The sequence below is a fragment of the Oryza glaberrima genome, chromosome 5 (genome assembly GCF_000147395.1).
Source record: "Oryza glaberrima chromosome 5, OglaRS2, whole genome shotgun sequence".
Classification (NCBI taxonomy): domain Eukaryota; kingdom Viridiplantae; phylum Streptophyta; class Magnoliopsida; order Poales; family Poaceae; genus Oryza; species Oryza glaberrima.
This window is the reverse complement of record NC_068330.1, coordinates 13,062,375-13,134,463: the sequence shown is the minus strand read 5'-3', so window position 1 is coordinate 13,134,463 and position 72,089 is coordinate 13,062,375. Positions and strand designations below refer to the sequence as shown.

Below are 72,089 nucleotides of genomic sequence, written 5' to 3'. Positions count from 1 at the left end.
CCAGGGTTCCCAACCCATCTCCATCGTATTCCACACGCAAGCTTCTCAAACTGCCAAACGGTGTGTTTTTTGCAAAAGGTTTCTATACAAAAGTTGCTTCAAAAACTCATATGGACCCATTTTTGAAAAAAGATAGCTAATACTTAATTAATCACGCCCTAATGGAGCGCTCCGTTTTCTGTGCGCAATTCGCATGTTGGGAACAGCTCATTCTAAACACATCGTTGATTCGTCTTCGAGATGGAAAAGGACTACCACAGATTTGTAGTGTGTCAAGAACCAGTTTCCTTTGGGTACATCATGCGTGAGTTCCTGTAGTTTTGTTGAAACATCAGGTTTATTATCCATTTTGTTTGCAGTAAACTATCGACTTGGTATGTTAGAATAAACTTCTCATAGAAACGAGGGGTCAGCAAGAACAACCTCAGTGTGTAGGAGCATTCCATAAGTAAGACATCTCATAAATTTCACTTTGGAAGAAGTGTACATTTTTTTAAGTTACTCTTTCGTGGCTGAATAAACTAAGGAACATAATAAATCCTTCTTTCTAGTTTTTACCCTCATTGTTGCTGCTGCAGTTTTTAATTCTATAATGAATTAGCTATGTCTAGGTTATACTTCTGTGATGCAAAGTGAGCGAGAGCTCAACTAAATAATGCCTTGTACACTACCTCTTGTTAGGAATGATGGACAACAAGATGTCTTTCAATTGAAATTCATATGCATATATGAAAGTCTTTAATATACCAATGTTTAAAATTTTGTAACCATATATTGATGTCGCTTGAAACAACATATTTGCATGAAGTGACACGTTTGCTCGACAAGGGCATGTCATATTCACAATGATCATGCATATGCGGCCTTTCATATGCGCTTGTTTTAGTAGTGGATGAAGAATCAATGTGGATTGCTACATCTTTACCAGCTTTGTATGGTCTATGATTTTGTTGTAGTGGATTTAGTATTTGCCATATGTGCTTTGTGTTTGTTCTTATTGGAATAAAAGGACGGACATCCTTTATACGCTCCATTTATATCTTAAAAACAAAGTAGCTTCGGATCGAATGTAAGCACACAGTAAAATTGTAGAGTACCGATGATGGTAATTAGTCACGACAACGTACTAGGATATATCCTTATAGAGGCATGGTATTTAAATATGAAAGACAACTTTTTTTCTATTTATATCACCCAAAGTTTCACATGTCACATATGATGATATCTGAGCTTATTTTTAACTTCTGAACCACTATACTGTTAAAACTCATTACAAGACACCGCCAAGGGTGGTAATGGTACTGGGTGCACCATAGTACCTAGGGTAGATACCATATCTAGATGGCACGTTAAAAGCCAACAGAGCTTGAGCTTGAGCCAGATTCCGATCAAAGTAGAGATCACCAAACTGCTGGAGTTGTAGCTGCTGCGCTATGGCCTGAACAATGTTAATGTCCTGATAGTGAGATTGTTGCGCCACCAGCCCGAGCTGTTGCCAGACTTGGTTGTTTCTCAGTTGAAACGCAGCTGATTGCAAGAAGGGGCTTGCCGCTATGCCATACTGCTGCCTTACGAACTCATTATATGGGCTAAGCACCTGTTGCTGTAGCAGGACAGGCGACTGCAGCTGATATTGCCTATAACTTTAACCTAAAACATCAAACTGCGCAGAGGCGCCGCATGCAGCAATAGCAAGAAGAGCAAAGACGAAAATGATCTTCATTGCTGCGGGACACTAGATCTTTCTATTTTGCTGTATAATGCTTGAACTGTGTGAACGATGAGGAGGGTTTCCATTGCGCTTGTCCATTTATAGATGCGGCGGCACGTATTTTCTTTCAATTCCTCATCGGTTGCTTTAGAGTGTTAGTTTTTGTTGGATGTCCTATTAGGATATAAGTGAGTCATGCCATTTGGACAGATGTTCTATTAGGTGCCCCAACAAATCCCCTTTGGTTTCATCATGAAAGTAACTTTTGTGTCCATCACATATACTCCCTCCGTCCCGTAAGGAGAAACCAACATCTAGGGATGAACCTGAACAATCATTTGTCCAGATTCATCCCTAAACCCTAAACCTTGTCCAGGTTCATCCCTAGAAGTTGTTATTTTTGGGATCGGATGGTGTACATGATGGTTAGCAGGCGGGAGATAATGATATGACTCATCGCTCACTTTATACGTTAGTTTGGTATGGATTGCAACCGTTATCTAGCTATATTTGTTGCGTTTTGTGAGCTATTATTTCACTAATGCATGACACGTTGAACATTAAGGTCGTGTGGCCTCATGCATCTTAAATTACAAATTTCAACAAGAATGACAAAATTATGGTACGCCAGGTGCTATTTATTGTTCCGTTGATGCGGTACCGAACATTTGATTATAGCAACGATTAGGTTTGCACTGAATTCTTAAATCACCACTCGAGAGATTTTAGAGAAATCACCACTTTACTCTACTTGTAGTGCAGGATTGATCTAATTCGTATTTCTGTAAACCAACTTGTTACGTGTTTTCTTGTCTAAACATTTTGGATAGACTTGGGCTGTGTTTGGAATCCAGGGTTCCCAACCCATCTCCATCGTATTCCACACGCAAGCTTCTCAAACTGCCAAACGGTGTGTTTTTTGCAAAAGGTTTCTATACAAAAGTTGCTTCAAAAACTCATATGGACCCATTTTTGAAAAAAGATAGCTAATACTTAATTAATCACGCCCTAATGGAGCGCTCCGTTTTCTGTGCGCAATTCGCATGTTGGGAACAGCTCATTCTAAACACATCGTTGATTCGTCTTCGAGATGGAAAAGGACTACCACAGATTTGTAGTGTGTCAAGAACCAGTTTCCTTTGGGTACATCATGCGTGAGTTCCTGTAGTTTTGTTGAAACATCAGGTTTATTATCCATTTTGTTTGCAGTAAACTATCGACTTGGTATGTTAGAATAAACTTCTCATAGAAACGAGGGGTCAGCAAGAACAACCTCAGTGTGTAGGAGCATTCCATAAGTAAGACATCTCATAAATTTCACTTTGGAAGAAGTGTACATTTTTTTAAGTTACTCTTTCGTGGCTGAATAAACTAAGGAACATAATAAATCCTTCTTTCTAGTTTTTACCCTCATTGTTGCTGCTGCAGTTTTTAATTCTATAATGAATTAGCTATGTCTAGGTTATACTTCTGTGATGCAAAGTGAGCGAGAGCTCAACTAAATAATGCCTTGTACACTACCTCTTGTTAGGAATGATGGACAACAAGATGTCTTTCAATTGAAATTCATATGCATATATGAAAGTCTTTAATATACCAATGTTTAAAATTTTGTAACCATATATTGATGTCGCTTGAAACAACATATTTGCATGAAGTGACACGTTTGCTCGACAAGGGCATGTCATATTCACAATGATCATGCATATGCGGCCTTTCATATGCGCTTGTTTTAGTAGTGGATGAAGAATCAATGTGGATTGCTACATCTTTACCAGCTTTGTATGGTCTATGATTTTGTTGTAGTGGATTTAGTATTTGCCATATGTGCTTTGTGTTTGTTCTTATTGGAATAAAAGGACGGACATCCTTTATACGCTCCATTTATATCTTAAAAACAAAGTAGCTTCGGATCGAATGTAAGCACATAGTAAAATTGTAGAGTACCGATGATGGTAATTAGTCACGACAACGTACTAGGATATATCCTTATAGAGGCATGGTATTTAAATATGAAAGACAACTTTTTTTCTATTTATATCACCCAAAGTTTCACATGTCACATATGATGATATCTGAGCTTATTTTTAACTTCCGAACCACTATACTGTTAAAACTCATTACAAGACACCGCCAAGGGTGGTAATGGTACTGGGTGCACCATAGTACCTAGGGTAGATACCATATCTAGATGGCACGTTAAAAGCCAACAGAGCTTGAGCTTGAGCCAGATTCCGATCAAAGTAGAGATCACCAAACTGCTGGAGTTGTAGCTGCTGCGCTATGGCCTGAACAATGTTAATGTCCTGATAGTGAGATTGTTGCGCCACCAGCCCGAGCTGTTGCCAGACTTGGTTGTTTCTCAGTTGAAACGCAGCTGATTGCAAGAAGGGGCTTGCCGCTATGCCATACTGCTGCCTTACGAACTCATTATATGGGCTAAGCACCTGTTGCTGTAGCAGGACAGGCGACTGCAGCTGATATTGCCTATAACTTTGACCTAAAACATCAAACTGCGCAGAGGCGCCGCATGCAGCAATAGCAAGAAGAGCAAAGACGAAAATGATCTTCATTGCTGCGGGACACTAGATCTTTCTATTTTGCTGTATAATGCTTGAACTGTGTGAACGATGAGGAGGGTTTCCATTGCGCTTGTCCATTTATAGATGCGGCGGCACGTATTTTCTTTCAATTCCTCATCGGTTGCTTTAGAGTGTTAGTTTTTGTTGGATGTCCTATTAGGATATAAGTGAGTCATGCCATTTGGACAGATGTTCTATTAGGTGCCCCAACAAATCCCCTTTGGTTTCATCATGAAAGTAACTTTTGTGTCCATCACATATACTCCCTCCGTCCCGTAAGGAGAAACCAACATCTAGGGATGAACCTGAACAATCATTTGTCCAGATTCATCCCTAAACCCTAAACCTTGTCCAGGTTCATCCCTAGAAGTTGTTATTTTTGGGATCGGATGGTGTACATGATGGTTAGCAGGCGGGAGATAATGATATGACTCATCGCTCACTTTATACGTTAGTTTGGTATGGATTGCAACCGTTATCTAGCTATATTTGTTGCGTTTTGTGAGCTATTATTTCACTAATGCATGACACGTTGAACATTAAGGTCGTGTGGCCTCATGCATCTTAAATTACAAATTTCAACAAGAATGACAAAATTATGGTACGCCAGGTGCTATTTATTGTTCCGTTGATGCGGTACCGAACATTTGATTATAGCAACGATTAGGTTTGCACTGAATTCTTAAATCACCACTCGAGAGATTTTAGAGAAATCACCACTTTACTCTACTTGTAGTGCAGGATTGATCTAATTCGTATTTCTGTAAACCAACTTGTTACGTGTTTTCTTGTCTAAACATTTTGGATAGACTTGGGCTGTGTTTGGAATCCAGGGTTCCCAACCCATCTCCATCGTATTCCACACGCAAGCTTCTCAAACTGCCAAACGGTGTGTTTTTTGCAAAAGGTTTCTATACAAAAGTTGCTTCAAAAACTCATATGGACCCATTTTTGAAAAAAGATAGCTAATACTTAATTAATCACGCCCTAATGGAGCGCTCCGTTTTCTGTGCGCAATTCGCATGTTGGGAACAGCTCATTCTAAACACATCGTTGATTCGTCTTCGAGATGGAAAAGGACTACCACAGATTTGTAGTGTGTCAAGAACCAGTTTCCTTTGGGTACATCATGCGTGAGTTCCTGTAGTTTTGTTGAAACATCAGGTTTATTATCCATTTTGTTTGCAGTAAACTATCGACTTGGTATGTTAGAATAAACTTCTCATAGAAACGAGGGGTCAGCAAGAACAACCTCAGTGTGTAGGAGCATTCCATAAGTAAGACATCTCATAAATTTCACTTTGGAAGAAGTGTACATTTTTTTAAGTTACTCTTTCGTGGCTGAATAAACTAAGGAACATAATAAATCCTTCTTTCTAGTTTTTACCCTCATTGTTGCTGCTGCAGTTTTTAATTCTATAATGAATTAGCTATGTCTAGGTTATACTTCTGTGATGCAAAGTGAGCGAGAGCTCAACTAAATAATGCCTTGTACACTACCTCTTGTTAGGAATGATGGACAACAAGATGTCTTTCAATTGAAATTCATATGCATATATGAAAGTCTTTAATATACCAATGTTTAAAATTTTGTAACCATATATTGATGTCGCTTGAAACAACATATTTGCATGAAGTGACACGTTTGCTCGACAAGGGCATGTCATATTCACAATGATCATGCATATGCGGCCTTTCATATGCGCTTGTTTTAGTAGTGGATGAAGAATCAATGTGGATTGCTACATCTTTACCAGCTTTGTATGGTCTATGATTTTGTTGTAGTGGATTTAGTATTTGCCATATGTGCTTTGTGTTTGTTCTTATTGGAATAAAAGGACGGACATCCTTTATACGCTCCATTTATATCTTAAAAACAAAGTAGCTTCGGATCGAATGTAAGCACACAGTAAAATTGTAGAGTACCGATGATGGTAATTAGTCACGACAACGTACTAGGATATATCCTTATAGAGGCATGGTATTTAAATATGAAAGACAACTTTTTTTCTATTTATATCACCCAAAGTTTCACATGTCACATATGATGATATCTGAGCTTATTTTTAACTTCCGAACCACTATACTGTTAAAACTCATTACAAGACACCGCCAAGGGTGGTAATGGTACTGGGTGCACCATAGTACCTAGGGTAGATACCATATCTAGATGGCACGTTAAAAGCCAACAGAGCTTGAGCTTGAGCCAGATTCCGATCAAAGTAGAGATCACCAAACTGCTGGAGTTGTAGCTGCTGCGCTATGGCCTGAACAATGTTAATGTCCTGATAGTGAGATTGTTGCGCCACCAGCCCGAGCTGTTGCCAGACTTGGTTGTTTCTCAGTTGAAACGCAGCTGATTGCAAGAAGGGGCTTGCCGCTATGCCATACTGCTGCCTTACGAACTCATTATATGGGCTAAGCACCTGTTGCTGTAGCAGGACAGGCGACTGTAGCTGATATTGCCTATAACTTTGACCTAAAACATCAAACTGCGCAGAGGCGCCGCATGCAGCAATAGCAAGAAGAGCAAAGACGAAAATGATCTTCATTGCTGCGGGACACTAGATCTTTCTATTTTGCTGTATAATGCTTGAACTGTGTGAACGATGAGGAGGGTTTCCATTGCGCTTGTCCATTTATAGATGCGGCGGCACGTATTTTCTTTCAATTCCTCATCGGTTGCTTTAGAGTGTTAGTTTTTGTTGGATGTCCTATTAGGATATAAGTGAGTCATGCCATTTGGACAGATGTTCTATTAGGTGCCCCAACAAATCCCCTTTGGTTTCATCATGAAAGTAACTTTTGTGTCCATCACATATACTCCCTCCGTCCCGTAAGGAGAAACCAACATCTAGGGATGAACCTGAACAATCATTTGTCCAGATTCATCCCTAAACCCTAAACCTTGTCCAGGTTCATCCCTAGAAGTTGTTATTTTTGGGATCGGATGGTGTACATGATGGTTAGCAGGCGGGAGATAATGATATGACTCATCGCTCACTTTATACGTTAGTTTGGTATGGATTGCAACCGTTATCTAGCTATATTTGTTGCGTTTTGTGAGCTATTATTTCACTAATGCATGACACGTTGAACATTAAGGTCGTGTGGCCTCATGCATCTTAAATTACAAATTTCAACAAGAATGACAAAATTATGGTACGCCAGGTGCTATTTATTGTTCCGTTGATGCGGTACCGAACATTTGATTATAGCAACGATTAGGTTTGCACTGAATTCTTAAATCACCACTCGAGAGATTTTAGAGAAATCACCACTTTACTCTACTTGTAGTGCAGGATTGATCTAATTCGTATTTCTGTAAACCAACTTGTTACGTGTTTTCTTGTCTAAACATTTTGGATAGACTTGGGCTGTGTTTGGAATCCAGGGTTCCCAACCCATCTCCATCGTATTCCACACGCAAGCTTCTCAAACTGCCAAACGGTGTGTTTTTTGCAAAAGGTTTCTATACAAAAGTTGCTTCAAAAACTCATATGGACCCATTTTTGAAAAAAGATAGCTAATACTTAATTAATCACGCCCTAATGGAGCGCTCCGTTTTCTGTGCGCAATTCGCATGTTGGGAACAGCTCATTCTAAACACATCGTTGATTCGTCTTCGAGATGGAAAAGGACTACCACAGATTTGTAGTGTGTCAAGAACCAGTTTCCTTTGGGTACATCATGCGTGAGTTCCTGTAGTTTTGTTGAAACATCAGGTTTATTATCCATTTTGTTTGCAGTAAACTATCGACTTGGTATGTTAGAATAAACTTCTCATAGAAACGAGGGGTCAGCAAGAACAACCTCAGTGTGTAGGAGCATTCCATAAGTAAGACATCTCATAAATTTCACTTTGGAAGAAGTGTACATTTTTTTAAGTTACTCTTTCGTGGCTGAATAAACTAAGGAACATAATAAATCCTTCTTTCTAGTTTTTACCCTCATTGTTGCTGCTGCAGTTTTTAATTCTATAATGAATTAGCTATGTCTAGGTTATACTTCTGTGATGCAAAGTGAGCGAGAGCTCAACTAAATAATGCCTTGTACACTACCTCTTGTTAGGAATGATGGACAACAAGATGTCTTTCAATTGAAATTCATATGCATATATGAAAGTCTTTAATATACCAATGTTTAAAATTTTGTAACCATATATTGATGTCGCTTGAAACAACATATTTGCATGAAGTGACACGTTTGCTCGACAAGGGCATGTCATATTCACAATGATCATGCATATGCGGCCTTTCATATGCGCTTGTTTTAGTAGTGGATGAAGAATCAATGTGGATTGCTACATCTTTACCAGCTTTGTATGGTCTATGATTTTGTTGTAGTGGATTTAGTATTTGCCATATGTGCTTTGTGTTTGTTCTTATTGGAATAAAAGGACGGACATCCTTTATACGCTCCATTTATATCTTAAAAACAAAGTAGCTTCGGATCGAATGTAAGCACACAGTAAAATTGTAGAGTACCGATGATGGTAATTAGTCACGACAACGTACTAGGATATATCCTTATAGAGGCATGGTATTTAAATATGAAAGACAACTTTTTTTCTATTTATATCACCCAAAGTTTCACATGTCACATATGATGATATCTGAGCTTATTTTTAACTTCCGAACCACTATACTGTTAAAACTCATTACAAGACACCGCCAAGGGTGGTAATGGTACTGGGTGCACCATAGTACCTAGGGTAGATACCATATCTAGATGGCACGTTAAAAGCCAACAGAGCTTGAGCTTGAGCCAGATTCCGATCAAAGTAGAGATCACCAAACTGCTGGAGTTGTAGCTGCTGCGCTATGGCCTGAACAATGTTAATGTCCTGATAGTGAGATTGTTGCGCCACCAGCCCGAGCTGTTGCCAGACTTGGTTGTTTCTCAGTTGAAACGCAGCTGATTGCAAGAAGGGGCTTGCCGCTATGCCATACTGCTGCCTTACGAACTCATTATATGGGCTAAGCACCTGTTGCTGTAGCAGGACAGGCGACTGCAGCTGATATTGCCTATAACTTTGACCTAAAACATCAAACTGCGCAGAGGCGCCGCATGCAGCAATAGCAAGAAGAGCAAAGACGAAAATGATCTTCATTGCTGCGGGACACTAGATCTTTCTATTTTGCTGTATAATGCTTGAACTGTGTGAACGATGAGGAGGGTTTCCATTGCGCTTGTCCATTTATAGATGCGGTGGCACGTATTTTCTTTCAATTCCTCATCGGTTGCTTTAGAGTGTTAGTTTTTGTTGGATGTCCTATTAGGATATAAGTGAGTCATGCCATTTGGACAGATGTTCTATTAGGTGCCCCAACAAATCCCCTTTGGTTTCATCATGAAAGTAACTTTTGTGTCCATCACATATACTCCCTCCGTCCCGTAAGGAGAAACCAACATCTAGGGATGAACCTGAACAATCATTTGTCCAGATTCATCCCTAAACCCTAAACCTTGTCCAAGTTCATCCCTAGAAGTTGTTATTTTTGGGATCGGATGGTGTACATGATGGTTAGCAGGCGGGAGATAATGATATGACTCATCGCTCACTTTATACGTTAGTTTGGTATGGATTGCAACCGTTATCTAGCTATATTTGTTGCGTTTTGTGAGCTATTATTTCACTAATGCATGACACGTTGAACATTAAGGTCGTGTGGCCTCATGCATCTTAAATTACAAATTTCAACAAGAATGACAAAATTATGGTACGCCAGGTGCTATTTATTGTTCCGTTGATGCGGTACCGAACATTTGATTATAGCAACGATTAGGTTTGCACTGAATTCTTAAATCACCACTCGAGAGATTTTAGAGAAATCACCACTTTACTCTACTTGTAGTGCAGGATTGATCTAATTCGTATTTCTGTAAACCAACTTGTTACGTGTTTTCTTGTCTAAACATTTTGGATAGACTTGGGCTGTGTTTGGAATCCAGGGTTCCCAACCCATCTCCATCGTATTCCACACGCAAGCTTCTCAAACTGCCAAACGGTGTGTTTTTTGCAAAAGGTTTCTATACAAAAGTTGCTTCAAAAACTCATATGGACCCATTTTTGAAAAAAGATAGCTAATACTTAATTAATCACGCCCTAATGGAGCGCTCCGTTTTCTGTGCGCAATTCGCATGTTGGGAACAGCTCATTCTAAACACATCGTTGATTCGTCTTCGAGATGGAAAAGGACTACCACAGATTTGTAGTGTGTCAAGAACCAGTTTCCTTTGGGTACATCATGCGTGAGTTCCTGTAGTTTTGTTGAAACATCAGGTTTATTATCCATTTTGTTTGCAGTAAACTATCGACTTGGTATGTTAGAATAAACTTCTCATAGAAACGAGGGGTCAGCAAGAACAACCTCAGTGTGTAGGAGCATTCCATAAGTAAGACATCTCATAAATTTCACTTTGGAAGAAGTGTACATTTTTTTAAGTTACTCTTTCGTGGCTGAATAAACTAAGGAACATAATAAATCCTTCTTTCTAGTTTTTACCCTCATTGTTGCTGCTGCAGTTTTTAATTCTATGATGAATTAGCTATGTCTAGGTTATACTTCTGTGATGCAAAGTGAGCGAGAGCTCAACTAAATAATGCCTTGTACACTACCTCTTGTTAGGAATGATGGACAACAAGATGTCTTTCAATTGAAATTCATATGCATATATGAAAGTCTTTAATATACCAATGTTTAAAATTTTGTAACCATATATTGATGTCGCTTGAAACAACATATTTGCATGAAGTGACACGTTTGCTCGACAAGGGCATGTCATATTCACAATGATCATGCATATGCGGCCTTTCATATGCGCTTGTTTTAGTAGTGGATGAAGAATCAATGTGGATTGCTACATCTTTACCAGCTTTGTATGGTCTATGATTTTGTTGTAGTGGATTTAGTATTTGCCATATGTGCTTTGTGTTTGTTCTTATTGGAATAAAAGGACGGACATCCTTTATACGCTCCATTTATATCTTAAAAACAAAGTAGCTTCGGATCGAATGTAAGCACACAGTAAAATTGTAGAGTACCGATGATGGTAATTAGTCACGACAACGTACTAGGATATATCCTTATAGAGGCATGGTATTTAAATATGAAAGACAACTTTTTTTCTATTTATATCACCCAAAGTTTCACATGTCACATATGATGATATCTGAGCTTATTTTTAACTTCCGAACCACTATACTGTTAAAACTCATTACAAGACACCGCCAAGGGTGGTAATGGTACTGGGTGCACCATAGTACCTAGGGTAGATACCATATCTAGATGGCACGTTAAAAGCCAACAGAGCTTGAGCTTGAGCCAGATTCCGATCAAAGTAGAGATCACCAAACTGCTGGAGTTGTAGCTGCTGCGCTATGGCCTGAACAATGTTAATGTCCTGATAGTGAGATTGTTGCGCCACCAGCCCGAGCTGTTGCCAGACTTGGTTGTTTCTCAGTTGAAACGCAGCTGATTGCAAGAAGGGGCTTGCCGCTATGCCATACTGCTGCCTTACGAACTCATTATATGGGCTAAGCACCTGTTGCTGTAGCAGGACAGGCGACTGCAGCTGATATTGCCTATAACTTTGACCTAAAACATCAAACTGCGCAGAGGCGCCGCATGCAGCAATAGCAAGAAGAGCAAAGACGAAAATGATCTTCATTGCTGCGGGACACTAGATCTTTCTATTTTGCTGTATAATGCTTGAACTGTGTGAACGATGAGGAGGGTTTCCATTGCGCTTGTCCATTTATAGATGCGGTGGCACGTATTTTCTTTCAATTCCTCATCGGTTGCTTTAGAGTGTTAGTTTTTCTTGGATGTCCTATTAGGATATAAGTGAGTCATGCCATTTGGACAGATGTTCTATTAGGTGCCCCAACAAATCCCCTTTGGTTTCATCATGAAAGTAACTTTTGTGTCCATCACATATACTCCCTCCGTCCCGTAAGGAGAAACCAACATCTAGGGATGAACCTGAACAATCATTTGTCCAGATTCATCCCTAAACCCTAAACCTTGTCCAGGTTCATCCCTAGAAGTTGTTATTTTTGGGATCGGATGGTGTACATGATGGTTAGCAGGCGGGAGATAATGATATGACTCATCGCTCACTTTATACGTTAGTTTGGTATGGATTGCAACCGTTATCTAGCTATATTTGTTGCGTTTTGTGAGCTATTATTTCACTAATGCATGACACGTTGAACATTAAGGTCGTGTGGCCTCATGCATCTTAAATTACAAATTTCAACAAGAATGACAAAATTATGGTACGCCAGGTGCTATTTATTGTTCCGTTGATGCGGTACCGAACATTTGATTATAGCAACGATTAGGTTTGCACTGAATTCTTAAATCACCACTCGAGAGATTTTAGAGAAATCACCACTTTACTCTACTTGTAGTGCAGGATTGATCTAATTCGTATTTCTGTAAACCAACTTGTTACGTGTTTTCTTGTCTAAACATTTTGGATAGACTTGGGCTGTGTTTGGAATCCAGGGTTCCCAACCCATCTCCATCGTATTCCACACGCAAGCTTCTCAAACTGCCAAACGGTGTGTTTTTTGCAAAAGGTTTCTATACAAAAGTTGCTTCAAAAGCTCATATGGACCCATTTTTGAAAAAAGATAGCTAATACTTAATTAATCACGCCCTAATGGAGCGCTCCGTTTTCTGTGCGCAATTCGCATGTTGGGAACAGCTCATTCTAAACACATCGTTGATTCGTCTTCGAGATGGAAAAGGACTACCACAGATTTGTAGTGTGTCAAGAACCAGTTTCCTTTGGGTACATCATGCGTGAGTTCCTGTAGTTTTGTTGAAACATCAGGTTTATTATCCATTTTGTTTGCAGTAAACTATCGACTTGGTATGTTAGAATAAACTTCTCATAGAAACGAGGGGTCAGCAAGAACAACCTCAGTGTGTAGGAGCATTCCATAAGTAAGACATCTCATAAATTTCACTTTGGAAGAAGTGTACATTTTTTTAAGTTACTCTTTCGTGGCTGAATAAACTAAGGAACATAATAAATCCTTCTTTCTAGTTTTTACCCTCATTGTTGCTGCTGCAGTTTTTAATTCTATAATGAATTAGCTATGTCTAGGTTATACTTCTGTGATGCAAAGTGAGCGAGAGCTCAACTAAATAATGCCTTGTACACTACCTCTTGTTAGGAATGATGGACAACAAGATGTCTTTCAATTGAAATTCATATGCATATATGAAAGTCTTTAATATACCAATGTTTAAAATTTTGTAACCATATATTGATGTCGCTTGAAACAACATATTTGCATGAAGTGACACGTTTGCTCGACAAGGGCATGTCATATTCACAATGATCATGCATATGCGGCCTTTCATATGCGCTTGTTTTAGTAGTGGATGAAGAATCAATGTGGATTGCTACATCTTTACCAGCTTTGTATGGTCTATGATTTTGTTGTAGTGGATTTAGTATTTGCCATATGTGCTTTGTGTTTGTTCTTATTGGAATAAAAGGACGGACATCCTTTATACGCTCCATTTATATCTTAAAAACAAAGTAGCTTCGGATCGAATGTAAGCACACAGTAAAATTGTAGAGTACCGATGATGGTAATTAGTCACGACAACGTACTAGGATATATCCTTATAGAGGCATGGTATTTAAATATGAAAGACAACTTTTTTTCTATTTATATCACCCAAAGTTTCACATGTCACATATGATGATATCTGAGCTTATTTTTAACTTCCGAACCACTATACTGTTAAAACTCATTACAAGACACCGCCAAGGGTGGTAATGGTACTGGGTGCACCATAGTACCTAGGGTAGATACCATATCTAGATGGCACGTTAAAAGCCAACAGAGCTTGAGCTTGAGCCAGATTCCGATCAAAGTAGAGATCACCAAACTGCTGGAGTTGTAGCTGCTGCGCTATGGCCTGAACAATGTTAATGTCCTGATAGTGAGATTGTTGCGCCACCAGCCCGAGCTGTTGCCAGACTTGGTTGTTTCTCAGTTGAAACGCAGCTGATTGCAAGAAGGGGCTTGCCGCTATGCCATACTGCTGCCTTACGAACTCATTATATGGGCTAAGCACCTGTTGCTGTAGCAGGACAGGCGACTGCAGCTGATATTGCCTATAACTTTGACCTAAAACATCAAACTGCGCAGAGGCGCCGCATGCAGCAATAGCAAGAAGAGCAAAGACGAAAATGATCTTCATTGCTGCGGGACACTAGATCTTTCTATTTTGCTGTATAATGCTTGAACTGTGTGAACGATGAGGAGGGTTTCCATTGCGCTTGTCCATTTATAGATGCGGTGGCACGTATTTTCTTTCAATTCCTCATCGGTTGCTTTAGAGTGTTAGTTTTTGTTGGATGTCCTATTAGGATATAAGTGAGTCATGCCATTTGGACAGATGTTCTATTAGGTGCCCCAACAAATCCCCTTTGGTTTCATCATGAAAGTAACTTTTGTGTCCATCACATATACTCCCTCCGTCCCGTAAGGAGAAACCAACATCTAGGGATGAACCTGAACAATCATTTGTCCAGATTCATCCCTAAACCCTAAACCTTGTCCAGGTTCATCCCTAGAAGTTGTTATTTTTGGGATCGGATGGTGTACATGATGGTTAGCAGGCGGGAGATAATGATATGACTCATCGCTCACTTTATACGTTAGTTTGGTATGGATTGCAACCGTTATCTAGCTATATTTGTTGCGTTTTGTGAGCTATTATTTCACTAATGCATGACACGTTGAACATTAAGGTCGTGTGGCCTCATGCATCTTAAATTACAAATTTCAACAAGAATGACAAAATTATGGTACGCCAGGTGCTATTTATTGTTCCGTTGATGCGGTACCGAACATTTGATTATAGCAACGATTAGGTTTGCACTGAATTCTTAAATCACCACTCGAGAGATTTTAGAGAAATCACCACTTTACTCTACTTGTAGTGCAGGATTGATCTAATTCGTATTTCTGTAAACCAACTTGTTACGTGTTTTCTTGTCTAAACATTTTGGATAGACTTGGGCTGTGTTTGGAATCCAGGGTTCCCAACCCATCTCCATCGTATTCCACACGCAAGCTTCTCAAACTGCCAAACGGTGTGTTTTTTGCAAAAGGTTTCTATACAAAAGTTGCTTCAAAAGCTCATATGGACCCATTTTTGAAAAAAGATAGCTAATACTTAATTAATCACGCCCTAATGGAGCGCTCCGTTTTCTGTGCGCAATTCGCATGTTGGGAACAGCTCATTCTAAACACATCGTTGATTCGTCTTCGAGATGGAAAAGGACTACCACAGATTTGTAGTGTGTCAAGAACCAGTTTCCTTTGGGTACATCATGCGTGAGTTCCTGTAGTTTTGTTGAAACATCAGGTTTATTATCCATTTTGTTTGCAGTAAACTATCGACTTGGTATGTTAGAATAAACTTCTCATAGAAACGAGGGGTCAGCAAGAACAACCTCAGTGTGTAGGAGCATTCCATAAGTAAGACATCTCATAAATTTCACTTTGGAAGAAGTGTACATTTTTTTAAGTTACTCTTTCGTGGCTGAATAAACTAAGGAACATAATAAATCCTTCTTTCTAGTTTTTACCCTCATTGTTGCTGCTGCAGTTTTTAATTCTATAATGAATTAGCTATGTCTAGGTTATACTTCTGTGATGCAAAGTGAGCGAGAGCTCAACTAAATAATGCCTTGTACACTACCTCTTGTTAGGAATGATGGACAACAAGATGTCTTTCAATTGAAATTCATATGCATATATGAAAGTCTTTAATATACCAATGTTTAAAATTTTGTAACCATATATTGATGTCGCTTGAAACAACATATTTGCATGAAGTGACACGTTTGCTCGACAAGGGCATGTCATATTCACAATGATCATGCATATGCGGCCTTTCATATGCGCTTGTTTTAGTAGTGGATGAAGAATCAATGTGGATTGCTACATCTTTACCAGCTTTGTATGGTCTATGATTTTGTTGTAGTGGATTTAGTATTTGCCATATGTGCTTTGTGTTTGTTCTTATTGGAATAAAAGGACGGACATCCTTTATACGCTCCATTTATATCTTAAAAACAAAGTAGCTTCGGATCGAATGTAAGCACACAGTAAAATTGTAGAGTACCGATGATGGTAATTAGTCACGACAACGTACTAGGATATATCCTTATAGAGGCATGGTATTTAAATATGAAAGACAACTTTTTTTCTATTTATATCACCCAAAGTTTCACATGTCACATATGATGATATCTGAGCTTATTTTTAACTTCCGAACCACTATACTGTTAAAACTCATTACAAGACACCGCCAAGGGTGGTAATGGTACTGGGTGCACCATAGTACCTAGGGTAGATACCATATCTAGATGGCACGTTAAAAGCCAACAGAGCTTGAGCTTGAGCCAGATTCCGATCAAAGTAGAGATCACCAAACTGCTGGAGTTGTAGCTGCTGCGCTATGGCCTGAACAATGTTAATGTCCTGATAGTGAGATTGTTGCGCCACCAGCCCGAGCTGTTGCCAGACTTGGTTGTTTCTCAGTTGAAACGCAGCTGATTGCAAGAAGGGGCTTGCCGCTATGCCATACTGCTGCCTTACGAACTCATTATATGGGCTAAGCACCTGTTGCTGTAGCAGGACAGGCGACTGCAGCTGATATTGCCTATAACTTTGACCTAAAACATCAAACTGCGCAGAGGCGCCGCATGCAGCAATAGCAAGAAGAGCAAAGACGAAAATGATCTTCATTGCTGCGGGACACTAGATCTTTCTATTTTGCTGTATAATGCTTGAACTGTGTGAACGATGAGGAGGGTTTCCATTGCGCTTGTCCATTTATAGATGCGGTGGCACGTATTTTCTTTCAATTCCTCATCGGTTGCTTTAGAGTGTTAGTTTTTGTTGGATGTCCTATTAGGATATAAGTGAGTCATGCCATTTGGACAGATGTTCTATTAGGTGCCCCAACAAATCCCCTTTGGTTTCATCATGAAAGTAACTTTTGTGTCCATCACATATACTCCCTCCGTCCCGTAAGGAGAAACCAACATCTAGGGATGAACCTGAACAATCATTTGTCCAGATTCATCCCTAAACCCTAAACCTTGTCCAGGTTCATCCCTAGAAGTTGTTATTTTTGGGATCGGATGGTGTACATGATGGTTAGCAGGCGGGAGATAATGATATGACTCATCGCTCACTTTATACGTTAGTTTGGTATGGATTGCAACCGTTATCTAGCTATATTTGTTGCGTTTTGTGAGCTATTATTTCACTAATGCATGACACGTTGAACATTAAGGTCGTGTGGCCTCATGCATCTTAAATTACAAATTTCAACAAGAATGACAAAATTATGGTACGCCAGGTGCTATTTATTGTTCCGTTGATGCGGTACCGAACATTTGATTATAGCAACGATTAGGTTTGCACTGAATTCTTAAATCACCACTCGAGAGATTTTAGAGAAATCACCACTTTACTCTACTTGTAGTGCAGGATTGATCTAATTCGTATTTCTGTAAACCAACTTGTTACGTGTTTTCTTGTCTAAACATTTTGGATAGACTTGGGCTGTGTTTGGAATCCAGGGTTCCCAACCCATCTCCATCGTATTCCACACGCAAGCTTCTCAAACTGCCAAACGGTGTGTTTTTTGCAAAAGGTTTCTATACAAAAGTTGCTTCAAAATCTCATATGGACCCATTTTTGAAAAAAGATAGCTAATACTTAATTAATCACGCCCTAATGGAGCGCTCCGTTTTCTGTGCGCAATTCGCATGTTGGGAACAGCTCATTCTAAACACATCGTTGATTCGTCTTCGAGATGGAAAAGGACTACCACAGATTTGTAGTGTGTCAAGAACCAGTTTCCTTTGGGTACATCATGCGTGAGTTCCTGTAGTTTTGTTGAAACATCAGGTTTATTATCCATTTTGTTTGCAGTAAACTATCGACTTGGTATGTTAGAATAAACTTCTCATAGAAACGAGGGGTCAGCAAGAACAACCTCAGTGTGTAGGAGCATTCCATAAGTAAGACATCTCATAAATTTCACTTTGGAAGAAGTGTACATTTTTTTAAGTTACTCTTTCGTGGCTGAATAAACTAAGGAACATAATAAATCCTTCTTTCTAGTTTTTACCCTCATTGTTGCTGCTGCAGTTTTTAATTCTATAATGAATTAGCTATGTCTAGGTTATACTTCTGTGATGCAAAGTGAGCGAGAGCTCAACTAAATAATGCCTTGTACACTACCTCTTGTTAGGAATGATGGACAACAAGATGTCTTTCAATTGAAATTCATATGCATATATGAAAGTCTTTAATATACCAATGTTTAAAATTTTGTAACCATATATTGATGTCGCTTGAAACAACATATTTGCATGAAGTGACACGTTTGCTCGACAAGGGCATGTCATATTCACAATGATCATGCATATGCGGCCTTTCATATGCGCTTGTTTTAGTAGTGGATGAAGAATCAATGTGGATTGCTACATCTTTACCAGCTTTGTATGGTCTATGATTTTGTTGTAGTGGATTTAGTATTTGCCATATGTGCTTTGTGTTTGTTCTTATTGGAATAAAAGGACGGACATCCTTTATACGCTCCATTTATATCTTAAAAACAAAGTAGCTTCGGATCGAATGTAAGCACACAGTAAAATTGTAGAGTACCGATGATGGTAATTAGTCACGACAACGTACTAGGATATATCCTTATAGAGGCATGGTATTTAAATATGAAAGACAACTTTTTTTCTATTTATATCACCCAAAGTTTCACATGTCACATATGATGATATCTGAGCTTATTTTTAACTTCCGAACCACTATACTGTTAAAACTCATTACAAGACACCGCCAAGGGTGGTAATGGTACTGGGTGCACCATAGTACCTAGGGTAGATACCATATCTAGATGGCACGTTAAAAGCCAACAGAGCTTGAGCTTGAGCCAGATTCCGATCAAAGTAGAGATCACCAAACTGCTGGAGTTGTAGCTGCTGCGCTATGGCCTGAACAATGTTAATGTCCTGATAGTGAGATTGTTGCGCCACCAGCCCGAGCTGTTGCCAGACTTGGTTGTTTCTCAGTTGAAACGCAGCTGATTGCAAGAAGGGGCTTGCCGCTATGCCATACTGCTGCCTTACGAACTCATTATATGGGCTAAGCACCTGTTGCTGTAGCAGGACAGGCGACTGCAGCTGATATTGCCTATAACTTTGACCTAAAACATCAAACTGCGCAGAGGCGCCGCATGCAGCAATAGCAAGAAGAGCAAAGACGAAAATGATCTTCATTGCTGCGGGACACTAGATCTTTCTATTTTGCTGTATAATGCTTGAACTGTGTGAACGATGAGGAGGGTTTCCATTGCGCTTGTCCATTTATAGATGCGGTGGCACGTATTTTCTTTCAATTCCTCATCGGTTGCTTTAGAGTGTTAGTTTTTCTTGGATGTCCTATTAGGATATAAGTGAGTCATGCCATTTGGACAGATGTTCTATTAGGTGCCCCAACAAATCCCCTTTGGTTTCATCATGAAAGTAACTTTTGTGTCCATCACATATACTCCCTCCGTCCCGTAAGGAGAAACCAACATCTAGGGATGAACCTGAACAATCATTTGTCCAGATTCATCCCTAAACCCTAAACCTTGTCCAGGTTCATCCCTAGAAGTTGTTATTTTTGGGATCGGATGGTGTACATGATGGTTAGCAGGCGGGAGATAATGATATGACTCATCGCTCACTTTATACGTTAGTTTGGTATGGATTGCAACCGTTATCTAGCTATATTTGTTGCGTTTTGTGAGCTATTATTTCACTAATGCATGACACGTTGAACATTAAGGTCGTGTGGCCTCATGCATCTTAAATTACAAATTTCAACAAGAATGACAAAATTATGGTACGCCAGGTGCTATTTATTGTTCCGTTGATGCGGTACCGAACATTTGATTATAGCAACGATTAGGTTTGCACTGAATTCTTAAATCACCACTCGAGAGATTTTAGAGAAATCACCACTTTACTCTACTTGTAGTGCAGGATTGATCTAATTCGTATTTCTGTAAACCAACTTGTTACGTGTTTTCTTGTCTAAACATTTTGGATAGACTTGGGCTGTGTTTGGAATCCAGGGTTCCCAACCCATCTCCATCGTATTCCACACGCAAGCTTCTCAAACTGCCAAACGGTGTGTTTTTTGCAAAAGGTTTCTATACAAAAGTTGCTTCAAAAACTCATATGGACCCATTTTTGAAAAAAGATAGCTAATACTTAATTAATCACGCCCTAATGGAGCGCTCCGTTTTCTGTGCGCAATTCGCATGTTGGGAACAGCTCATTCTAAACACATCGTTGATTCGTCTTCGAGATGGAAAAGGACTACCACAGATTTGTAGTGTGTCAAGAACCAGTTTCCTTTGGGTACATCATGCGTGAGTTCCTGTAGTTTTGTTGAAACATCAGGTTTATTATCCATTTTGTTTGCAGTAAACTATCGACTTGGTATGTTAGAATAAACTTCTCATAGAAACGAGGGGTCAGCAAGAACAACCTCGGTGTGTAGGAGCATTCCATAAGTAAGACATCTCATAAATTTCACTTTGGAAGAAGTGTACATTTTTTTAAGTTACTCTTTCGTGGCTGAATAAACTAAGGAACATAATAAATCCTTCTTTCTAGTTTTTACCCTCATTGTTGCTGCTGCAGTTTTTAATTCTATAATGAATTAGCTATGTCTAGGTTATACTTCTGTGATGCAAAGTGAGCGAGAGCTCAACTAAATAATGCCTTGTACACTACCTCTTGTTAGGAATGATGGACAACAAGATGTCTTTCAATTGAAATTCATATGCATATATGAAAGTCTTTAATATACCAATGTTTAAAATTTTGTAACCATATATTGATGTCGCTTGAAACAACATATTTGCATGAAGTGACACGTTTGCTCGACAAGGGCATGTCATATTCACAATGATCATGCATATGCGGCCTTTCATATGCGCTTGTTTTAGCAGTGGATGAAGAATCAATGTGGATTGCTACATCTTTACCAGCTTTGTATGGTCTATGATTTTGTTGTAGTGGATTTAGTATTTGCCATATGTGCTTTGTGTTTGTTCTTATTGGAATAAAAGGACGGACATCCTTTATACGCTCCATTTATATCTTAAAAACAAAGTAGCTTCGGATCGAATGTAAGCACACAGTAAAATTGTAGAGTACCGATGATGGTAATTAGTCACGACAACGTACTAGGATATATCCTTATAGAGGCATGGTATTTAAATATGAAAGACAACTTTTTTTCTATTTATATCACCCAAAGTTTCACATGTCACATATGATGATATCTGAGCTTATTTTTAACTTCCGAACCACTATACTGTTAAAACTCATTACAAGACACCGCCAAGGGTGGTAATGGTACTGGGTGCACCATAGTACCTAGGGTAGATACCATATCTAGATGGCACGTTAAAAGCCAACAGAGCTTGAGCTTGAGCCAGATTCCGATCAAAGTAGAGATCACCAAACTGCTGGAGTTGTAGCTGCTGCGCTATGGCCTGAACAATGTTAATGTCCTGATAGTGAGATTGTTGCGCCACCAGCCCGAGCTGTTGCCAGACTTGGTTGTTTCTCAGTTGAAACGCAGCTGATTGCAAGAAGGGGCTTGCCGCTATGCCATACTGCTGCCTTACGAACTCATTATATGGGCTAAGCACCTGTTGCTGTAGCAGGACAGGCGACTGCAGCTGATATTGCCTATAACTTTGACCTAAAACATCAAACTGCGCAGAGGCGCCGCATGCAGCAATAGCAAGAAGAGCAAAGACGAAAATGATCTTCATTGCTGCGGGACACTAGATCTTTCTATTTTGCTGTATAATGCTTGAACTGTGTGAACGATGAGGAGGGTTTCCATTGCGCTTGTCCATTTATAGATGCGGTGGCACGTATTTTCTTTCAATTCCTCATCGGTTGCTTTAGAGTGTTAGTTTTTCTTGGATGTCCTATTAGGATATAAGTGAGTCATGCCATTTGGACAGATGTTCTATTAGGTGCCCCAACAAATCCCCTTTGGTTTCATCATGAAAGTAACTTTTGTGTCCATCACATATACTCCCTCCGTCCCGTAAGGAGAAACCAACATCTAGGGATGAACCTGAACAATCATTTGTCCAGATTCATCCCTAAACCCTAAACCTTGTCCAGGTTCATCCCTAGAAGTTGTTATTTTTGGGATCGGATGGTGTACATGATGGTTAGCAGGCGGGAGATAATGATATGACTCATCGCTCACTTTATACGTTAGTTTGGTATGGATTGCAACCGTTATCTAGCTATATTTGTTGCGTTTTGTGAGCTATTATTTCACTAATGCATGACACGTTGAACATTAAGGTCGTGTGGCCTCATGCATCTTAAATTACAAATTTCAACAAGAATGACAAAATTATGGTACGCCAGGTGCTATTTATTGTTCCGTTGATGCGGTACCGAACATTTGATTATAGCAACGATTAGGTTTGCACTGAATTCTTAAATCACCACTCGAGAGATTTTAGAGAAATCACCACTTTACTCTACTTGTAGTGCAGGATTGATCTAATTCGTATTTCTGTAAACCAACTTGTTACGTGTTTTCTTGTCTAAACATTTTGGATAGACTTGGGCTGTGTTTGGAATCCAGGGTTCCCAACCCATCTCCATCGTATTCCACACGCAAGCTTCTCAAACTGCCAAACGGTGTGTTTTTTGCAAAAGGTTTCTATACAAAAGTTGCTTCAAAAACTCATATGGACCCATTTTTGAAAAAAGATAGCTAATACTTAATTAATCACGCCCTAATGGAGCGCTCCGTTTTCTGTGCGCAATTCGCATGTTGGGAACAGCTCATTCTAAACACATCGTTGATTCGTCTTCGAGATGGAAAAGGACTACCACAGATTTGTAGTGTGTCAAGAACCAGTTTCCTTTGGGTACATCATGCGTGAGTTCCTGTAGTTTTGTTGAAACATCAGGTTTATTATCCATTTTGTTTGCAGTAAACTATCGACTTGGTATGTTAGAATAAACTTCTCATAGAAACGAGGGGTCAGCAAGAACAACCTCAGTGTGTAGGAGCATTCCATAAGTAAGACATCTCATAAATTTCACTTTGGAAGAAGTGTACATTTTTTTAAGTTACTCTTTCGTGGCTGAATAAACTAAGGAACATAATAAATCCTTCTTTCTAGTTTTTACCCTCATTGTTGCTGCTGCAGTTTTTAATTCTATAATGAATTAGCTATGTCTAGGTTATACTTCTGTGATGCAAAGTGAGCGAGAGCTCAACTAAATAATGCCTTGTACACTACCTCTTGTTAGGAATGATGGACAACAAGATGTCTTTCAATTGAAATTCATATGCATATATGAAAGTCTTTAATATACCAATGTTTAAAATTTTGTAACCATATATTGATGTCGCTTGAAACAACATATTTGCATGAAGTGACACGTTTGCTCGACAAGGGCATGTCATATTCACAATGATCATGCATATGCGGCCTTTCATATGCGCTTGTTTTAGTAGTGGATGAAGAATCAATGTGGATTGCTACATCTTTACCAGCTTTGTATGGTCTATGATTTTGTTGTAGTGGATTTAGTATTTGCCATATGTGCTTTGTGTTTGTTCTTATTGGAATAAAAGGACGGACATCCTTTATACGCTCCATTTATATCTTAAAAACAAAGTAGCTTCGGATGGAATGTAAGCACACAGTAAAATTGTAGAGTACCGATGATGGTAATTAGTCACGACAACGTACTAGGATATATCCTTATAGAGGCATGGTATTTAAATATGAAAGACAACTTTTTTTCTATTTATATCACCCAAAGTTTCACATGTCACATATGATGATATCTGAGCTTATTTTTAACTTCCGAACCACTATACTGTTAAAACTCATTACAAGACACCGCCAAGGGTGGTAATGGTACTGGGTGCACCATAGTACCTAGGGTAGATACCATATCTAGATGGCACGTTAAAAGCCAACAGAGCTTGAGCTTGAGCCAGATTCCGATCAAAGTAGAGATCACCAAACTGCTGGAGTTGTAGCTGCTGCGCTATGGCCTGAACAATGTTAATGTCCTGATAGTGAGATTGTTGCGCCACCAGCCCGAGCTGTTGCCAGACTTGGTTGTTTCTCAGTTGAAACGCAGCTGATTGCAAGAAGGGGCTTGCCGCTATGCCATACTGCTGCCTTACGAACTCATTATATGGGCTAAGCACCTGTTGCTGTAGCAGGACAGGCGACTGCAGCTGATATTGCCTATAACTTTGACCTAAAACATCAAACTGCGCAGAGGCGCCGCATGCAGCAATAGCAAGAAGAGCAAAGACGAAAATGATCTTCATTGCTGCGGGACACTAGATCTTTCTATTTTGCTGTATAATGCTTGAACTGTGTGAACGATGAGGAGGGTTTCCATTGCGCTTGTCCATTTATAGATGCGGCGGCACGTATTTTCTTTCAATTCCTCATCGGTTGCTTTAGAGTGTTAGTTTTTGTTGGATGTCCTATTAGGATATAAGTGAGTCATGCCATTTGGACAGATGTTCTATTAGGTGCCCCAACAAATCCCCTTTGGTTTCATCATGAAAGTAACTTTTGTGTCCATCACATATACTCCCTCCGTCCCGTAAGGAGAAACCAACATCTAGGGATGAACCTGAACAATCATTTGTCCAGATTCATCCCTAAACCCTAAACCTTGTCCAGGTTCATCCCTAGAAGTTGTTATTTTTGGGATCGGATGGTGTACATGATGGTTAGCAGGCGGGAGATAATGATATGACTCATCGCTCACTTTATACGTTAGTTTGGTATGGATTGCAACCGTTATCTAGCTATATTTGTTGCGTTTTGTGAGCTATTATTTCACTAATGCATGACACGTTGAACATTAAGGTCGTGTGGCCTCATGCATCTTAAATTACAAATTTCAACAAGAATGACAAAATTATGGTACGCCAGGTGCTATTTATTGTTCCGTTGATGCGGTACCGAACATTTGATTATAGCAACGATTAGGTTTGCACTGAATTCTTAAATCACCACTCGAGAGATTTTAGAGAAATCACCACTTTACTCTACTTGTAGTGCAGGATTGATCTAATTCGTATTTCTGTAAACCAACTTGTTACGTGTTTTCTTGTCTAAACATTTTGGATAGACTTGGGCTGTGTTTGGAATCCAGGGTTCCCAACCCATCTCCATCGTATTCCACACGCAAGCTTCTCAAACTGCCAAACGGTGTGTTTTTTGCAAAAGGTTTCTATACAAAAGTTGCTTCAAAAACTCATATGGACCCATTTTTGAAAAAAGATAGCTAATACTTAATTAATCACGCCCTAATGGAGCGCTCCGTTTTCTGTGCGCAATTCGCATGTTGGGAACAGCTCATTCTAAACACATCGTTGATTCGTCTTCGAGATGGAAAAGGACTACCACAGATTTGTAGTGTGTCAAGAACCAGTTTCCTTTGGGTACATCATGCGTGAGTTCCTGTAGTTTTGTTGAAACATCAGGTTTATTATCCATTTTGTTTGCAGTAAACTATCGACTTGGTATGTTAGAATAAACTTCTCATAGAAACGAGGGGTCAGCAAGAACAACCTCGGTGTGTAGGAGCATTCCATAAGTAAGACATCTCATAAATTTCACTTTGGAAGAAGTGTACATTTTTTTAAGTTACTCTTTCGTGGCTGAATAAACTAAGGAACATAATAAATCCTTCTTTCTAGTTTTTACCCTCATTGTTGCTGCTGCAGTTTTTAATTCTATAATGAATTAGCTATGTCTAGGTTATACTTCTGTGATGCAAAGTGAGCGAGAGCTCAACTAAATAATGCCTTGTACACTACCTCTTGTTAGGAATGATGGACAACAAGATGTCTTTCAATTGAAATTCATATGCATATATGAAAGTCTTTAATATACCAATGTTTAAAATTTTGTAACCATATATTGATGTCGCTTGAAACAACATATTTGCATGAAGTGACACGTTTGCTCGACAAGGGCATGTCATATTCACAATGATCATGCATATGCGGCCTTTCATATGCGCTTGTTTTAGTAGTGGATGAAGAATCAATGTGGATTGCTACATCTTTACCAGCTTTGTATGGTCTATGATTTTGTTGTAGTGGATTTAGTATTTGCCATATGTGCTTTGTGTTTGTTCTTATTGGAATAAAAGGACGGACATCCTTTATACGCTCCATTTATATCTTAAAAACAAAGTAGCTTCGGATGGAATGTAAGCACACAGTAAAATTGTAGAGTACCGATGATGGTAATTAGTCACGACAACGTACTAGGATATATCCTTATAGAGGCATGGTATTTAAATATGAAAGACAACTTTTTTTCTATTTATATCACCCAAAGTTTCACATGTCACATATGATGATATCTGAGCTTATTTTTAACTTCCGAACCACTATACTGTTAAAACTCATTACAAGACACCGCCAAGGGTGGTAATGGTACTGGGTGCACCATAGTACCTAGGGTAGATACCATATCTAGATGGCACGTTAAAAGCCAACAGAGCTTGAGCTTGAGCCAGATTCCGATCAAAGTAGAGATCACCAAACTGCTGGAGTTGTAGCTGCTGCGCTATGGCCTGAACAATGTTAATGTCCTGATAGTGAGATTGTTGCGCCACCAGCCCGAGCTGTTGCCAGACTTGGTTGTTTCTCAGTTGAAACGCAGCTGATTGCAAGAAGGGGCTTGCCGCTATGCCATACTGCTGCCTTACGAACTCATTATATGGGCTAAGCACCTGTTGCTGTAGCAGGACAGGCGACTGCAGCTGATATTGCCTATAACTTTGACCTAAAACATCAAACTGCGCAGAGGCGCCGCATGCAGCAATAGCAAGAAGAGCAAAGACGAAAATGATCTTCATTGCTGCGGGACACTAGATCTTTCTATTTTGCTGTATAATGCTTGAACTGTGTGAACGATGAGGAGGGTTTCCATTGCGCTTGTCCATTTATAGATGCGGTGGCACGTATTTTCTTTCAATTCCTCATCGGTTGCTTTAGAGTGTTAGTTTTTCTTGGATGTCCTATTAGGATATAAGTGAGTCATGCCATTTGGACAGATGTTCTATTAGGTGCCCCAACAAATCCCCTTTGGTTTCATCATGAAAGTAACTTTTGTGTCCATCACATATACTCCCTCCGTCCCGTAAGGAGAAACCAACATCTAGGGATGAACCTGAACAATCATTTGTCCAGATTCATCCCTAAACCCTAAACCTTGTCCAGGTTCATCCCTAGAAGTTGTTATTTTTGGGATCGGATGGTGTACATGATGGTTAGCAGGCGGGAGATAATGATATGACTCATCGCTCACTTTATACGTTAGTTTGGTATGGATTGCAACCGTTATCTAGCTATATTTGTTGCGTTTTGTGAGCTATTATTTCACTAATGCATGACACGTTGAACATTAAGGTCGTGTGGCCTCATGCATCTTAAATTACAAATTTCAACAAGAATGACAAAATTATGGTACGCCAGGTGCTATTTATTGTTCCGTTGATGCGGTACCGAACATTTGATTATAGCAACGATTAGGTTTGCACTGAATTCTTAAATCACCACTCGAGAGATTTTAGAGAAATCACCACTTTACTCTACTTGTAGTGCAGGATTGATCTAATTCGTATTTCTGTAAACCAACTTGTTACGTGTTTTCTTGTCTAAACATTTTGGATAGACTTGGGCTGTGTTTGGAATCCAGGGTTCCCAACCCATCTCCATCGTATTCCACACGCAAGCTTCTCAAACTGCCAAACGGTGTGTTTTTTGCAAAAGGTTTCTATACAAAAGTTGCTTCAAAAACTCATATGGACCCATTTTTGAAAAAAGATAGCTAATACTTAATTAATCACGCCCTAATGGAGCGCTCCGTTTTCTGTGCGCAATTCGCATGTTGGGAACAGCTCATTCTAAACACATCGTTGATTCGTCTTCGAGATGGAAAAGGACTACCACAGATTTGTAGTGTGTCAAGAACCAGTTTCCTTTGGGTACATCATGCGTGAGTTCCTGTAGTTTTGTTGAAACATCAGGTTTATTATCCATTTTGTTTGCAGTAAACTATCGACTTGGTATGTTAGAATAAACTTCTCATAGAAACGAGGGGTCAGCAAGAACAACCTCGGTGTGTAGGAGCATTCCATAAGTAAGACATCTCATAAATTTCACTTTGGAAGAAGTGTACATTTTTTTAAGTTACTCTTTCGTGGCTGAATAAACTAAGGAACATAATAAATCCTTCTTTCTAGTTTTTACCCTCATTGTTGCTGCTGCAGTTTTTAATTCTATAATGAATTAGCTATGTCTAGGTTATACTTCTGTGATGCAAAGTGAGCGAGAGCTCAACTAAATAATGCCTTGTACACTACCTCTTGTTAGGAATGATGGACAACAAGATGTCTTTCAATTGAAATTCATATGCATATATGAAAGTCTTTAATATACCAATGTTTAAAATTTTGTAACCATATATTGATGTCGCTTGAAACAACATATTTGCATGAAGTGACACGTTTGCTCGACAAGGGCATGTCATATTCACAATGATCATGCATATGCGGCCTTTCATATGCGCTTGTTTTAGTAGTGGATGAAGAATCAATGTGGATTGCTACATCTTTACCAGCTTTGTATGGTCTATGATTTTGTTGTAGTGGATTTAGTATTTGCCATATGTGCTTTGTGTTTGTTCTTATTGGAATAAAAGGACGGACATCCTTTATACGCTCCATTTATATCTTAAAAACAAAGTAGCTTCGGATGGAATGTAAGCACACAGTAAAATTGTAGAGTACCGATGATGGTAATTAGTCACGACAACGTACTAGGATATATCCTTATAGAGGCATGGTATTTAAATATGAAAGACAACTTTTTTTCTATTTATATCACCCAAAGTTTCACATGTCACATATGATGATATCTGAGCTTATTTTTAACTTCCGAACCACTATACTGTTAAAACTCATTACAAGACACCGCCAAGGGTGGTAATGGTACTGGGTGCACCATAGTACCTAGGGTAGATACCATATCTAGATGGCACGTTAAAAGCCAACAGAGCTTGAGCTTGAGCCAGATTCCGATCAAAGTAGAGATCACCAAACTGCTGGAGTTGTAGCTGCTGCGCTATGGCCTGAACAATGTTAATGTCCTGATAGTGAGATTGTTGCGCCACCAGCCCGAGCTGTTGCCAGACTTGGTTGTTTCTCAGTTGAAACGCAGCTGATTGCAAGAAGGGGCTTGCCGCTATGCCATACTGCTGCCTTACGAACTCATTATATGGGCTAAGCACCTGTTGCTGTAGCAGGACAGGCGACTGCAGCTGATATTGCCTATAACTTTGACCTAAAACATCAAACTGCGCAGAGGCGCCGCATGCAGCAATAGCAAGAAGAGCAAAGACGAAAATGATCTTCATTGCTGCGGGACACTAGATCTTTCTATTTTGCTGTATAATGCTTGAACTGTGTGAACGATGAGGAGGGTTTCCATTGCGCTTGTCCATTTATAGATGCGGTGGCACGTATTTTCTTTCAATTCCTCATCGGTTGCTTTAGAGTGTTAGTTTTTCTTGGATGTCCTATTAGGATATAAGTGAGTCATGCCATTTGGACAGATGTTCTATTAGGTGCCCCAACAAATCCCCTTTGGTTTCATCATGAAAGTAACTTTTGTGTCCATCACATATACTCCCTCCGTCCCGTAAGGAGAAACCAACATCTAGGGATGAACCTGAACAATCATTTGTCCAGATTCATCCCTAAACCCTAAACCTTGTCCAGGTTCATCCCTAGAAGTTGTTATTTTTGGGATCGGATGGTGTACATGATGGTTAGCAAGCGGGAGATAATGATATGACTCATCGCTCACTTTATACGTTAGTTTGGTATGGATTGCAACCGTTATCTAGCTATATTTGTTGCGTTTTGTGAGCTATTATTTCACTAATGCATGACACGTTGAACATTAAGGTCGTGTGGCCTCATGCATCTTAAATTACAAATTTCAACAAGAATGACAAAATTATGGTACGCCAGGTGCTATTTATTGTTCCGTTGATGCGGTACCGAACATTTGATTATAGCAACGATTAGGTTTGCACTGAATTCTTAAATCACCACTCGAGAGATTTTAGAGAAATCACCACTTTACTCTACTTGTAGTGCAGGATTGATCTAATTCGTATTTCTGTAAACCAACTTGTTACGTGTTTTCTTGTCTAAACATTTTGGATAGACTTGGGCTGTGTTTGGAATCCAGGGTTCCCAACCCATCTCCATCGTATTCCACACGCAAGCTTCTCAAACTGCCAAACGGTGTGTTTTTTGCAAAAGGTTTCTATACAAAAGTTGCTTCAAAAACTCATATGGACCCATTTTTGAAAAAAGATAGCTAATACTTAATTAATCACGCCCTAATGGAGCGCTCCGTTTTCTGTGCGCAATTCGCATGTTGGGAACAGCTCATTCTAAACACATCGTTGATTCGTCTTCGAGATGGAAAAGGACTACCACAGATTTGTAGTGTGTCAAGAACCAGTTTCCTTTGGGTACATCATGCGTGAGTTCCTGTAGTTTTGTTGAAACATCAGGTTTATTATCCATTTTGTTTGCAGTAAACTATCGACTTGGTATGTTAGAATAAACTTCTCATAGAAACGAGGGGTCAGCAAGAACAACCTCAGTGTGTAGGAGCATTCCATAAGTAAGACATCTCATAAATTTCACTTTGGAAGAAGTGTACATTTTTTTAAGTTACTCTTTCGTGGCTGAATAAACTAAGGAACATAATAAATCCTTCTTTCTAGTTTTTACCCTCATTGTTGCTGCTGCAGTTTTTAATTCTATAATGAATTAGCTATGTCTAGGTTATACTTCTGTGATGCAAAGTGAGCGAGAGCTCAACTAAATAATGCCTTGTACACTACCTCTTGTTAGGAATGATGGACAACAAGATGTCTTTCAATTGAAATTCATATGCATATATGAAAGTCTTTAATATACCAATGTTTAAAATTTTGTAACCATATATTGATGTCGCTTGAAACAACATATTTGCATGAAGTGACACGTTTGCTCGACAAGGGCATGTCATATTCACAATGATCATGCATATGCGGCCTTTCATATGCGCTTGTTTTAGTAGTGGATGAAGAATCAATGTGGATTGCTACATCTTTACCAGCTTTGTATGGTCTATGATTTTGTTGTAGTGGATTTAGTATTTGCCATATGTGCTTTGTGTTTGTTCTTATTGGAATAAAAGGACGGACATCCTTTATACGCTCCATTTATATCTTAAAAACAAAGTAGCTTCGGATCGAATGTAAGCACACAGTAAAATTGTAGAGTACCGATGATGGTAATTAGTCACGACAACGTACTAGGATATATCCTTATAGAGGCATGGTATTTAAATATGAAAGACAACTTTTTTTCTATTTATATCACCCAAAGTTTCACATGTCACATATGATGATATCTGAGCTTATTTTTAACTTCCGAACCACTATACTGTTAAAACTCATTACAAGACACCGCCAAGGGTGGTAATGGTACTGGGTGCACCATAGTACCTAGGGTAGATACCATATCTAGATGGCACGTTAAAAGCCAACAGAGCTTGAGCTTGAGCCAGATTCCGATCAAAGTAGAGATCACCAAACTGCTGGAGTTGTAGCTGCTGCGCTATGGCCTGAACAATGTTAATGTCCTGATAGTGAGATTGTTGCGCCACCAGCCCGAGCTGTTGCCAGACTTGGTTGTTTCTCAGTTGAAACGCAGCTGATTGCAAGAAGGGGCTTGCCGCTATGCCATACTGCTGCCTTACGAACTCATTATATGGGCTAAGCACCTGTTGCTGTAGCAGGACAGGCGACTGCAGCTGATATTGCCTATAACTTTGACCTAAAACATCAAACTGCGCAGAGGCGCCGCATGCAGCAATAGCAAGAAGAGCAAAGACGAAAATGATCTTCATTGTTGCGGGACACTAGATCTTTCTATTTTGCTGTATAATGCTTGAACTGTGTGAACGATGAGGAGGGTTTCCATTGCGCTTGTCCATTTATAGATGCGGTGGCACGTATTTTCTTTCAATTCCTCATCGGTTGCTTTAGAGTGTTAGTTTTTCTTGGATGTCCTATTAGGATATAAGTGAGTCATGCCATTTGGACAGATGTTCTATTAGGTGCCCCAACAAATCCCCTTTGGTTTCATCATGAAAGTAACTTTTGTGTCCATCACATATACTCCCTCCGTCCCGTAAGGAGAAACCAACATCTAGGGATGAACCTGAACAATCATTTGTCCAGATTCATCCCTAAACCCTAAACCTTGTCCAGGTTCATCCCTAGAAGTTGTTATTTTTGGGATCGGATGGTGTACATGATGGTTAGCAGGCGGGAGATAATGATATGACTCATCGCTCACTTTATACGTTAGTTTGGTATGGATTGCAACCGTTATCTAGCTATATTTGTTGCGTTTTGTGAGCTATTATTTCACTAATGCATGACACGTTGAACATTAAGGTCGTGTGGCCTCATGCATCTTAAATTACAAATTTCAACAAGAATGACAAAATTATGGTACGCCAGGTGCTATTTATTGTTCCGTTGATGCGGTACCGAACATTTGATTATAGCAACGATTAGGTTTGCACTGAATTCTTAAATCACCACTCGAGAGATTTTAGAGAAATCACCACTTTACTCTACTTGTAGTGCAGGATTGATCTAATTCGTATTTCTGTAAACCAACTTGTTACGTGTTTTCTTGTCTAAACATTTTGGATAGACTTGGGCTGTGTTTGGAATCCAGGGTTCCCAACCCATCTCCATCGTATTCCACACGCAAGCTTCTCAAACTGCCAAACGGTGTGTTTTTTGCAAAAGGTTTCTATACAAAAGTTGCTTCAAAAACTCATATGGACCCATTTTTGAAAAAAGATAGCTAATACTTAATTAATCACGCTCTAATGGAGCGCTCCGTTTTCTGTGCGCAATTCGCATGTTGGGAACAGCCCATTCTAAACACATCGTTGATTCGTCTTCGAGATGGAAAAGGACTACCACAGATTTGTAGTGTGTCAAGAATCAGTTTCCTTTGGGTACATCATGCGTGAGTTCCTGTAGTTTTGTTGAAACATCACGTTTATTATCCATTTTGTTTGCAGTAAACTATCGACTTGGTATGTTAGAATAAACTTCTCATAGAAAACGAGGGGTCAGCAAGAACAACCTCAGTGTGTAGGAGCATTCCATAAGTAAGACATCCCATAATTTTCACTTTGGAAGAAGTGTACATTTTTTTAAGTCACTCTTTCGTGGCTGAATAAACTAAGGAACATAATAAATCCTTCTTTCTAGTTTTTACCCTCATTGTTGCTGCTGCAGTTTTTGATTCTATAATGAATTAGCTATGTCTAAGTTATACTTCTGTGATGCAAAGTGAGCGAGAGCTCAACTAAATAATGCCTTGTACACTACCTCTTGTTAGGAATGATGGACAACAAGATGTCTTTCAATTGAAATTAATATGCATATATGAAAGTCATTAATATACCAATGTTTAAAATTTTGTAACCATATATTGATGTCGATTGAAACAACATATTTGCATGAAGTGACACGTTTGCTCGACAAGGGCATGTCATATTCACAATGATAATGCATATGCGGCCTTTCATATGCGCTTGGTTTAGTAGTGGATAAAGAATCAATGTGGATTGCTACATCTTTACGTGCTTTGTATGGTCTATGATTTTGTTGTAGTGGATTTAGTATTTGCCATATGTGCTTTGTTTTTGTTCTTATTGGAATAAAAGGATAGACATCCTTTATACGCTCCATTTATATCTGTTGACAGAAAACACGAGGCCTGGGAGATCTGCTTAACTCCAGTACAAGTCCAAAGCTCACCTTCGGGTGTGCTAGCGTGCCAGTTGATTTGATCCTGTAATCAACAAGAAATGGAAGCAAAGAAAGCGCGGTTAAATCTATAAATGATAGTCGATCGGCTAGGCGCTGATGACATATCATTTATCTTTGAGCCGATGACATGTGAATCGATCGGCAGTTGTAAATAAGTAATAAAGAACTAAATCTACCCGATCGGCTGTAATATCAACAATATATAGGTCTTATATCGATGTATACATAAAATCAAGTGATTGGGATAGATCGGTCGCCATACCGAGACAGTATAAATCACTTAGATCGAAATATACATTAATAAAAGGACTATATATGTTCACAGCATAGCCGATCAGATAGATCTAGCATGTATCGGCTAATACTCCGATACAATTCTATATTGAGATGTTAAAACAAGAAGAATATGCTAAACAAAAGCTTAGTATACTTAGATGCGATAATATCTTGACCAAAAGGGCAGATTTAACGTATCACCAAAGCATATAGAGCAAAAATAGTTAAATCAAGTAAGATCGGCTAAAACTCCGATACAACCCTAATCGACAACCAGAAGGTAGGCTAGAGATTGATATTCTAAGCACGACTTAATAGATCAAACTAAGCTGATGCAGCATTAAGTATGAAAAGAAGAACAATATCTAGACAATCAAGCCGCTGGGAGTTTCATAGAGTGGTAGACATCTTACATAATCTAAATCAACGTCGGAATCTAACCTAATCGGCAGCCCTCCACCGACAGATGTTAGCCGATCGTAGGTTAGATAGCGATATTGCTAGAGATTATGTAAAATATATGATAACTCGATGAATTACATAAACAAGATTAGAGTATCATAAATATGGAAGCACTAATCCTGAGAACACAAATCGTCATAACAAGTTTTACCTCTTATTGAAGATCGAAACCGATACAGCTCAACCCGAAAGCAAGAACTCGTCGAAACAAAACTAAAGCAAAAGGGTGGCGATGCGCCGAAATTGTATTGAGCGTGTGTGTTAAAAAGTTACATAGGGCTCGGGTCTATTTATACCCGAGAATTACAAGATATGTCCATAACGGACACGACTACTATCTCTAACAAACTTAAGATACCATAAGTCTTTGCGGCAGACTTTTTGCCCAAACGTATCTCTAAGGAAATTACATAAAACATCTAATTAATAGATACAATCGCCTCCTTATAACTCTATCCATGTGCGGCAATCACCTTGAAGCACCTCAATCCAACATGACATCACACATCAAGTCGTATTGTCGGAATCGGCTACATCGGCCCACCTAGTCCGACTCAGACTCAGCCGATGTTATCGTAGCCGAGGACAAATCACATCCACTCTAATGATGGATCGGCTACTTAACCTACCAGGACCTCCTCTACGCAGCATTGATAATATTGAGTTGGCAAGATTTAGAAGCAAAAACTTTGACAAATGGTGGGGTGAATGGAAGCTGCATCTATTTCATCAATCGGCTACAATGTATATGACAGATCTATTCCCTGACGTCATACCCCAGGTAAACTTTGTCATTACTAAATTGCATAATCAGTTAGCCGATTCATTACTTGACTAATCTTTTGCTCCTGTTCTGCAGACAATAGAGTCCTCCCCTCCTCATCAAAGTAACAGTGGCAAGAATATTGAATATGCTTCAGGTCTAATTCCGAATGGAGGTGAACTATCTCCCCCTGTTATCGGCTACCATGCCCCCAAGACTTCAACTCTCCTTCACGGCCTAACCAGGGAACCAGCCGATGCAGGCAAGAAAAGGAAAACCAGATCATCTGCCGTGAGTACCTTGGTCTTAGCTCCAAAGAAAAAGGCCAAATTCAAGAAAACCAAGCCAATTGATAAGCCGGCTGATGATCCGCCTGCCTTGGATCCATCTATTGAACAAGCCTTAGATGAAGAGGAAATTGGTGAAGATGTTGACCAGGCTGTAGCTGAAATGAGTGACACAGAAAGAACACCATCGGCTTCACCCAAGCAAATGCCTCCAACTCCTTCTGCCCCCGTTCATTTTACAAGGGTAAGTATCTCTCTTTGACTTCTTCTAAAATTACTTCGCACTTCGGCTAATTACTTATAGAAGTTATGGTTGTAGAAAAAGAAAACTGCTGTGAAGAAAAAGTCAACAGCAACGATTGTCAAGTCAGCTCCACCTGTAAGATGTCTTTAATTTTTTTACTTAATCAAACTCAACCGGCTCTATATAACACTTGTCTATTCTACAGCCTCCTCCTTCTTCTCCTCCTGTACAGCAACCGTCAAGTGACCAGACTCTATCGGCTGTGAGGAGTCATCACATCGAGGAAGAAGAACAACCAGCTGCCCCTGCTATCCCAGTAAGTTTTCCTTTGTCTCAACCATCTGATCGGCTACATTTTACTCAGCTCTTATTCTTTCCGGAATTGTATCTGCAGGTTCTAGCCGATCTCTTCTCTTTTGACATCAGAGATTACCTTGATGAAGCAAAAGAAGATACTTCAAGCAAAGCCTTAGCTCCCCTATCCGATGATGTGAGAAAAACACTGGAAGATATTTCTCATCGGCTAGAAGCATCACTAGACAACTTGGTGACCAATTGTGGCTCGATCCGGGCAAGGTTTACAGACATCCAAGCTCTACTCCCAGATGAACTAGCCGATGCCCTTACTCCAGCCGTTTACCTTGAGCAACACCGATTCAAGCTAGAGAAGGCTAGGCAGAGATTAGCCGATCGCCGGGAACGCAAAGATATTGAAGCTACAATCCAGCACAATCGGCAGCTTGTGCATGTAGAGAAGTCCAAGCTTGATCAGCTGTCTGAAGGCCCGATCAAGTCAAATATCGATCGGCTTGAAGCTCGTAAGATTGATCTCATGGCACAACTTCAAGAATGCAACGCCAAGCTGGATATGGAGCACAAAAAGCTAGCCGATCTCCCGCAAGTTGTTGAAGAACAGAAGGCAAAGCTAAAATCGACTATCAAGAATGTCGCTGATATGACCAAGTCCTTGAAAGTTATCCCTGGAACTGACGCTCAAGATGCCCAAGCCATAGAAGAAGTAGAATAGATTAGGCAGAAAGCTATATTGGCTATCTAGCAATACATGTCTCAATGACTTTCCATGTAATAGGTCTTAGAAAATTTTGTAGTCGGCTAAGACGTTCTAATACTTTACGGTCTTGACAATCCTTTATGCCGACTAATATGACTTTGAAATTTTCTCAAACAAAATTTGCAAAATTTGCATTGCATTTTGATATATATGTGCCCCCCTAATTTTACAATGCCAAAAGCATTGAGAAAATTATAAAACAACTAAGAGCGATATAACAATATTGGCCATTGGACATCGGCAAACCACAACCGATTACACCATGGAAAACAACTAAGGGCGATATAACCACATCGGCCATTGTACATCGGCAAACCACAACCGATTACACAATGGAAAACAACTAAGGGCAATATAACCATATCGGCCATCTTAAGGCGATGTAAACACATCGGCTGTCATGCATCGGCAATACGAGCTGATCATGCGTTAACCCAAACACTTGGGTAATACTTCTTCAAATATTTGGCATTGAGCGCTCGCCCATAAACTTCACCATCAAGCCCTTGCAACATATATGCTCCCTTAGACACAACCTTATAAATTTGGAACGGTCCTTCCCAATTCGGCGACCACTTGCCGAATCTACTATCACGAGTACCAATCGGCAAAATCAACTTCCATACAAGTTCTCCTTCCGAAAAAACTTTAGGTACCACTTTCTTATTATAATGCCGAGCAACACACTCCTTATCCTTGGTAACCTTTGCAAGGGCTCGCAATCGTGACTGAACCAGATCCTCCCTCTCATCGGCCATAAGGTTGTAATACTCATCGGCTGTTAAATCATTTTGTAATTCCATTCTTCGAGAGCCGATTCTAACCTCCCATGGCAAAACAGCCTCATGCCCATAAACAAGTTTGTAAGGAGGGACTTGGATCGATCCATGACAAGCCATCCTATAAGACCACAATGCTTCGGCCAACCTAGTATGCCATTGCCGAGGATAATCAGAAATTTTCCGCTTAATCAATTTGATCAAACTTTTATTAGACGCCTCGGCTTGCCCATTAGCTTGTGCATAATAAGGTGAAGAATTCAACAATTTGATACCCATGCTATCGGCAAACTGAACAAACTCATCGGACACAAAGATTGAACCCTGATCGGTAGTAATAGTTTGAGGAATACCAAATCGGTAGATTATATGTTCTTGAACGAATTGAATGGCATCCCAGAATCAACTTTCTTTAAAGGAATCGCCTCCACCCACTTGGTGAAATAATCAGTCACCACCAATATAAATTTATGTCCTTTACTTGATGGTGGGTTTATCATACCGATCATATCAATTCCCCAACCTCTGAATGGCCATGGCTTAATAATAGGACTCATAGCCGATGCCGGCGCTATCTGAATTGCTCCAAACTTGTGACAATCTTGACACCCCTTATAATATCTGAAACAATCCTCCAGCATTGTCGGCCAAAAGTACCCTGCACGCCGAAGCAACCACTTCATCTTATGAGCCGATTGATGAGTACCACAAATTCCTTCATGAACTTCGCCGATTGCAATCTTAGCCTGATCGGCACTCAAGCACTTGAGTAATACTCCATCAACCGTCCGATAATAAAGCTCATCATCCAACAGTGTATACTTTAATGCCTTATATCTCAATTTCCTAGAAGCCGATTGAGACGGATTATGCAAACTAGCCGTCAACCCGTGCCTTGCACGGGTTATTGGTATTGGTAGTATAAAGATCAAAATTTTAACCATACGTTCACTACGTTGGCCATATTCGAATTGTAGCATGTTAGATTGAAATAATAGTTAACTACTCCCTTCGTCCCAGAATATAAGCATTTTTAGAGTTAGACAACGGTTATTAAGAAAGTTGGTACAATTAAATAGGGGAGTGTTGTGGCTGAAGGAGAAGTGGAGATAGCTGGAAAAATTGAATGGTGGAGGATTGTGATTCGTTAAGAAGAGAATGTTGGTGGTAAATTGTTATATTTTGGGACAAATTCTAAAGGCTAGAAGTTGTTATATTTTGGTACAGAATGAATACTACTTGTTAATTATTAATTTTGAATCAAACAAATGCTAAATTTGTGATACATCCAACTTTTTTATTTGATATTGTGGAATTCTGGAATTAATTAAGTATTTAGTTGTGTCTGTGGTCGAGTTTAAATTTAAGTACACCCTGTAATTTAATAATTTTGAAATTAAAAAAAAATAGTTATACTCAGTATGGACCCTAGAAGATATAAGATATATGTAATTAGCTTTTTTGTTTTATCATTCCCAAAACTCATAATAATAATTAGTGATCTATAGTCTCTTCTCTATTTGTACCGGTTAAGTACAAATTAAAGAGTCCACGATATTGCCAATTGCATGTTTTGTTTTTTCACAAACCCTAAATAAAACCTAATGTTGTGATTTTGCGATTTTGCCACGATACATGCTATTTAACATGAATTTGGTCACATCTATCAGATCAAGCCTAGATTGTTTACTCTTGCTGCAAGTAATACTCATATGAACCTACGTAGTACATGATAAATATTTGTTTACGTGCATGATTATTCGCTTAGTAGGTTTCTAGCTAGTTCAAATGGATAAACCGTGTGTATGATTAATTCTGAATTTCGTTCTCTTTACGTCGCATGATTTATTATCAAGAAGAATATTTATCCCAAAGAGTCAGGATTGCTAAAATTATGGGGGTCTTAGTTTCAGTCACGTCATGTATCCTATATGATACTCTAGTAAGTATGCTTCTCTCTCTCTCTCTCTCTCTCTCTCTCATTTCCTCTTCCAAGTAGATAATAATTAAATTAATTTTACTCCTAATTCTTATAAACTGTGTACTAAAAAACAAAAGGTAAATATTGAAACTTATAATGTAATTATAGTTTATGTTTTGAAATTTAGCGTGTAATTAACTACAATGCAAGTGTATGCAATATATTGTAGTTACCCTTCGGTTTTCATAAAAGAAAATGTATCTCCAAATTAGGCTGCTAAATTATACTTTGAAATGAAGCTCTATATATTAACTGAAATACTTGTTAGGAAAAATTGATATAAGGACTAACCCAAACGTATGAACATGAACACTGAACAGTAAGCTGCAAACTACATGTACATATGCATTGCATACGGGATATACCGGGCTTATGGAAAATTAAATATAGTTGATTGCATTCAGAGAATTATAGATCAATATATTTTTATCTGCTTCTACTGTCATTAAACAACTTGTCAAAATCAGAATTGACAACTTAGAACTTGCAAGTTTAATGGAATAAAAAAACACATTCAATATGTAAAAGATGATCAGCAAATAGTTGATCACTCCAATCAAAACCATAAATTGAGTGCGTCCTAATTAAATAGACTGCTAAATATGTATTGCAAATTGAACATGCAAACCATGCAAATTCAAAGGAATACGTATATATGTATATTGTAGATGCAGCAATAGATCTGTAGCAGATGCAGTGACGGATGTGCAAGTAATTTTTTATTTTGTAGCAAACTTTTTTCTCCCAAAATTCATTTGGTTAAATTTCGTTTCAGGTTAAAATTTATTCAATCTTTATGGAGTAAAAACAGTACGTCAAACCAGAGACTTAACAGGGATGAACGATACCTCTGGAGCGATCACTGATTCACTGGAAACTTTTAACTTCTCCTCGTGATTGAGGCAAATTGTCGCTGATCGGGACCACAGTCTGGGATCAAGGTCGACTGCAGCCTATGCATATCTCGTCGCCCTCGCTCACGTTCTTCTTGATCGCGTTCCTGATTTCTCACGATGGAACTTGGAGATAAATTAGATGGGTTCTGTCCTTCCATCGATAACTGGATAGATAGGATTTGCAAGGAGCCCACTGAGTTTAAGATTGATTGGCCCACGATGTTAAAGTATTGCAGGATCTACGGTGTAGATTAAACGACTTATCTAATTGATGCTCGGATCTTTCTGGTTAACGTGAGAGCTCCAAAAAAGTGCCCGATTAGTATAGGTATAGATACTGATGCACATCATACCTCCAATCATCGGCTGTCATTGCTGCAATCTCAACCTTAACATCTTTGATCATCGGCTTATACCCTGATGCCCCTTGGGCCAAGTCATTAGCTTCAATATTTTGTTCTCGAGAGACATGCTTTAAAGTAACCAGCCGAAACTCCTTCATTAGTTCTTGGCACTTCTCATTATAAACCATCAATGTATCATTCTTGCATTCATACTCTCCTGCCAATTGACTGATTACTAGCAAAGAATCCCCATGATTTCAATGGTATCGGCTTTAACTTCCTTGAGTAATTGCAACCCTTTGAGCACTGCCTCATACTCAGCTTGATTATTAGTCGCATACGGTTTAATAGTATAAGCAAACTCGAAACATGCCCCCCTAGGGAAAATTATAACTAGGCCAATACCACAACCATGAGTGCACACCGATCCATCAAAGAATAAAGTCCATGGCACTATTTCAACCGAGCCGATTGAATCATCACGATGTTCCACAATAAAATCGGCTATAGCTTGTCCCTTAATCGCCTTCGGCGACTCATACCGAAGATCAAACTCGGTTAAAGAAAATATCCATTTTCCAACCCTTCCTTTTAATATTGGAGTCGATAGCATGTACTTGACTACGTCGGCTTTGCATATAATAGTACACTCGTTAGATAGTAGATAATGCCTCAACCTTGTACACGAAAAATATAGACACAAGCATAACTTCTCCACAGGGGAGTACCGAGTTTCAGCATCCAAGAGCCGACGACTGAGATAGAATACAACTCGTTCCTTCCCTTCCAACTCCTGAATCAATACTGAGCCGATTGACTTCTCACCGGCCGATAAATATAGCCTAAATGGTATCCCTTTCTGTGGAGGAATCAAAACATGAGGAGAGCTAAGATATTCCTTAATATTATCCAAAGTCTTTTGCTGCTTTGCCCCCGAAGTAAACTGCTGATCGGCTTTCAATCGCAACAATGGTGTAAAAGGTTCTAACCTTCCAGACAAATTAGAAATAAACCTCCTAACAAAATTTATCTTGCCGATCATCTCTTGTAATTCTGTCTTATCCTCCGGAGGCTGAATCTTCTTGATCGCATTAACATTCCTTTGAGTTACCTCGATCCCTCTTTCATGAACAAGAAATCCCAAAAACTGGTAGGCCGATACACCAAAAGCACACTTTGTCGGATTCATCTTCACGCCATATTTTCTGGTTCTCTCAAAAACCCTCCTCAAATTGGCTATGTGGTCATCTATTTCTTTAGACTTAACAACCACATCATCGATATAGACTTCAACCAACCAGCCGATTAAATCATGATATATATAATTCATGGCTCTTTGATATGTAGCTCCAACACTCTTCGAGCCGAAAGTCATGACGACCCACTCAAATAAGCCAGGGCATCTAAAAGTTGTCTTATGGATATCTTCTTCAGCCACAAAGATTTGATTATATCCTGCGTTCCCATCCATAAAACTCAAAATCTTGTTCCCTGATGCAGCATCAACCAACTGATCGGCTACTGGCATTGCGTATTCGTCCTTCAGTGTAGCTTTATTCAGATCTCGGAAATCAATGCACACCCTGACCTTGCCATTCTTCTTAATAACTAGAACTATGCTAGAAACCCATTCAGCGTATCGGCAAGGACGAATAAAACCAGCATCATACAATCGTTTAATCTCAGCTTTGACCGGTTCAAGCATATCGGCTTTACATCTCTTCGGAGGTTGTTGACGTGGTCTAACCCCTGGTTTGATAGGTAGCGATGTTCAACAATCGATCGGCTGAGTCCAGGCATCTCATAATACTCCCAAGCGAAGCAATCTCTAAACTCTTTTAAGAGCTCTATCAGCTTGGTTCTAAACTCCGGAGATAAGTTCTTTCAAATACCCTACAAAAGCATGCATATGTTGGAGACGACGTACCCAGGGCTTGGGTGACCGGAAGAAGTATGTACCTCATGAAGCAAGCACTACCCAGAGCTAGTAGTATGCCCACATTTGCAGGATGAATCCCTTCACTGCCAGCTTCTCTATCGCACTGGACCTAGAAAGAGTCCACTTTTCTTAACCTTGGATTGGTTGAGAGCTTAGTGGGAGGGCGCGTCGCTGGGAAAAGCATGAATCCAATCCCTTCCAAGCAACAAGCTGTAAGAACCCTTCCCATCGATGACAAAAAACGTAATAGGAATAGTCTTACTGTCGACCGTCAGCTCCACATTCAGAACACCTTTGGTTTCCGATGGATTACCACCAGAGTTTTTGAGCACCATATTTGTCTTGATGAGATCCTCGGCATTTCCACCTAACTTCCTGAATGTAGCATAAGGCATCAAATTTACCGCAGCCCCACCATCAACCATCATTTTAGACATCGGCTTCCCATTGACGTAGCCGTTTATATACAATGGTTTAAGATGCAATGGTTTAAGATGCCGATTCTCTGTCCCCTCGGGTTTCTCGAACACTGCCTGTTCTGGTGACAGAACCAACTTAGCCAATTCCTCTTCCACCTCATCGACATCGGCTTGATCGATCCCGAATTCGGCTGGCAAGGTAAAGATCGTGTTAGTTGGTGCCGTCACAACAGTCTTCCCTTTTGCCAACCTCTTTGCCTCATTGGCTGCAACATCATCGGCTACAGGAACCTGATTCTTAACACACCACTCCTGCCTTGGCTTCGCTTTCCTCAGCCGATGATTAATTTCTTGTTCAACCTCCTGGAGGCGCTCCCTGTTCCTCAATCTTTGAATGCTTCTCTTTTGATTCTTCGTGAAAATACCAAAAGGACACCATTGGTTCTTCCTGACGACATCGTCCTCTTGGCCACGATCTTGATTTACCGGACCCAATCTTTGATGAACAGAAACTCTTGTCTGCCTTAGCCGATTACCCCTATTATATGACCGGCTTGAGCTCTCGACGATATCACTGCACCCAGGGCAGTTTTCAATAGATGCAACCTCATTCCTTCATTCCAGCAGAATCTAAAGAACTCACAACCCTAATGAGGATCAAAACCATCATCGTATTCTTCATAATGCTTCTCCTGCTGCTTGTCATACTTCCTCTGATATTTGTTGATAATCTTTGCCGAATTCACCTGAAACCCCTTTGTACGGACCCTATCGGCTGTTTGGCCAGCTGTATGCACCATGTTAACCGGAAAAGGATTACCATCGACCTTCATCGGCTTTTTGAAATCATCAAACCTAATCTTTCCCCCCTCAATGGCCACCCGAATCTGCTGTCTAAAAACCTTGCAATCGTTAGTAGAATGAGACCTAGAATTATGCCATTTGCAATATCTCTTTTTGCCTAATTCCTCAGCCGATGGGATTGTATGACCAGCAGGAAGTTGAATTTGCTTCTCTCGGAGTAGCAGATCAAAGATCTTGTCAGCTTTAGTAATATCAAAGTCATACTTCTCTTTTCCAGAACTTTTTACCCATTGGCATGGTATGACCTTTTTACTCCTGACCCATTCAGCTGCAGCTATTTCAGAATCGTCCTCGTCATCATCCGACCCATACATGTACGGGCAAACATGATTAACCTTCTTAGAGCTATTCCTAACCTCTGCAGACCTATGCTCATGCAAGGTTACCTTCTGTATCAGATGTGACAAGCTATCAAAGTCTTCAGACAAGAATTTCTCCCTAATCGGAGCAATCATACCCTGAAAGGCCAGATCGGCTAACTGGGCATCAGTTAAACTCAAGCTGAAGCATTTGTTCCTCATCTCCCCAAACCTCTGAATATACTCGTGCACAGGTTCATCATGCCGCTGCTTAATCGCTGTTAAGTCAGATAACTTCATCTCATGAACCCCACTGTAGAAATAGCTGTGGAATTGCTTCTCCAAATCGGCCCAACTATTGATCGACCCATACAGCAAAGAGGAAAACCAAGTAAAAGCCGATCCAGATAAAGATAACAAGAATAACCTAACCTTCAGAGCGTCTACAGCCGATGCTTCACCACACTGGGCCAAGAATCGGCTAATGTGCTCATAAGTTGACACACCATCTTGTCCCGAGAATTTGGAGAAATCTGGAACTTTGAATTGATTGGGGAAAGGAACTCTCTCAAACCACTCAGGGTAAGGCTGCCGATACAAGCTTTCAGTCTCTGTTGGTTTGAGCCCGAACTGTTCCCTCATTACGTCAGCAATCACATCAGCCCACGGTCGTTGCTGAGCTGCTCCTTGTGACTGTTGCTGCATGGGCTCGAACTGACCGTATGAAGACGCAAACTGAGGTTGAGCCAATCCCCCGGCTGATATTGGACTTGCGGAGAAGGAGGCTGATATTGATAATTCAAGTTACCCCCTTGGTAATTGTGAAGGTTCGGCTGGATGTTGCGTACCAAGTGCTCAGGGACAACTTGAGGCATTACTATGCCATCCGGCTATACGTGGTGAACCAAATGTTCTGGGACAACTTGGTTTACAAATTGTTGTACAGGCTGACCACCAGGCGTTGCAAACCCGGCCGATGCGTTTATTGAACCTTGGTGCTGGATCGGCTGAACGATTTGCTGTCTTAACGGAGTCTGTTGGATCGGCTGCAGAGGCTGCTGCCTTGGTGGTTTCTGCTGAACTAGTTGCACGACCTGTTGCTGGATTGGTTGTACAACCTGCTGAATTGGGGGTGTCTGCTGAATCGGCTGCTGCTGTACTAGATTGACCACATGTTGAGGCGGCAAAAACATGGCAGCAACCTGATCTTGGGTTGGCCGATTCGCAACCTACCCACTATGCTGTGTATGCTCTCTCATTAACAACCGAGGGTTCATCGGCTGGCCTAGCGCCATAGCTGATGTAGCACGTAGGGGAGTTGATGTCAGCGCCGTCGGCTGAGTCGCGGGTGCAACTGAGGGAACCGCCTGAGTAGATGGCTGAACATCGGTGATCAAAGACCGATAATTTGGGAAGACACCTCCTTGCAAATAAACCGGGCCTACAGCCTGATGCTCAGCTATTAAACCATCGGCTATTGACTTCATTATGTTTGATAAGGTATTGACTAATACCCTAGACTGATTGATCAAAGCATGATGCACAGCGTAATCAACCCGATCTTGGAAGTTATTGAAAAAATCCTGTGCCACATTATTATTCTAATTAAGATTTCCTCCCTGCGGCCCCTGAGCACCATCGCCTTGAACTCCATGCATCCCGTCACCTTGTACTCCATGGACTCCTTGAGAATTGTCGCCTTGATTTCCTAGAGAGTCGTCAGTAGCACCTTTGATACTCGGCTGAGCCGAGCCGTCTGGAGCTTGTTTCCCATCTCCATCCTTAGCAGAGCTGGTCCTAGGATCACCAGCAATTACTTTTATTTTGTACTTCTGAACAAGTGTCCCCTTGCGGGTCTGCATGAATGAGTTCAAGAACTGATCCCGTGCTTGCTGCAACATTGCTTCAAACTCTTTCTTCTGCTCAGGTGAGAATTTTTCTAGATCGATTGGCACAACGTTTCCTTCATGGACGTCAGTCAATCCTAACTTCAGCATCTTGTCCTTAACAGAGCCTAGGCTAGATGGTGTTGGTGGTTGTTTCTCGGCCATGAGGAAGAATTGTTATCTGACTTCTTAGGTGTCCCACCAGGCGTGCCAAAAGCGTGTTGACAGAAAACACGAGGCCTGGGAGATCTCATTAACTCCAATGCAGGTCCAAAGCTCGCCTTCGGGTGTGCTAGCGTGCCAGTTGATTTGATCCTGTAATCAACAAGAAATAGAAGCAAAGAAACCGCGGTTAAATCTATAAATGATAGTCGATCGGCTAGGCGCCGATGACATATCATTTATCTTTGAGCCGATGTCATATGTGAATTGATCGGTAGTTGTAAATAAGTAATAAAGAACTAAATCTACCCGATCGGCTGTAGATATCAACAATATATAGTTCTTATATCGATGTATTCATAAAATCAAGTGATTGGGATAGATCGGTCGTCATACCGAGACAGTATAAATCACTTAGATCGAAATATAGATTAATAAATGAACTATATATGTTCACAGCATAGCCGATCAGATAGATCTAGCATGTATCGGCTAATACTCCGATACAACTCTATATTAAGATGTTAAAACAAGCAGAATATGCTAAACAAAAGCTTAGTATACTTAGATGCGATAATATCTTGACCTAAAGGGCAGATTTAACGTATCACCAAAGCATATAGAGTAAATATAGTTAAATCAAGTAAGATCGGCTGAAACTCCGATACTACCCTAATCGGCAACCAGAAGGCAGGCTAGAGATTGATATTCTAAGCACGACTTAATAGATCAAACTAAGCTGATGCAGCATTAAGAATGAAAAGAAGAACAATATCTAGACAATCAAGCCGCTGGGAGTTTCATAGAGTGGTAGACATCTTACATAATCTAAATCAACGTCGGAATCTAACCTAATCGGCTGCCCTCCACCGACAGATGTTAGCCGATCGTAGGTTAGATAACGATATTGCCAGAGATTATGTAAAATATATGATAACTCGACGAATTACATAAACAAGATTAGAGTATCATAAAGATGGAAGCACTAATCCCGAGAACACAAATCGTCATAACAAGTTTTACCTCTTGTTGAAGATTGAAACCGATGCAGCTCAACCCGAAAGCAAGAACTCGTCGAAACAAAACTAAAGCAAAAGGGTGGCGATGCGCCGAAATTGTATTGAACGTGTGTGTTAAAATGTTAGATAGGGCTCGGGTCTATTTATACCCGAGAATTACAAGATATGTCCATAACGAACACGACTACTATCTCTAACAAACTCTAAGATACCATAAGTCTTTGCGGCAGACTTTTTGCCCAAACGTATCTCTAAGGAAATTACATAAAACATCTAATTAATAGATACAATCGCCTCCTTATGACTCTATCCATGTGCGGCAATCACCTTGAAGCACCTCAATCCAACCTGACATCACACATCAAGTCGTATTGTCGGGATCGGCTACATCGGCCCACCTAGTCCGACTCAGACTCAGCCGATCTTATCGTAGCCAATCTGAACTCCGGCCGATTCCTGCTCTGTTTTCGAACTCGATCTCCGCCTCCGACTTTGCTTCGATCTAATCTTCTTTCCCGATGCCGATATTACCAATTTTGGTTGTTAACACATGCCCCCCAAGTCCGGAATATTTGGTAATGTTTCGGATTTGCTGTAAATCGACTCCGAGCAAGTTTCGCACTTTGCCGTTTTTCGACCGTTACTGCCATGCTTTAAATACTAACCGTCACCCATGAGAAATCTCACACCGTGACTTCCGTTTTCACCACTCAAGCGAAACTTTATCCTCTCTCTCTCCGGCAATTCCTCCGATGAAAAAGCGACTACCAGGCGACTTCATCTCCGGCGAGATTTCCACCCGCAGCGATGTCGTCCTCCACCAACCCATTTGATGCACAATCAGTCAAGTACACTGAGGTAAGTCCCAATCGGCTAAATCCCCTTTCTTAGCAGCAGATCGATTTTCTCCTATGTTACATCGCTCTCTTTTTCTCGGTTGTTTTGGATTTGTAGCATCTTTCCAACCTAGTCGCAGTTCCCAGCCTTTCGCACCAAAACCACTATTTTCTTGGCCCAATCGGCAATCTTGACCCCACTGAGTTCATCATCGGTGAAACCAACCGGATCCCCTTTAGATTAGCCAACCCTAACCTGGGTCACTGGATGAATACCTTCAAGTCTTGGCCATCTCTTGAAAAACCTGTACCTGATAAGAGCTAGACCACCTGGTACCAAAACGTATCAGCTATTAAGAATGTTCACTGGGATGAGATTGGAATTGGCCAAGCGCTTGCTCTCACCATAGCCAATTCTGCTAAGGACGAACCTCTGATGACTGCCGCCACCTACTTCTGGTCCAACACCATCAATGCCTTCTTATTCAACCAATGGCCGATGACTCCAACTTTAATTGACATCACCATGGTTACTGGATTAGATGTAACCTCATAGGCTAACCCTATGAGTTTGAACACCAAGAACCAATTTGAGTTCAAGACCAAAAGCATAGGTGGCTGGTCTAGCTATGTGGCGGCATATATGGGCCAAGGATCTGTTACCCCTCGAGAGCATGTAGCTTTCTTGCTCATGTGGCTGGAAAAGTTCCTCTTCTGTGGATCCAGTTGTGGCCCTACAACCAACTGGCAGTTTGTAGCTGAAGCCTTACAATCAAAGAAAGAATTTCCTTTGGGCAAAATCCTTCTCGGCTATCTGTACCAAATGTTGAACAATGCATCAGCTAAGATAGCCGTCGGCTCAATAGTTGGAGCAGGTGGACCATGGTGGCTGCTGCAAACTTGGTTAAACCTGATAGTCATGAAGGTTGTCAATCGGCCATCTGTAACAGAAGCTGAATTCCCATTGCCAGAGCCGATTGTGGAAGATGACGGAGAAGAACGCACCCATCGCAGATGTACGTCATATGGAGAATATGCATCCACACCAACCGATGATGGAGCAAAGCTATTAGCCGAGCTGCACAAGGACTGGTTCTGCAGCTTCTACGAAGGTTTTAAGAAAGATGCACGAATCTGGTTTCCTTATGAAGACTCAGTAGACCTTGAACTTCCCTCAGACTTAAGATTTGAAGACATTAATAATGAAAAATTCCAAAAATCTAGAGAAGTACTGAATTAGCTATGTCTAGGTTATACTTCTGTGATGCAAAGTGAGCGAGAGCTCAACTAAATAATGTCTTGTAACTACCTCTTGTTAGGAGTGATGGACAACAAGATGTTTTTCAATTGAAATTAATATGCATATATGAAAGTCATTAATATACCAAAGTTTAAAATTTTGTAACCATATATTGATGTTGCTTGTAACAACATATTTGCATGAAGAAGTGACACGTTTGCTCGACAAGGGCATGTCATATTCACAATGATCATGCATATGCGGCCTTTCATATGCGCTTGTTTAAGTAGTGGATGAAGAATCAATGTGGAGTGCTACATCTTTACGTGCTTTGTATGATCTATGATTTTGTTGTAGTGGATTTAGTATTTGCCATATGTGCTTTGTGTTTGTTCTTATTGGAGTAAAAGGACGGACATCCTTTATACGCTCCATTTATATCTTAAAAACAAAGTAGCTTCGGATCGAATGTAAGCACACAGTAAAATTGTAGAGTACCGATGATGGTAATTGGTTACGACAACGTACTAGGATATATGTCACGCCCGGAATTTCTATCCAAAATTCCAAACGCTTACATGTGCATTAAATCCTCGTCCAGGAATCAGCCGAGGCACACAATAACAAATTGATAATAGAGAACTATCAAACTACTAATTCATATTCGCACAATAATAAATTATTACAGAGGTGGATAGTTCCTCTCAAAAGAATAAAATTCTACGCAGCAGAGAAAAAACAAAAGACTAAATAGCTATGGCGACTCCACTCCACAAGCAACTTGACCCGAACAAAGCCTAATCCTCCTGACCATCATCTTCACTGAAGTACTCCTCCTCTGATGAATGAATATTGCACGAATGAGCATATGACATACTCAACAAGCCACACAGCAAATATGCAAGTGCACAGTATAGCAAAGGATGGCATAATAAAACTCATTTGCATGTATAGCATTTAATAAACATTTGAGAGAATAGTAAAATAGTTAAGTAATTAAGCAATATTAAATAAACACTATACAACACACCTGTGTTGCATAGGCCCAACCTCATCTGAACAACCAACCCCGATTGTACAAATCAAACCTCCATACTAGGAATATACCATTCCAAATCAGGAGTCAAATTAATTATCACAGCATTATCATTAATGAGTAGTGTGAGACTAATCACGAAAAACATTGTTAGACCTGCCCATAACCGCGGGCACGGCTAGTCGAATAATTTTACTCTGGCCAGAGATGTACCACTGTACCCACAAGACACAGCTCCACGACTTGTCGCCATGCGCCTCAATAACACCATGGTACCTCGGAAAGGAACTGTGACAGTACCCCTCGCACAACACAACTCATCACAGTGCACCAATCCTGGATCATAATCACCCCCTCTACAACCAGAGGCATGTACTCCCCAGCGACCCCCACGGACTTCTCGCCGCTTCTCAGTCTGGCACCCCATAATGAACCATGCTATACAAAAGGTAAAGCTGTTGCCCATGCTGGCTTGTGGTTGACACGGTTAATGTTTCACAACAGTAGATCGTGAACCGGTCCTTAATTGTCATGAGCACTACCATCAAAACCATGTGCTCACAACCCACATTTAATCAGGTTTTAATTATCAATTAATTATCATAACACAATTAACCATCATGAGCTACCATTAAATCTAACCATAAGTAATAATGTAATATGATTCATCCCATTAATGAGCTAATGTTTCTAAGCATGGCTAAGCAATTATATATATAGCATTTAGCTGAACCAAACCAATATATAAGGTTCATCCTAATCAATTTATTACCTATAGGAAAATAAAGTCATTGTTGGCCAAAATTGAATGGAAAAGGCTCACCACCCGATGATATTCGAAAATAATGCATAAGTTGAAATAAAACATTAGCTTTAAACGGGTTCAACATGCTCAAAGGGTTGTTTGGGATCTGTGTCACTTGCCTTGACCTTCTTCAAATGCTTCTGAACCTTCCTCAACGTAAACGCTCTCCTCCGGAACGTTGGAAACTAGAGCAAATGAACAAAATCAACAAAACAATACAAAAACAAGCATAAACAGTACATGTGGATATTTTTAACATGTAGATCTCGATATTAGATGAATTTAGCAACTTGAACCACTTGAATCCGAGTTACGATGATTTAGTTATGAATTTCTGAAGTTTAAACGATTTTCATCTAATACAGAAAAACTAATAAAAAGGAAATTATGATGTCATCACGACATCATCGCCGGCCATGGCACTGGACCACGAGGTTACCAGCGCTACAGAGCTCGGTTGGGCTTTCCCAAGACACCAACACGAAGAGGACGACGACGCGAACTCACCGAAGCAAAGAACTACGACAAACAACGACCGACGACGACGTCCGACGGCGGCTCGGCTCGGGTCAACGTCGGCGATGGCGCTCCGGCGAGATGCAGCAGCGGCAAAGGGGCAGACGGGATGCTCCTCCATGTGGCGAGCCTGACGATGGCGACGGAAAGCGGTGGCGACGACCACAGCAGCAGCACAGCGCGGCTGAAGCGGCTACGCGGCGACGGCGTTAGGGTTTGCGCGGCGACGGCGCTAGGGAAAGCGGTGGCGACGACCACAGCAGTAGCTCGGGCTCAGTCGGCTGGCCTGAGGTTGAAGATGAACAGTGCCGAGGGAGGCATTGTAGACTTTCAGAGAAAAAGGGAAAAGAAAAGAAAATAAAAGAAAGGAATGGAGCAGTAGGCTGGCATGGCTAGCAGCCCGAGAGAGGCTTTGTGGGCCGAAAATGACCCACGGCCTAGATAAAGGTTTTAAAACTTTTCCTTATTTGAATAATTTGTGAAATGCTATTTCGTTGATTAAAATACTGCCCTTCCTCAAATAATTCCCAGAAAAATCTAGAAAATAGATCAACAAGCAAAGTATTTAATGAAATTTTATCTAACTCAGTTTTATGTTGCGATTTTTCCTAGATTATTAGAGTTTAACTTGCAAGCTTTTAAAATAATTTCTAAAAATGCATTAAAGAATGAATTATTCAATTAGGCGATTTTCAGGGCGTGACAAACGTACCCCCCTTAAACAGAATCTCGTCCTCGAGATTCAGAAGAACTAGCAAAAAGATGAGGATGAGCTGACTTCAATTCATCTTCTCGCTCCCAAGTGGCTTCTTCTTCTGAATGATTGCTCCACTGAACCTTACAGAACCGTATGACGCGATTACTGGTGTTTCTCTCATTCACCTCCAAAATTCTGACTGGCTTCTCAACATAAGTTAAATCTTCTTGAAGCTCTATACGCTCAGTATATGCTTCCTCCGTAGGTACAGGCAAACATTTCTTCAACTGCGACACATGTAACACGTCATGTATTCCTGCCATTGACGGAGGAAACTCTAGTTGATAAGCTATTTCACCTCTCCGACTCATAATCTTAAAAGGTCCCACAAATCGTGGTGCCAATTTCCCTTTGGTCTGAAAACGATGAACTCCATGCAGCGGCGTAACCCGTAGGTATACATATGGAGCCATTTGATCCCAAAGGAGCGATGTACGACACTTCCGACCATACAATGCTTCATATGGACCCATTTGAAGACTAGCTTGATAACTGTTGTTATAAGAGAATTCAGCGTATGGCATATTCTTATCCCAACTTCCACCGAAATCTAGAACACAGGCTCTCAACATGTCTTCTAAAATTTGATTTACTCTTTCTGTCTGACCATCAGTTTGAGGGTGATAAGTAGTACTGAAATTCAAACGAGTACCCATCTCATCTTGTAGCTTCTGCCAACACTTCGAAGTAAACTGACTATCTCTGTCTGACACTATTTTCTTGGGAACACCATGTAAAAATACAACTCTTGCCATATATAACTCTACAAGCTTATTTCCCGAGTAGGTTGTTTTGACAGGTATGAAATGAGAAACTTTAGTAAGCCAGTCAACTACTACCCAAATAGAATCATGTCCTGCCGACGTTCTGGGTAGACCGGTGATAAAATCCATTCCTATTTCCTCCCATTTCCACTCTGGTATCTTCAACGGTTGCAGCAGACCGGCTGGCTTCTGATGCTCCGCCTTAACTCGCTGACACACATCACATAGAGCCACATATTCCGCTATCTCTCGTCGCACGCTGGCCCACCAAAATTGTTGCTTCAGGTCTTGATACATCTTAGTGCTCCTAGGATGAATGGAATACAAAGTTTCATGAGCTTCTTTCATGATAGTATCCTTCAACTCCTTATTATCGGGCACGCAAATTCTTTCTCCTAGCCACACAGTTCCTTGCTCATCTTCTATATAACCGATGGCTTTTCCTCTTCTCATGTTCTTTTTAATTTCTTGGATATCAGGATCATTCACTTGAGCCTCTCTAACTTGATCAAAAATAGTAGGTTGAGCTTCTAAAGTGGCAACAAAACCTTTGTTGACTATTCCCAAGTTCAATTTTTCCAATTCCTGGCATAACTCCCAAGGTAGATGTTGTCCTTCTGACATATTACAGTAGCTTTTCCTGCTGAGAGCATCTGCTACAACATTTGCTTTACCTGGATGATAATGAATTTTCATATCATAATCCTTGATCAACTCTAACCATCTTCGTTGACGCATGTTCAGATCAGGTTGAGTGAAAATGTTCTTTAAACTTTTATGATCCGTATACATCTCCATACGGTTACCAAAAAGGTAATGACACCAAATCTTCAATGCATGAACCACAGCTGCCAACTCTAGATCATGTGTTGGATAGTTATTCTCATGAGGGCGTAACTGCCTAGATGCATAGGCAATCACCTGTCACGACCGGAAATGACCCAACGGGCGTTCCTTACGTGCGTGTATTATTCCTTGTCCCAGGAGGCAAGGTACACCAAAAGTTGATACAATTCAGAGTTTAACAAGCGGAAGCGTAAATAGTTAATTATTACATGGGCAGCGACGGCCCAGCACACTCAAAGACAACGAAAAACAGCGGAAGACTAAGGCGACGACCACAGGCGCTTGACGGCAGGCACGAGCTAGACACCAAAGCCTTCATCATCCAGGGGCTCCTCTTCTGGGTTTGGGAAAAATTGAGCAAGACTGAGTACAACCACCGTACTCAACAAGACACACCCACAAGTGCAGCATAAATGCAAAGGAGTACATTGGAGTTATAATATAGGGGTTAGGTTTTGCAATAAACAGCATTTAAAAGACCCTTAGTTGCTCAAAGCTAAATTTAAAACACGATCCTAGAACTATTAAATATTATTAAACAAGGCCGTGAACCCACACGAACCTGCCTTAACCCAAGGCCTACGATGATTCAGACCGAACTGGCAACCCGACCCTGGGTCCCAGCTCGTCCCAAGCCAACCCAGGCCAACCATTCCACATTTTAGTTATTAAGCAGGTTTTAAGAATTTAAAACACTAACTTGGGTACATTGCTAGGCTTGCCCATAACCGAGGGCGCGGCTATTCGAATAGGTTTTACTCTGATCAGAGGTGTACATCTTTACCCACAAGACACGTCTTTCTCACGTGCAACCACGTGCCACATACCACCACGGCATATGGACGGAAGACATGACATAGTTTCCAACCCATCCTAGCCATAGACAAGAGTACCGACCCAACCCACCTACGGCCGGAACCCCCGGACAGGCAGGCAGAATTGAGCCCCTAGCAGCAGGACACCAGCCCTGTGCCATGACATCTCGACTACCGGGCCGCAGCTCGTGTAGCCTTCATTTGTCCTAGAGATGTCCATCGACCCCCGACTTCGTCCATCTCCATCCGTGTACTTTTGTTTATAACCAGACTGAGCTACAAACTAAGCCTTACCCATTAGACATGTGGAAGTACGGTAGTGCTTTGCAACAGAGGCCCGAAGACCGGTCCTTATGTGGCCGAGGTGCTACTAACGAAACCATGCACCCCGAGCCCAGCCTAAAACCATTTTGAGGGTTTTGAATAGAGGGGGAGGTGTGCATCCAATTCCACGATAATCCAACCATTCCAATATGTCCAGGTGATATGAATATTCCCAAAGTCTAGAGTTATAAAACCACCTAATGTTGCCTAATTAATCAGCGAAGCATCTACCTAAATTCATACTAGTGTAACCATGAATAGAGTGCCCACTAGTTGGGGTTTTGTTTATTCTAGGGTGAACAAGGTAATAATAACAATAACAATAATAATAAGGTCATAACAAAGGTAAATAGGCATGGCTAAATAAAACAGTGATAACGCGGGAATTTAAATAAAGCGATAATGCAATAATTTAAATCAAAGTAATTTCACAAAGTGGGATCCAATATGTTCAAAGAATGATGTGACTTGCCTTGCTCGCTTTCCCAAACGTCGGCTTCAACCTCCACGAAGAGCGGATCTTCCGAAGCTGCAGCGTCTACACGACCAACGGAAAAGAAAAGGGCTTTTACTCTAATAAACTCCATATAACAAGCAGGAACAAAGCACAAAAATGGGTTCTTGACTTCTTAAGGAAAAATTAGAGACTTGAACGGTCCAATTCCGAGTTCAAATGGCCAAGTTATGGCCATTTGAAGTTTATATGCTCTTTAAATGAATATTTACGAATTTCTTCATTTAAAATTTAATTAAAAAGAGATTTATTGCGTCAGCCGGGGGAGAGGGCGCGCGGACCGGGTCCATGGGAGTGGGCCCCACGCGGCAGCCTCACGGTCCACGGTGGACCGGGTGCACCCGGCTTACACCGGCCGGCGCCGTGGGCCCCACGCGTCAGCCGCACCCGAGGGCGCGGGCGGCTGACGGCCGGGCCCCACGCGGCAGCCGCTAGGCGCGCCCGGAGGCGGCCACGTCGGCGCGGCCGGCGGGAGGCAGCGCCCGCGCCCCGATGGTCGCCGCCGGCGACCACCGGCACGGCGGAGCAGCGGCCGAGAGAGGGGAGGGAAGGGGGAAAGGAGGCGGCAGTCCACGGCTCACCCCGAGGGCGACGGCGACGACGGAAACGGCGACCGGAGCGGAGGAAGGCGGTGGCGCGGCTCGGGTCGACGGGGTCGGCGGCGCTCCGGCGGTCGGCGACCGAAACGGAGAGGTGGACGAGGTCGGCGAGGTTGCGGCGAAGCCGAAGGAGGCGGCGCCGAGGTGGGAGGTGGTCCGGGGCGACGACGGCGGCGGACCGGAGCTCGGCGGCGACGGCGGAGAGAGAGAGCGACGGTGCGAGCTCGATTCCGGTGGAGAGAGAGGGCGGTGAGTGGCGGAAACGGAGGTGGGGAGCTCGGGGAGGGTTTATATAGGGTTGGGAGTGAGAGAGGGCGGCCGGAGGAGGGGGAAATGGGCGCGGAAGACCCGGCCGCCATTAATGGCGCCGGCGAGGTTAGGGGAGGAGTTTCCAAACGAATCCGAGGGAGAGAGGGAGGGAAAAATGGGGGGAAAGAGGGAGGGGATCCCGGGGAATAATTCCCCCCTCTTTATTGCGCGCGGGGACGGCGGGATGCGGCGGAATCGGCGGCGGCGGCGGCGCTTGGCGCGGGCGGGGCGGCGGGAGCGGCGGGAGGAAGGGGATGACGGGTGGGCCCCACTCGTCAGCGAGGGTGGCGGGCGGGCCCGCCCGTCAGCGACACGCGCGCGGGGAGGAGGCCGAGTGGGCCGCGGGGAGGAGGAGAGAGGGGGAGGGAGATGGGCCGAATTCGGCCCATTAGAGGGGAGGGGTGATTTTTAGGGTTTTTCTTTTTATAAAACCTTTTTAACTTTGTTTATTTCTTAATAATTATTATTTGTGCTCTGAAAATTCTACTAAAATTTATTTACACATTTTAGGCTTTTAGGAAATATACAAAAATCCTCCAAGCCCTATTTGACTTTTAACTTTGCACATTTTAATTTTTGAAGGCTTTCACATGCATTTTAATTATTCTAGGCATAATTTAGAGGATGTATTTTAGGGTCAATTTGGGACGCGACATCACCTTCCCATCTTGCATCAAAACACAAGCCAAACCATGTCTAGATGCATCACAATACACCTGAAAACCATTCCTTGGATCAGGCAAGACTAACACTGGCACCGTCACTAGCCTTTCCTTCAATTCTTGAAAACTCTGCTCACACTCTCCCGTCCACTTATACTTCACATCCTTCTGAAGCAGTCGAGTCATTGGTCTAGCGATCTTTGAGAAATTCTCAATAAACCTGTGGTAGTACCCCGCAAGACCAAGGAAACTAAGAATCTCTGAGACCATCTTGGGTTGCTTCCAATTTAGCACTGACTCCGCATTGCTTGGATCCACGGCAACTTCTCCAGCTGAGATGACATGACCAAGGGACTTCACTTTGGGCAACCAAAATTCACATTTACTAAACTTGGCAAAGAGCTGATGCTCACGTAGTTTCTCTGAAGCAAGACGAAGATGCTCTTCATGCTCTTCTTTTGTCTTGGAGTAAATAAGGATGTCATCAATAAACACCACGACAAACTTATCCAGATATTCCATAAACACTTTGTTCATCAAGTTCATGAAAAAGGCCGGGGCATTAGTGAGTCCAAACGACATAACGGTACATTCGAACAAACCATACCGTGTTGTAAAGGCGGTCTTTGGTAAATCCTCCTCACGGATTCGAAGTTGGTGATATCCGGAACGAAGAACTATCTTGGAGAAGACTGTAGCACCTTCCAGTTGATCAAACAAGTCATTAATCCTAGGTAGAGGATACTTATTCTTGATAGTGACCTCATTCAATGCTCGATAATCCACACACATTCTCTTGGTATGAGTTTCTTCTCCACAAAGATGACTGGTGCTCCCCACGGCGAAGTACTGGGTCTGATATATCCTTTCTGAAGCAAATCATCCACCTATCTCTTTACCTCTGCTAACTCATTAGCTGCCATTCTGTATGGTCTCTTATGGATAGGGTTGGTTCCAGGTACTAAGTCTATCCGGAACTCTATGTCTCTCTTAGGTGGCATACCTAGCAAATCCTCAGGGAACACATCTGGGTAGTCTTGTACTATTGGGATCTCTTGCAAAGCAACTTTATTTAATGTCAAACTATGAGATCTAGGGGAGGACACAAAGAAAGACACTGTTTGCCCATTGCTACTTGTAAAAGTCACCTTACGGTTAACACAATCTATAACTCCTTTGTGACGGGTTAGCCAATCCATCCCTAAGATAACATCAAGATCTTTGGATTCTAGCAAGATAAGTGTGGATGGAAAAGGAATTTCTTCTATTTCTATAGTAATGGAAGGACAGTACTTTGTTGAGGATACTTGATTCCTGGGGTATTAACTAGTAAAGGCCTCCCAAGACTAATAACTTCCATCTCATGATTGCTCGCAAAACTTTTAGACATAAAGGAATGTGTAACACCAGAATCAAAAAGCATAGTTGCGGGTATAGAGTTAACAGGAAACATACCCAAAACCACATCAGGTGCATTCTGGGCTTCTGCAGGTGCAACGTGATTAACACGAGCCTTCGGTGCTAGAGCACTGGAGTTGTTATGGATAGGAGCAGTCTTCACACGCCGAGGCTTTGGACACTTATCAGCATAATGTCCTGGATCACCACAATTGAAGCACACCCCTGGCTTGCTTCCCTGTTCCTTCCTGATAGGCTGATTCTGAGTTGGAGCTGCTACAGGACGAGTGACCACATTACGATTGTCGTTGTTGCGATTACCAGTGTTGTTGTTGTAGAACTGGCGTTGAGGGCGAGCAACTGAAGAGGATCCTCCCTGTGGGTATGGTGCAGCTTGAGGTCCCATAGCAATGCGCGGCCTCTGGCTACTACCCTGTTGAGCCTTGAAATGAGCAGCCCTGCACTTCTTCTGTTCCATCCTATTGTACTTGTCTTCTTGGCAAATCGCCTTGTCCATCAACTACTGGAAATCCCAGTATTCCATAGCCATCAATGCATAAGACAACTCATCATTCAGTCCCTCTAAAAACTTCTCCTGATGTTCTTCATCAGTGCGAACATCCTCTAGGGCATAACGAGCTAGGCGATTAAAGTCATGGAGGTACTCTGTGACAGAACGGGATCCCTGATTGAGTGCTCTGAACTCTCTCTTCTTAAGTGCCACAACACCTGATGGTATATGTGTCTTCTTAAAAGCATCAGTAAACTCCCGCCAAGTGATAGGCTCTCCCGCAGCTCTGTTTTGACGAAAGTGATCCCACCACTCAGCAGCAAGACCATGCAACTGATGCGAAGCAAAGGAAACCTTCTTCTGCTCGGTGCACTGAATCAAATCTAACATCTTTTCAACAGCATGCAGCCAATCACCTGCCTCTACTGGGTTAGTGGTGCTTGAGAAGGTAGGTGGTCTCACACGTAGAAAATCTACCAACTTGTTCTATGGGGGTGGTGGTTGATTGTTGTTATTTGCCTGCTGGTTCTGCGCTTGCTGCACTAGTAGATTAATCAACTGGGTTTGCTGAGCCAAAACTTGGGCAAGTGTGGGATCTCCTTCATTGTGACCACTTCCACTTCCAGTGCGGGTGTTCACCATCTGAAGAAAAGCACGGGCAAAAGGAAAGAACAACAGAGAGATACCCTTAGAACAGAGAACTTTAATTAATTTAAATTCTATATGGCTCTTAGCTGAGTATGGTTGCATTTAAGTTGAATTAACACTATCTCACCAGCTAACTTACTCTCTGACAAGCAAAAGAACTAAACTCATGTAGTTACATCCCACCAACGATGTAAGCAACACGCTAACTAGGCAAACTATGGCAACGGTCTAACTAGGCAACTAATCCCGCCTTGCGTCGGAACGAAGAGATGGATCTTCTTCCTCTGGAATAGCTGGCTCTCTTTCTTCTGGGTCTTCCTCCTCTTCATCATCACTTAAGACATGGATGACAGGTTCAGCATGATCAGGCGCAGCATCTCCCACCACATGAGTCTTCGAAGCCAACTGGATACAAGGTGGAGGACGGGTTCTCTTCCTTGCGGTGAGACGAAGCTTGGGTGCTGGCGGTGGTGCTTCTCCTTTAAGCTCAGCCAGTTCCTTCTACAGACGGTACACCTTGCTCTCCAACTTGCAAATCCTGCCACGATTCCAGTTTTCCCTATCATGAGCTGCTTTCTCCCGCTCCACGCCTACTGCATCCATGGCGCTAAGCATATACACGACATGCTTCAGAGTGGTGCTATCTTCATCTTCAGGGCAGTGGTAAACTCCATAGTCTTGACCATGAGGCTTGTGTGGATGATACTGGAAAACTGATGACTCTAACTCCTCATCAAAGCGATGACGTAGCTCTCCAATGGCCACCAAGGCTGCCTCCTGACAAGCATGACTATACTTTCTTCCCCCAGCTTCAAAATTTATCGACGGAAGGTCTTCACGATCACTAGTCAACGTCACGCGAACACGACACTTCTCCTCGTTGGGGTCATGGGGAATCTGGTGATACTAGGGGGCAACGTCGTAGCCTACTTCAAATGCCATCATTCTCAGCTCCCTGACGAATGGGGAATCCGCATCGATCAAGCTTTCTGGCGGATGGGGCGGCATCTAAAGGAGCACAGAAAGGAGGAATTAATGCATATATTTAAGTTAGCTGCACAAACTAGACTTAATTAATTTGACCCAACAAGAAAAATAAAAGAAAAGGAGCAAACAAAACTATTTTTTTTCTTTTTTTTAATTACATTTCGAATTTTTCTTTTCTGACCGAAACATAAATTTTCAGAAACCAATTCGTTTTTCTTTCAGAATTTTTTTTTTTTGAAAACAAGAGCATAGACTTCGGAAGTAAACAAAAAGAAGCAAATATATTTTCTTCCAGTACAGTACTCGTGGAACAGAACTAAACAAAGTTTTTGTTTGGAAAATGAAATCAACTTTGGACAGAGACAAATTGCTTTATACAAATGAATAAAATAAAACTGAAATACTTAGGATCTACCATAAGCACGGTAGAGTGTCACCATTAACAGGAATGAGTAGTACTAGTGCTACCTTGATTGAATGGATACCATAATAGATGTATAGTGCCGACAAACCAATGAAATTCATAAAATCAAACTATTTAATACCCTGAACAGTAAAGTTTTTTTTAAAAAGAAAAGAACAGGTTTCTGTTTTGGTAAAGCAGGATTTAGTAAATTTTATACATAACCTTTGCATGTGCTGCCAACTTAATTAATTTGTAAGAGAATAGAGAAGAGCAGTCCTATTTTTCAAAATATTTTTGAAGGCTACTTAAGGTTTACCATTTGGCTTGTCCTAAGGTCAAGGTGGCTCTGATACCAACTTGTCACGCCCGGAATTTCTATCCAAAATTCCAAACGCTTACATGTGCATTAAATCCTCATCCAGGAATCAGCCGAGGCACATAATAACAAATTGATAATAGAGTACTATCAAACTACTAATTAATATTCACAAAATAATAAATTATTACAGAGGCGGATAGTTCCTCTCAAAAGAATAAAATTCTACACAGCAGAAAAAAAACAAAAGACTAAACAGCTATGGCGACTCCACTCCACAAGCAACATGACCCGAACAAAACCTAATCCTCCTGATCATCACCTTCACTCAAGTACTCCTCTGATGAATGAATATTGCAAGAATGAGCATATGACATACTCAACAAGCCACACAGCAAATATGCAAGTTCACAGGGTAGCAAAAGGATGGCATAATAAAGCTCATTTGCATATACAGCATTTAATAAACATTTGAGAGAATAGTAAAACAGTTAAGTAATTAAGCAATATTAAATAAACACTATGCAACACACCCGTGTTGCATAGGCCCAACCTCATCTAAACAACAAACCCCGGTTGTACAAATCAAACCACCATACCAGGAATATACCATTCCAAACCAGGAGTCAAATTAATTATCACAGTATTATCATTAATGAGTAGTGTGAGACTAATCACGAAAAACATTGTTAGACCCACCCATAATCGCGGGCATGGCTATTCGAATAGTTTTACTCTGGCCAGAGATGTACCACTGTACCCACAAGACAGCTCCACGACATGTCACCATGCGCCTCAATACCGCCATGGTACCTCAGAAAGGAACTGTGACAGTACCCCTCGCACAACACAACTCACCATAGTGCACCAATCCTGGATCATAATCACCCCCCTACAACCAGAGGCATGTACACCCCAGCGACCCCCACGGACTTCTCATTGTTTCTCAGTCTAGCACCCCATAATGAACCATACTATACAAAAGGTAAAGCCGTTGCCCACGCTGGCTTGTGGTTGGCACGGTTAATGTTTCACAACAGTAGCTCGCGAACCAGTCCTTAATTATCATGAGCACGACCATCAAAACCATGTACTCACAACCCATCTTTAATCAGGTTTTAATGATAAATTAATTGTCATAACACGATTAACCATCGTAAGCTACCATTAAATCTAACCATAAGTAATAATGTAATATGATTCATCCCATTAATGACCTAATGTTTCTAAGCATGGCTAAGCAATTAGATATATAGCATTTAGCTGAACCAAACCAATATATAAGATTCTAGCTAATCAATTTATTACCCATAGGAAAATAAAGTCATTGTTGGCCATAATTGAATGGGAAAGGCTCACAACCCGATGACATTCGAAAATAATGCATAATTGGAAATAAAACATTAGCTTTAAACGGGTTCAACATGCTCAAAGGTTTGTTTGGGATCTGTGTGACTTGCCTTGACCTTCTTCAAACGCTTCTGAACCTTCCTCAACATAAACGCTCTCCTCCGGAACGTTGGAAACTAAAGCAAATGAACAAAATCAACAAAACAGTACAAAAACAAGCATAAACAGTACATGTGGATATTTTTTACATGTAGATCTCGATATTAGATGAATTTAGCAACTTGAATCACTTGAATCCGAGTTACGATGATTTAGTTATGAATTTCTGAAGTTTAATCGATTTTCATCTAATACAGAAAAACTAATAAAAAGGAAATTATGATGTCATCACGACATCATCGCCGGCCATGGCACAGGACCACGAGGTTACCAGCGCTACAGAGCTCGGTTGTGCTTTCCGAAGACACCAACATGAAGAGGACGACGATGCGAACTCAACGAAGCAAAGAACTACGACAAACGACGACCGACGACGAGGTCCGACGGCCGCTCGGCTCGGGTCAATGTCGGCGACGGCGCTCCGGCGAGATGCGGCAGCGGCAAAGGGGTGGACGGGATGCTCCTCCACCTGGCGAACCCGACGATGGCGACGGAAAGCGGCAGCGGCGACGAGCACAGTAGCAGCGCGGCGCGGCTGAAATGGCTACGGCGGCGACGGCGCTAGGGTTTGCGCGGCGGCGGCGCTATAGGCGACTGCTACGGCTTGGACTTGAGGCAAACGGAAGAGGACTACTAGGGGATGCTATTTATAGGCTCGGATTAAAGAGATCGAACACGGAATGAAAGGAATCGAAACCGGAAAATCCGATGGTTTGGTTGGAGAGATAAACTCTAAACGAGTTTGATTTGGGTAAAATACAAGGAATTAAAATCCGGTTTTTTGAGGGAAAAGATAGAGGATAACGGGTAGATAAATTCCCCTCATCCAATCGAATTTAGGAGCAACCGATGAAGGCGGATTCAAAGGGGGAGGCGGCAGCAGCTCGGGCTCAGTCGGCTGGCCTGAGATTGAAGATGAACAGTGCCAAGGGAGGCATTGTACACTTTCAGAGAAAAAGGAAAAAGAAAAGAAAAGAAAGGAATGGAGCAGCAGGCTGGCATGGCTGGCAGCCCGAGAGAGGCTTTGTGGGCCGAAAATGAACCACGGCCTACAGAAAGGTTTTCAAACTTTTCCTTATTTGAATAATTCGTGAAATGCTATTTCGTTGATTAAAAATACTTCCCTTGCTCAAATAATTCCCAGAAAAATCTAGAAAATAGATCAACAAGCAAAGTATTTAATGAAATTTTATCTAACTCAGTTTTATGTTGCGATTTTTCCTAGATTATTAGAGTTTAACTTGCAAGCTTTTAAAATAATTTCTAAAAATGCATTAAAGAATGAATTATTCAATTAGGCGATTTTTAGGGCGTGACAATATATCCTTATAGAGGCATGGTATTTAAATATGAAAGACAACTTTATTTCTATTTATATCACCCCAAGTTTCACATGTCACATATGATGATATCTGAGCTTATTTTTAACTTCCGAACCGCAAAGGGTGGTAATGGTAATAGGTGCACTATAGTACCTAGGGTAGATACCATATCTAGATGGCATGTTAAAAGCCAATAGAGCTTGAGCTTGAGCTAGATTCCGATCAAAGTAGAGATCACCAAACTGCTGGAGTTGTAGCTGCTGCGCTATGGCCTGAACAATGTTAATGTCCTGATAGTGAGATTGTTGCGCCACCAGCCCGAGCTGTTGAAAGACTTGGTTATATGGGCTAAGAAGGGGCTTGCCGCTGTGCCATACTGCTGTATTATGAACTCATTATATGGGCTAAGCACCTGTTGCTGTAGCAGGAGAGGCGACTGCAGCTGATATTGCCTAAAACTTTGACCTAAAACATCAAACTGCGCAGAGTCGCTGCATGCAGCAATAGCAAGCAAAGACGAAAATGATCTTCATTGCTGCGGGACACTAGATCTTTCTATTTTGTTGTATAAGGCTTGAACTGTGTGAACGATGAGGAGGGTTTTCATTGCGCTTGTTTATTTATAGATGCGATGGCACGTATTTTCTTTCAATTCCACATCGGTGGCTTTAGAGTGTTAGTTTTGCTTGGATGTCCTATTAAGATCTAAGTGTGTCATGTCATTTGGACAGATGTTCTGTTAAGTGCCGTAATAAATCCCCTTTGGTTTCATCATGAAAGTAACTTTTGTGTCCATCACATATACTCCCTCCGCTCCGTAACGAGAAACCAACATCTAGGAATGAACCTGAACAATCATTTGTTCAGATTCATCCCTAAACCTTAAACCTTGTCCAAGTTCATCCCTAGAAGTTGTCAGTTTTGGGATCGGATGGTGTACATGATGGTAAGCAGGCTAGGGAGATAATGATATGACTCATTGCTCACTTTATACGTTAGTTTGGTAAGGATTGCAACCGTTATCTAGCTATATTTGTTACGTTTTGTGAGCTATTATTTCACTAATGCATGACACGTTGAACATTAAGGTCATGTGGCCTCATGCATCTTAAATTACAAATTTCAACAAGAATGACAAAATTATGGTACGCTAGGTGCTTTTTATTGTTCCGTTGATGCGGTACCGAACGTTTGATTATAGCAAGGATTAGATTTGCACTAAATTCTTAAATCACCATTCGAGAGATTTAAGAGAAATCGCCATTTTACTCTACTTGTAGATGCGGTACCGTACGTGTTTTCTTGTCTAAACTTTTTGGATAGACTTGGGCTGTGTTCGGAATCCAGGGTTCCCAACCCATCTCTATCGTATTCCGCACGCACGCTTTTCAAACTACTAAACAATGTGTTTTTTGCAAAAAGTTTCTATACAAAAGTTGCTTAAAAAAATCATATGGACCCATTTTTGAACCATATATGGATGTCGCTTGAAACAACATATTTGCATGAAGTGACACGTTTGCTCGGCAAGGGCATGTCATATTCACAATGATCATGCATATGCGGCCTTTCATATGCGCTTGTTTTAGTAGTGGATGAAGAATCAATGTGGATTGCTACATCTTTACGTGCTTTGTATGGTCATTGGTTTTGTTGTAGTGGATTTACTATTTGCCATATGTGCTTTGTGTTTGTTCTATCGGGTCCCAAAACTAATGATTTGGAAACCGACATGTTTAGACTGTATCAAGCCCTGGATCAGTAGATTGATACAGGTTTAACGATCTGGATCTTCATTGCATACAATTGATCAAGGTTTCAAAGGAGATATTATTACAAAATATAAGGGTATTTACAAGTTTGTGGCTAACTAACACAGCAGAAGCTATAGGATGTCTTAACTCTCATGTTTGGCTATAGACTTAAACCATCTATCTAATCTATACTTGAGAACTAAGTTAAAATGAGATTAACTTATATGATTGAACTCCCGGCTTCGGCAAGACTCCAAATTAACTCTGAAAAAGGGGTTGAAGCAAGGATGAGTATAACGTACTCAGCAAGCTATTATATTCAATTATAAATGTATGAAATGGTAATATTTGAGTAGAGCTAGGTTTAATTGCAGAAAGCTGAGAATAAAGAAGTAGAAATCCTGAAATGTTTGATATGCAACAGTATTTAATAAAGTTTGAAATTATGTTTCTAACCAAGATGCCATTGTGAGTCCCAATGCTCGATAACCGCGAGCACGGCTATTCGAATAGTTTTAATAATATTCATACTGCAGTAGATGTACGCTTTACCCGCAATCCATGACATGCTAATATTCATCAGCTTAGTCATGGCAAAGCTTTTGGGTTACTAACATCAGTGGTACCTGTTCCATGAACTATAGTCCTCATACGCTCTGAACGTAACGTTATCAGCAGCGAGAGGAGTTCTGGCGTTCCTGAGGTTTTTCGAGAGAACTGGTTGAGAGACCCCCGTCATCCCAACTAGGTTTTCACAATACACACACAACGCGCAATAATCAATATATTTACCTGCGCCTCGGTAAATATTATAATCGCCCTGCTCGGCGTAAGTTGCCTCTTGCACGAGGACTTAAGAAGAACCACTATACAGAGGTACCACCTTTGCTAGATAACTTAAGCAGCTAGGTCTATGCCCATATGAGAATTGCGGTCGTACTCGTATATTCTTCACATGTACTTGGCAATCTTATGTCGGTTGGAACAGTACTAGCCACCAGGAAATCAACCATTTCTACCGTATTGTCCCAATCTAAGTTCTTTATATTTTATGCAGTCTAACTAGACAGAGCTCAGCAAAAGCTAGTATATCCGGTTTACTATGTTCAGGTTATGCATTTGAAATCATATATGACTAATGCATGAGGTATCAGAGATACAGAATATAGGGCATTTATGTTCAAAGTAGAGGAATAATAACTTGCCTTGCTCCAACGCAAATAAATCCGAAATAGACAACCTGATTATCCGATCCTTGAAATACCACAGGTTGCCATCCAAAATATAACAGATTCTACTGTAGAAGAGGAAGATCCAAATTCAATAAAAGCCATAGAATAATAAGAAAACGACAAACGGTTAAGAGGGCTAGGGTTTAGGGTATAGCCTATCTCTTTTATGCAGGTATATGGATTACTGGGCTGATATTTTATATGTGGATTCTAAAAAGTTGGTGGCTGGGGTAGAGAGGGAATTAAGCGGCTAAGGTCACCTATATTTTATGTGCAGACTCTAACTGGTTGGTGGATAGGGAGTATAGTGGATAATTGAACTGGTTGAGCAGATATGTGACTAGTATTGGCTGATAGTGGGTTTGGGTAGGATTATACCTAGGGTTCGGTTATATTTAGGCCAATTGAGGAGTAGGGCAGTATATCGGCCAGGTTCTATATTTTATGTATAGGTTCTAGGTAGATGGAGAGTAGGTGGCTAAGATATGGCGGATAAGTAATATTGTAGTGGATGTGGGATTTGGATGGCAGGCTGATTAAGGTTTCAGTTGTCTAAGCCGATATCGAGGTAAGATAAATATCGGCTAGGGTTTGGGTGTTCTCTATTCGTCACTAAAGCATGACGACTAGGTTTGGTATCTTCTCCAGCCGGTGTCAATAGACAATATAACGGCTAGAGGGATGGGAGGTTTGTGCAGGTTTAGTGGGGTGGAAGTGTTACTCCAACAACCATGAGTGGCGGCGGAGCGGCTAGGATCACACAGGGCTCGAGAGCTAACTGTGCGGCGTGCTATGGAGGTCGAGGAAATAGTGAAGCTCCAACCGCTGTACGCATCGAGGCATGGGGTGCCAGGAGCAGCACTTCGACCTTGGGTTTGGTTTTGCTGGGCTTTACAACTAACGGTTCGACGTCGGGGCCAATAGACCGCAAACATCCCCATGGAAGGTGTAAAGTTCCAACCGGCGGCATTTTAGTGGCTAAAGGGTATTTTGGGATAAAAGAAAATATTTAAAAAGGCAAACCTAAATTCAAATAAAATAGCAAATTGAGCATCAAAATGAAGCATTTGAATTTATATGAATTTAGGTCTAGGTTTCACTGAGATCGGATCTACGGTTTAGGAGATATGGGCTTCTAAAGAATAGGATTTGAATAAAATCTAGAAAATATGAAAGGTTAATATTCATGGGCCTACCTGTTAGTGTCTATTCCCTTTTCTCTTCTTTCTCTTCTTCTCGTCTTCTTCTTCCTCCCGCTTCACAGAGAGCCGAGAGAAGGGAGAAGAGAGGGAGAAAGGGGCGCTGGTGCTCCGGTGGTCGAGAGGCTGCTACGTCGGCGGAAAAACATGTTCCCGAGCGACACGCATCCGGGGAGGGTGGTAGCTAGCTAAGGTGGAGAGGGAGATGGCCGGAACGGCGACGGCAGGAGCTCAACCATGGCCGGCATGGATGGTGGCGGTGATGGCTTGTGGTGGTGGCTAAAGGAGAAGGGAAAGGGGAAAAAGGGATTCATCTCGCCGAGGCAAAGCCGATGGCGCGAGGGTTTGGGTTGTGGAACTATGGTGAAGGAGATCGGCCGATGGTAGGCGGCGGCCGGACATGGCAGGAGAGAGAGGAAGAGCTAGAGGCTCTGATGATGTGTGGGGGAGAAAGGGACGGGCTCGCCGGTATTTATAGGCTTCGGAAGTCAGTTGCTCAAGTCGGTTCGCAGAGGAGGAGGGCGACGAAGGCACGGCTGCGGCGACGTGAAGGAAAGAATGACGGCGCCGATTTCTTAGCGGCGACGTAAGGCGTTGGCGCGGCGTGCGCACCTGGAAGAGGATGAGAGAGGCGGTTGCCTCCTGGGCCGGCTGGGCCACAAGAGAGAGGAGGGCCGAAAGAGAGAAAAGAAGATCTCGGCCCATAAAGAATTATTTGTGAATTTTGGAGGGAATTTGAATAGAGAATTTTGAAAGGAAATTATATTTGGATATAATTTCCAAAAGGGATATTTTCTAGTTTGAGTGCAATATTTTTGGGAATGTGGTAGGAAAATAGGTTGAGGCAAAAGGATAGGATTTGAACCCTAAAATATATGGCATGGGTTTCAAGGAATTGTTTGAGGCTAAAAGGAAATTTAGGTGACAAGGATATAATTTATTTTCTTAGCACAAGAGCAATTATTCACAATATTTGTAATAATATTATTCTTGTGCCGAGAAGGAAATCAAGCCACAGGAATTAAATTAGCGGCTAGATCAAAAGGAAGAATTTAGATATTTGGCAACAAATAAGAATAGGTTTGGAATCAAAGGATAGGTTTAAAATTAAAGGATGGGTCGACAATTAAATCCAATAAAATTGGAATCGTTTGGTTTAGGTTCTAGGACAATAGTGGAGAATTTCTTGGACCATAATTCATAAAAATAGAAAGGGGGTTTCAAAATAAATTTGAATAAAAGAATTTTAGTCAAAAGAAGGTTTTAAACCAAATCAAGAAATACCTCAATTTAACCAAATATATTTTAAATGAAAACACAAAAGAAATTAAATACCGCATAAGGATTCTGTGCAAGTTAGTTTTAGGAGGTCCCTCTAATTATATTATCCTAAGTTTAGGAGGTTATTAAAAACATAAGAGTCGGCATGATGCAGGATTAGAAAATGACACATTTTCAGGATGTTGCATTGTTCTTATTGGAATGAAAGGACAGACATCCTTTATACGCTCCATTTATATCTTAAAAACAAAGTAGCTTCGGATCGAATGTAAGCACACAGTAAAATTGTAGAGTACCGATGATGGTAATTAGTTACGACAATGTACTAGGATATATCCTTATAGAGGCATGGTATTTAAATATGAAAGACAACTTTATTTCTATTTATTTCACCCCAAATTTCACATGTCACATATGATGATATATGAGCTTATTTTTAACTTCCGAACCACTATCCTGTTAAAACTCATTACAAGACACCGCCAAGGGTGGTAATGGTACTGGGTGCACGATAGTACCTAGGGTAGATACCATATCTAGATGGCACGTTAAAAGCCAACAGAGCTTGAGCTTGAGCCAGATTCCGATCAAAGTAGAGATGACCAAACTGCTGGAGTTATAGCTGCTGCGCTATGGCCTGAACAATGTTAATGTCCTGATAGTGAGATTGTTGCGCCACCAGCCCGAGCTGTTGCCAGACTTGGTTATTTCTCAGTTTAAACGCAGCTGCTTGCAAGAAGGGGCTTGCCGCTATGCCATATTGCTGCCTTACGAAGTCATTATATGGGCTAAGCACCTGTTGTTGTAGTAGGAAAGGCGAATGCAGCTGATATTGCCTATAACTTTGACCTAAAACATCAAACTACGCAGAGGCGTTGCATGCAGCAATAGCAAGGAGAGCAAAGACGAAAATGATCTTCATTGCTGCGGGACACTAGATCTTTTTTTTTTGCTGTATAATGCATGAACTGTGTGAACGATGAGGAGGGTTTTCATTGGGCTTGTCTATTTATAGATGCGATGGCATATATTTTCTTTCAATTCCTCATTGGTTGCTTTAGAGTGTTAGTTTTGCTTGGATGTCCTATTAGGATCTAAGTGAGTCATGTCATTTGGATAGATGTTCTGTTAGGTGCCCCAACAAATACCCTTTGGTTTCATCATGAAAGTAACTTTTGTGTCCATCACATATACTCCCTCCGTCCCGTAAGGAGAAACCAACTTCTAGGGATGAACCTGGACAATTTACAGAGTTCCTCTAGTTTTGTTGAAACATCAGGTTTATTATCCATTTTGTTTACAATAAACTATCTTTCGCGACTGAATAAACTAAGGAACATCATAAATCCTTCTTTCTAGTTTTTACCCTCATTGTTGCTGCTGAATTTTTGCTTCTATATTG

General features: G+C 41.0%; 6 protein-coding genes across 6 annotated transcripts; all 6 read right to left on the bottom strand.

Annotated features, from left to right (window-relative positions):
- Window positions 1-19,197: 19,197 nt before the first annotated feature.
- LOC127774912 (prolamin PPROL 14E) lies at window positions 19,198-19,650 on the bottom strand. The gene has a single exon (XM_052301202.1). The coding sequence runs from the start codon at window positions 19,648-19,650 to the stop codon at window positions 19,198-19,200; it is 453 nt and encodes a 150-aa protein (XP_052157162.1).
- Window positions 19,651-21,758: 2,108 nt separating this feature from the next.
- Window positions 21,759-22,211, bottom strand: LOC127774911 (prolamin PPROL 14E). The gene has a single exon (XM_052301200.1). The coding sequence runs from the start codon at window positions 22,209-22,211 to the stop codon at window positions 21,759-21,761; it is 453 nt and encodes a 150-aa protein (XP_052157160.1).
- A 2,108-nt stretch (window positions 22,212-24,319) lies between these two features.
- Window positions 24,320-24,772, bottom strand: LOC127774914 (prolamin PPROL 14E). Its single transcript, XM_052301204.1, has one exon. It carries the CDS (start codon window positions 24,770-24,772, stop codon window positions 24,320-24,322), a length of 453 nt encoding a protein of 150 aa, XP_052157164.1.
- A 2,108-nt stretch (window positions 24,773-26,880) lies between these two features.
- LOC127774913 (prolamin PPROL 14E) lies at window positions 26,881-27,333 on the bottom strand. Its single transcript, XM_052301203.1, has one exon. It carries the CDS (start codon window positions 27,331-27,333, stop codon window positions 26,881-26,883), a length of 453 nt encoding a protein of 150 aa, XP_052157163.1.
- A 2,108-nt stretch (window positions 27,334-29,441) lies between these two features.
- LOC127774916 (prolamin PPROL 14E) lies at window positions 29,442-29,894 on the bottom strand. The gene has a single exon (XM_052301206.1). The coding sequence runs from the start codon at window positions 29,892-29,894 to the stop codon at window positions 29,442-29,444; it is 453 nt and encodes a 150-aa protein (XP_052157166.1).
- Window positions 29,895-32,002: 2,108 nt separating this feature from the next.
- Window positions 32,003-32,455, bottom strand: LOC127774915 (prolamin PPROL 14E). The gene has a single exon (XM_052301205.1). It carries the CDS (start codon window positions 32,453-32,455, stop codon window positions 32,003-32,005), a length of 453 nt encoding a protein of 150 aa, XP_052157165.1.
- Between the last annotated feature and the right edge of the window lie 39,634 nt (window positions 32,456-72,089).

What these genes read in the sequence shown, in the direction of transcription:
- LOC127774912 (XM_052301202.1), bottom strand. Translation starts at nt 19,650, where the DNA reads ATGAAGATCATTTTCGTCTTTGCTCTTCTTGCTATTGCTGCATGCGGC.
- LOC127774911 (XM_052301200.1), bottom strand. Translation starts at nt 22,211, where the DNA reads ATGAAGATCATTTTCGTCTTTGCTCTTCTTGCTATTGCTGCATGCGGC.
- LOC127774914 (XM_052301204.1), bottom strand. Translation starts at nt 24,772, where the DNA reads ATGAAGATCATTTTCGTCTTTGCTCTTCTTGCTATTGCTGCATGCGGC.
- LOC127774913 (XM_052301203.1), bottom strand. Translation starts at nt 27,333, where the DNA reads ATGAAGATCATTTTCGTCTTTGCTCTTCTTGCTATTGCTGCATGCGGC.
- LOC127774916 (XM_052301206.1), bottom strand. Translation starts at nt 29,894, where the DNA reads ATGAAGATCATTTTCGTCTTTGCTCTTCTTGCTATTGCTGCATGCGGC.
- LOC127774915 (XM_052301205.1), bottom strand. Translation starts at nt 32,455, where the DNA reads ATGAAGATCATTTTCGTCTTTGCTCTTCTTGCTATTGCTGCATGCGGC.